The following is a 72,089-nucleotide window of genomic DNA, read 5'->3' as shown; positions in this document are numbered from 1 at the left end:
CATGAAGTCGCTGATTTGGTTACACTTGCATCGAGGGTTACAGTTTTTGTTTATAACCACAAATGGCCGTTAAATTGGTTAAGAGAAAGACCAGGTTGGACAGAGATTATTCGTCTGGGTTCCACTCGTTTTGGTACTGCATTTATTGCATTGAAGAGTTTGTGTGATCACAAACATGATTTGCAAGCTATGGTCACCTTCCCAGATTATAAAAACTTGATTAGATTAGAAAAAGCAAAAGAAGTTAAGCTTATCATATTGAATGAAAGCTTTTCGAATAATTGTGCTATCATAGTAAAGGTGATGACTCCAATAGGAGACTTTTACAGATTTGTGATTCGGATGAGAAATTGGCTTTAAGTATATATATATATATATATATATATATATATATATATATATATTATATTCTTTAACGATGTTTACAAATATTTTATCATTTTTATTATTTTATTTGATGTTTTTTTAAGGTTATGTATACGAAGGGATGTATTGGGAAAAAAAGGAATTAAGAAACTTTTTCGCAATAACAGAGAGTTGTACACCCCGTATACTAACATCATTAAAAATTGGTTGGATAGGATGTTGCGTAAGAGTCTTCATGCTACTGCTTATTGGTTGAATCCAGTCTTTCAATATGATCAAGAAATTTTTTCTAAGAAACCAGAGGTGGTTGGGGTAATGGATATGATTGAGCCTTATAGTAGTGCTGGTACTGTGGATGGTCTAACTATCATGGACCAACTAAAGTTGTTTCGTGAGCATGAAGGTAGTTTTGGTAGAAAACTTGCTTTCTCTTCTCGCAATACTACTCGTCCAGGTAACTTTTTTTTTCCAACTTTTTATTAATAGTGAATTATAGTAAAAATATTATAATAATATTTTGTTATTTTCCATTAGATGAATGGTGGAAATTACATGGTGGAGATGCTCTGGAATTGCAAAAATTTGCAATTCGAATTTTAAGTCAAACTGCTTCTTCTTCCGGGTGTGAAATGAATTGGAGTGTCTTTGAGAGAATCCAAACTAAAAGAAGGAATCAATTGGAGCATCAAATGCTTAATGACCTTTTTTATGTTCATTATAATTTGTGTCTACAAAATAGGTAATGTATACTTTCAAACTTTTTTTTTTCATTTTCTTTATTTATGTGTAAAAGTATATTAATATTTTTCTCTAGGCTCAAGGATTAAAAAAAGTCTTATGATCCGATCGATTATGAAAGTATTGATAAAATTGAGTTTTGGGTGGTTGATGAAATACCGAAAGGTGAACTAAGTTATAATGAATTGGAAAATATGGTTGGAGAAGAACCACCAAACTACAATGAATCAATGATGTTTGAATCCAAGTTTCTCAAGGTTAGTATTTTATGTTATTCTATCAATATTTTGTTATTCTTCTGTTTGAGTTTAAGTTTTGCTAAAATTGAATTTGTATTTGGTATTGAAGATGATGAAAAAGATGATGATGGACTTGCGCTAGAAGAAATTAACATGGATTCCTTTAGATGAAAATTAAATTGTGATTGAAGATTGCATTTTGATACATTTCATGGTATTTTGATGTTTATGTTGTGAACTTTGTTTTTTTGAAGACTAGAATCAAGATGTGGTGAATTAATTTCATGGTATTTTGTATGTTTGGTACTTCTATTTAATGTTGAAAAATAATGTTTGTTGATATTTTTGGTTTAAAGTTTATTTTTGTATTTTTTTTGGAATATTTTAAAATTTTAAATACAATAATGATGTAATAATGACGTCATTCGGTTTTTTGGACCGGTCCGACCGGTTGAACCGCTTGAACCATTGACCCGGTATGGCGGCCAGTTCGATGTCCGGTCCGGTTTTCAAAACATTGCTTGGTACTCTTCCAAGTTAATACATCACCATTCAGTAAAAGCTCGAATTCCGACTACCAATGAAATCGTCTTTATCAATGTGGAACTTAGCATCAATGTAACTTTTACTATGACCTCTTCCATACTGTCAATATCATTTCCTTTGTCCTCCTAGGACACTTAAGAATGTTCTTGATCTTGATTTTTTTATTCTTTCCAATTTGATCTAATCCAACTTGTCATGCTAAGAGCATACGAGTTATCAGATCTGGTACATGTCATGACATATATGATTGATCCCATAGCAGAAGAATGTAGGACATGACTCATTTCCTTCAGCTTAATAGTAGAACTAGGACATTAGCATCGCTCAATGTCATGGCATATTAAGCACAAACTCCTTTTTGAGTTTCTTATGTCGAGTGTCCTCAAGATTTTATGTACTTTGGCTTAATCCAACGGATCACTTTGATCTATCTCCATAGATCCTTATTATATACGTGTTTTGTATCTCCCATGTATATCACAACGCAAAAATTCTCATACCAAGCCAAGTTTTTACACTTTCTAAGTTAGAACACAATTTCCTATCATTTGTACATTATCTATGTACAATACAAGGGTGACTATAATGCTCCCACTAGCATTGACACACACACACACACACACACACATATATATATATATATATATATATATATATATATATATATATATGGTTTATCTATGTTTCTCGAAATCCTTGAACTTTCTCATTAAAACAAAAATTCCAATTACTCCACTAGCTTTGACATATATATGGCTCATCCTTATTTCTCGAAATTCAAACCCCTTGAACTTTTCTCACTGAAACAAAGATTCCAATTACGAGATGCTTTTTTCATTCATAAATGAACTTCTCAAGCTTACATATCCTTCACAACCTAACTTGGTTTTATTATGTGTTTGTTCCTATCCATGTTTGTCTCTTTTGAAGATCCACTTATACCTAATGGTTAAGGCCAAGTGCTTGATCTAGCAAGTTTTCACATACATGGACTGGATCTCTCTCTCTCTCTCCCTCCTTTGATGTTGTAGCCTTTAGGGCCTACCATAGCTTCCGATAGCTGGTACACTCTGATTGCTCCATACCAGTGACTCATTTACCTCAATAATATAAACTCTTATATAACTAGGCATATGACATCCTCTATCATATCTATAAGGAAGAGGTGGAAATATGTCAGTTTCCTCAATAGCTATTTTAATCTCGAATTGAATTCTAGGTCTAACTTTATGCTCTTTTTTAGTTGACTCTCGAATCTTATCAAGATCAATGTGGCTCCCACTATCCCTTTTGGAAATCATCCCCCTATCTTGGAAGACTGCCATTCGAACAACATACACTTTTTCTTAGAAGGATTGTTGAACAATTATCCAAAATGCTTGATAGGTTCTCCAATAAGATAGCACATCTCTATTCTAAGTTCTAGGTTGTCGAGTGATTCACAACGAGCGTAAGCCTCATAATCGTAGACTTTCGTATGTGAAAGAGAGGTGTGAAACTCACTTTACATATCATAAAGTGTTTCATAAACCTTCTCAGTTGGTACAAGATTAAAGGACTTCTAGTAACACTATTCATGGTACAAGCCATGAATTCTTAGTAAACATGGTGTGACTCATCTAGTAAACGTGGTTTCGGCACAACTTGTTGCTCGTTTACCCGCTACGTCTATGTAAAACTTTCTTCTTTATTTAATATATTTCTCTATCAAACTAACAATTCCTAGTGGTAGTGTTATGGGTGGAGATAGATCGTGAAAATCTTTCACAATTCCTCAAATGATTGATAAATTTTGGACTAGGATGCTCACTATGAACGTCTCATCTTATTGCCCAGTTGATTCTTAACTTCATTATATGAGAGCTCTAAACACCTGAAAGGTTCAGGATTCATGTTCATATAAAATTGGTCTTACCATGTATCGTGGTTAATCTGAATGGTCCATTAGTGCAAACTTATTCCAACAGATATTCACATCATACAGTGATGTATTCATGATCTATCTTGATAAAAAAGATTTACATTTATCATAAGACTCTAGGTCACATGATATCTAAAATCCGATCCAAATGGATACTTGGTAATGCACTTCTCATTTATGTTTCCAAGAATATAATTCCACAAATACACTTCACCTAAACCTTTTGGATGTATTTGAATCAATACGTATTGTGATCAATTTGAACGATCCATTAGATAAACTAATTTCAACAGATATTTACACCATAATAATACACCTTATTCAAATATTCGAATCAATTTTGAACTATTGATACTATACTAGCTTTATAGATTTCATGACTTTCTTTTAACATGTTAAAATGCTCCACATTTAAATAAGTCAGAACTATCTCATGAATCATAGTATAAACAATTTCAATTATAATACCATAGACTAAACATTTGGGAAAAGGTTTGTTTTTTGATCCCATGAATAGTAGCAAGGGCTTGAAATTCATGATCAAACTAACTTCTCCATGTTTCAATCTTCTTATTTTATTTTAGTCACTGCACATTCTTGCAAATGTCATTATTTAATCCTTAAAAGTAATTTTCAGTGGCATTATAAATTCATATATCTGATTGAATACCAAACATGGGAGAATTAGTTGTCTTTTGATCCTAAGAATAGTAGCATGGGCTCGTAATCCATGATCAAATTCAACTTATCCATGTGTCAGTCCTTTCACCTCATATATATATATATATATATATATATATATATATATATATATGGCATGTATGCTTTTTTAGTCCTTTCTTGTTATGGAAGTGAATAGCTATCAAAACATGTCTCAAAATCAGCCTTCCTTTGTCCTAGGTATTTGGGCCTAGATTAGGTATACCAACACTAATCGCCTTTTAACCCATGGGTCATTGGCTTTCTTCTTCTTCACACTTCTATTCATGATAGCAAAAATATGGGAGTGTTTTGAACTTTGAGTTTCTATGATTGGCCATGTTAGTTACAAAAGGAAATCTCAACATGCAACACAACTCTTTCATGGACATTCCAAGTTGTTCATATTAGAATCAGAGTGAACTGATAATATATATATATATATATATATATATATATATATACATGTCAACTAGTTGACTAACCCTAGTCAACTCCTAACTCAAGGAAATTCCATTTTACTTCAATATGCCAGTTTACAACGTACATTTGATAACTACCCTTTTTGATTGATTAGAATGCAGTAATTGGATGAACCTCAGGAAGAGCTTAGTCAAAGGCATGATCTTTTCTTTTTGTTTATAAGAACTATTCCCAAACTACGAATTTAGACAAGATTGATCATCCTCATAGCTAATCCTTTCAAAGGTTTTATTGCAGTAGATTTTAGTGGATAAGGTTATAGACATCATTCAATATCAATTCCCATTACAGTTTGTTTTACTTATCATTAGAAAATAATCACCCTAAATAAACATCTTTAAGAAGGTTAGGATCCATATTTGGCTCCATTATGTGTAAACGGATACCGTAAACACACCATAAAGTTATTTAGGTAGGCGAAGCCCTTTGCCAATTTCAATCACCATGAAATTCCTAGATCTTTGAGATTCATTGACTATCAATGGCATGTTAATCTTGGATTATATTCATCTTAGATTCAATAAAGGGGTCACTGCGGATCACTGAACAAATGGTGAATCGCCCATAAAAAATTGCATGGTCCCCAACTCAAGTTACACTTGAGATTCACGAGTTCCACATCATTCTCTACCTATACTTTCAAATTGATGTGCCGGTTAACCACACAAGGTCCATTAACATGTTATAAAGAGAATGTGCAACTTTTATGGATAACATAAGATTCACTTTAAATAGATTGCGAATTAACCATGCAAAAGCGCATGGTCCTCGGCTCGAGTTACGCTTGAAATTCGCGAGTTCCATATCATTCTCAACTATACTCTAGATTGATGTGTCGGTTAACCACACGAGCTCCACCAACAAAATATAAAGAGTAGGTGCAAATTTCATGGATAATATGAGACTCACATTATATTAATAAAACGAGATTTTATTTTATATTTGTATTTAGAATACTTTTAGATTGACCAATATCACTATCAAGTCCTTTCGGTAACTCCATTCTCAATATGCAATATGTCGGTGAGGGTGATAAGCATGAAGCATAATAAAAACCAACCTCATTAGGAATCATAGAGACCTCCTTAAACCCCTACATCAGGATGGGCGAGACTAATAATGTCAATATTTAAACATGCAATGACACATGTTGTAACTTTCTCATACATATAATAGATACAATTCTAATATGTATAAATAGAAGGGGTAAATTTAAAACTTTTTAAATTTAGTTGTTTATTATTAATTCTAATTAATTGCGATGACGCAATGTAACAATTAATAAATCATGAGAAATTAATATTCAAATTTATAAATCTCTATTATAAATAATATTAAATATTTAAATTCACTATTTAAATAATAAATAAATATTCAAATTTAAATAATCACATCCAAATAATATTTATCATTTTTTTTCAAATTTAAAACATTTTAAATTTGGTATTAATCCATATTTAACAAACTTCAAATTTGAAAAATGAAAAAATAGGGAAACCCTAATCCGGGTTGCTCACGTCGTGAGCAACAACAAAAGGTCTTTTCAGTTTCGATTTTTCAAAATTTTATTCTTTCATTAAATTTCAAACAAGCATTTATAGATTATATGGATCTAGGGTGAATGTAATTCTGAACCAATGGCTCTGATACAACTGTTGTGTTTTCTATGCACCAAATACATTTTAAACTAGGTAGCAGAAAAATTGAAACTATGATATACCTAAGTGTACATGCAACCTATGGATATATGGTTTCATGCTAATCACATCTACCCTAGAAAACATAAAACATAAAGAAGAACAACATACCTCTTATGTAACCCTTGATCTCTGCGCATAATATCTTGATCCTCCATGAAATTGCTTGGATGAGAGGACCCTAACTAGAATCCCTGTAATGGTATCACACCCAATGACACTAAAGAGTGGAATAAAAATAAGTAGGAGAAGGGTCAATTTCACAAACCCTATGAGGGTTAGAAATCGTCCCTAAGAGGGGGAGGAAGAAAGGTTGGTGAAACTTCAAGCCAAGGTGCAAGGAAGAATGAAATCCCTACGGCCTTATGTATAGCCTTGGATCCCTTCCTAGGTTTTTTACTCCTTCCCTATGTGGGATGAGGAGGTGACCACATAATTCATTCCTTTTCCCACGTGGGATGTAGTGATTTTCTTCCAACCCCAATTTCATAAGGGTTCTGGAACATTCCTGATTAACCAACTATCGATTAATGAATATTCAACCCTTTAATTAATTATATTGTTAATTAACTCCCCAAATATATTTCCTATTAGTTTCTAATTAATTATTAACCATAATAATTCATAAACCAATTTCTCCTTTATTTATTCTACTCAAATTGGGTTTTGAGGGCAACCTAAAAGGACCATGTTGTTATTAGAAATATTACGAATAGTTAATGACCTTGCACACTCTTTCCAGCACTTTAGGTCATTTTGGTGTAATCAAGTTTAGATCTTGAAGGATTATGGCATTATTATGGATAAAGTTGGAAACTTTATCCATCTAGACATCTTGTTGATTCAGATCTGAAAAAGTAAGACTGGGACTTAATGGATTAAGTTGAGAAAGATATATTTTTGGGTCTCTTTAAGACTTAAAGTCTAGATCTTGGTGGTTTGGAGCATCTTAATGGATATAGTTAGAAAATTTATCCATTATGAATCCATTAGGAATCAAATATGATGTTTTAGCTTTGGTCCTTATGAATTAAGCTCTTTTTGAAGAAAAGCCTCTCAAACTGAGGACCACGGCGTAGCCAAGGAAGGCCACAACGTGGTGGCAAGACTTACACATTTGTTTTGTCTGGACGTGCCCACAGTGTGGTGGTGTGTCTACCATAATGTGGTATCATATTTGGATCGGGATTGGATTGAGTGGTCACGACGTGGCCATAGTTTGGCCACGACGTGGGTGCCAACTAGATTGACTTTTTGATCAATTGACTTTTGGTCAACCTTGGGTAACACGAAGTATTTGACTAAGGTCTAGTATCAGTTTGGCTTTAGGAAGCTTGGGCTGGCTGATCTGTTGCTGAGGTAGTTGTGAGCTTCTGTTGAGTAGTTAATGTGAGTTTCCTTCACTATACTCATGGGTTGAAGGTACCAATGCCGACCCACTAGATTATGTTGGTAGGATAATAATTGCATTCGTGACAATTTCCTATATTTCGTGTATATGCTTGTTGTCTTTGTGACTCTTACTGTTATGATTATATGCTAGCTGTAGCGGTGAAATAGACCCGATACCGATTTAAAGAGACCGAAGGTGTTGAAATACACCCAATACCAGTTGAAAGAGTTCGAATAGGTTCAAATACACCTAGTACTAGTTGAAAGAGACTAAGGGGGTTGAAATATACCCAGTACCAGTTGAAAGAGACCGAAGGGGGGGGGGGTGAAATAGACCCAATTATGTTATGACTGTTATGTATGTTTGGTATGGGATATTTTGGGGGAGCTTACTAAGCTTTGTGCTTATGGTTTTCAGATTATGTATCAGGTACCCATCTTGATCGCATTGTATCCACCCATGTTTTCCGCATTATGTGATTTTGGGATTTTGTACTTTGATGTTATTTCACTATGATATAGGAGAAGGAAAACTAGTGGTTTGAACGATGACGAAGTGATTATTGATGTTCTGGAGGATATTCTCATTAATAATGCACATGATCTTATTGGTTCATTAATCGAGTTTGTATATCCTTTGATTCTAGAAAACTTCAACATTATATGTTATTTTCAAGAAAGAGCAATACTTGCTCCAAAAAAATGAAGTTGTCTAAAAATAAATGATCGTTTGCTATCATTGTTTCTAGAAGACGAAGTAGAATATTTTAGTTCAGATAGTCTCTATTAATCTGAGTTTGTTCATGATCAGTTTGATGCCAATTTATACTCCTCCAATGTGTTAAATAGTCATAAAGTGTTAGGTCTGCCAAATCATAAGTTAATTTTAAAAGTCGGGGATTCAGTTAGTTATGTTACTTAGAGACATTGATTAGAAAAATGGCTTATGTAGCGAAACTAAACTATAGGTTAGATCTTTGGGCGAACATGTTATTAAGGTAGTTATCATATCTGTAAGTAATATTGGAAACCGAACTTTTATTCCAAGAATGCTTTGAGTCTTTCTAGAAAAAAAAAATTCCTTCAAATTTCAAAGAAGACAATTTTCATTTGTTATATGTTTTATAATGACAATTAATAAGAGTCAAAGAAAGTCTTTATCAAAGGTTGGTTCGTATCTCAAAGATCCAATTTTTTTCTCATGGGGAATTGTATATTCCCTTATCTAGAGCTCAAAATAGAGAATGATCAAAAAATTATTAATTTTGAATAAGGATGGTAGTCTTACAAATAAAACTTCTAATATTGTGAATAAACAAGTTTTTAGAAATTTATAAACAATTTGTAGTTTTTAATTTGTAATTTATTGTGTTGAGTTTATTTATTTTTATTACATTTATGTTATATTTATTTTTTTGTATACCAATGACATTTCTATGATTGATTGTATTTTTTTACACTCTATTCAAATTTATATTTATTCAATAAATCATAATTATATTGAATATCTTCATATACATAACGTATATCAGATATTTACACACACACACACACACACATATATATATATATATATTAAATAATAAATATAAAAGTCTAAACAAAACGTATATCTTATTAGTTTAATAAAATATTATAAATCATTTATCTGTGTTTTCCATGAGTTGTAACCTAGTATCTATATCTATCTATCTATATATCTTATAAATGAAACATTTTTTTTGCACCATATTGATTTGAAACACCTCCAACTCTTCATTTTCACAAAATTAATAAGAAGCATTCAAGAGTTTTTTAAAACATATAATATTTAATGGTACTTATGAGCCCCAGTTGACTATTATATAATTATATCTACTTCATAGTGGTAGCTTATGTTGCTAGGGTTTGGAGAATTATGGGTGATTGTGTGGTAGATTGAAGACTTTATAAAAGGAAATAAAATTATATTTTAGAGTTTAGAACATAAGCAATAGATTAGTTCTTGTGATAAACATGTTGGTCAAATAAACTATTATTATGATTTTCTCTTTGTTTTTCTTTATATTAAACTTCTTTTTTGTACTTTTTATATTGGTTCTATTATTAGATTATATGTATTTGTTTGTAATTTTTATAAAAATCTACTTTAGAGGTTAGAACATAAGCAACAATTTAGTTTTTTTTAATAGACATATTGGTCACATAAAATATTATTATTTCTCTTTATGTTGAACTTCTTTTTATATTTTTCATATTTTTTCTTTTATTATAATTTATGCATTTTTGTTATTTTAGTATAGTTAAATTAGAAAGTTATATTATTTTTCGCCATTTTACAAACTATTAAAAAAAATGAAAGCACAAAATTAATCAAAAAGTTTGTTAGGAGGTGGTGTATGACATGAATAATATATAATGAATAATTAAATATTAATTGTAAATGACTTGACAATATGTTAAAGCCACGAGTAATGCACATGATATGCCTTCGGTTAAAACTCGTGAAAAACTAAGGTTCGAACAATATGTTTCAAACAAATAACATTTGTCATTATTATTATTATTATTATTATTATTATTATTAATTTATTTATTTATTTTACAATTTAGATTTTGAGATAATTCATGTAAATATGTTTCACTAGCTTTTAACATTGATCAAATAAATACTTTTAAAACTAATTAACCATAACAATAATTAAAATAATACTCAATTAAATTCGTAATTTTTAAATTAACTAATCATAACTATTACTAAAAGTAACACTGGATTGATAATTATATTTATTTTTATTTATACGTAAAATACGGGTGGAGGCTATTTGTAAAATATGATACTAATATATGTCTATTTAATCATATTGTTAAAAAAATTATAATTTTATCTATCAACTTAATATAAGAATTTATATATCTTATAAAAAAAACTTTTTTTTATACCATATTCATTTGAAACCCCTCTTAACTTTTTATATTCACCTAGGGATGATCAGTTTGTCCCAAGTCCTGATCCCGTACCGGTACCGTACCGGAATCAGTACCAGACCGTACCGAATCTAAAAATACGGGACGCTACTTGGTACTCCAAATACATGAAATTCGGGAATCGGTACCGCCGGTACCGGTACTAGTACCGAAAACCGATACCATTCTCGGTACCGGTACCGGTGATGTTAATTCAGTTCGGTACTTAGGATTGACTTTCTACGAAATTCGGTTTTTGGGAAATCGGAAACGGTACGGGTCGGTACCGGTTCCGTCCCACGCTCATCCCTATATTCACCTAGTTAATAAAAGTCAGTTTTTTAACATATGGAGTAATATTTAATGTTACTTATCACCCCTAATTTTATATATATATATATATATATATATATATATATATATATATATATATATATATATTGTTGGGTCAAAATATGGTTTATACTTTACTTTTCTGGGCATTGTATTTTTGTGAAATAATTGTGGATTTTCGGTCTAGTTTACGGCCGTAAACACCTTACGGCCGTAAACTCATTTACGGCCCATATGTTTCCGGCCCATATCCAATATGTATAAATAGAGGTGTTAGGGTGAGGAGTAGATTGATGATTTGATGAACAGAAGTAGTTTACGGCCAGAGAGACATGAGCTTTTATTTGTGTGTGAATCTTGTGTAAGGAATTTCATTCATATCATTAATACAATCAAGATTCATCATATTCTTCTTCTCCTTCTTTTCTATTTTATTTTACATCATCCGTTTGATTGGGATTCCGCACCATTAAACGGATTTGACTGATACACGGGCAGTTTAGGGACTTACAATTGGTATCAGAGCCAAGTTGTATCAGTAAAAAGGTTTTATTTCGTTTAAAATTTCGAATATTCTGTGTTTACGGTCCAAGCTTACGGCCGTAAACACCGAGTTCTTGGGCCGTAAACTCTATTTGGGGCATTATTTGATCTTATTTTCGAAATATTTTTGCGTTTTTGGATAGATCTCGCAAAAATAAGGGGGGTTTGTTCTTTGTGTTTTTCATAAAAAGGGGTTTTTGATCGAGTTTTGGAGCTTCAAAGTCGAATTTTTACGTAACCGGAAACTGTTTACGGCCGGAGTCGAAAACTATTTACGGCCGGCGGCGGCTTTTGAGTTTACGGCTAGGGTTTCCGGAAGTATACGGCTCGGAATTTGCGGCGGCTCGGAACTTTCGGCTCGGCTCGGAGTTGGCTCGGATCACGGCTCGCATTGAAGACGGCTCGGCTCGGTGAAGTCAGCTCGCATCAGCGCCTTAGAAGTCCAGCGCCTTAAAAACAGAAAGGGTTTTGAGGGTTGGCGGATTCGAACCCGGGACCTCTAGTTCACAAGGCAGCCACTTAACCAAGTCGACCAACTGATTCCTTGTTTCATTCCTTCGAAAATTTGAACTTAAACACTACCTGTCGCTTTCAAGTTTCGCCAATTTGACACTTTCTGCCCAAAAACTAAATTTCTTTTATTTTTAAATTCCTTTTTTATCCAAATTAAAAAAAAAATTAAAATAAAATAATAAATTAGTTAATTAAATAATAATAATTGTTTTTATTTTTTATTTTTTATTTTTTATTTTTAATTTTGACCTTTTATTTCAAATTTTGATTTTTAAACTTTGACTTTTTCGTTTAATTTTTAAAATTTCAAATTTAACCTTTCGGTTTGATTTTTAAGTTTGACTTTTCAAGTTTAATTTTTTTTAAATTTGACTTTTAAGGTTGTTTTAAAATATATATATATATATATATATATATATATATATATATATATATATATATATATATATATATATATATAATAAAAAAGGGCATTTTAAATTTGACGTTTGCTTCTAGTTTTTTTTTAATTAATTGATTTTAAGGTATACGAGGGAATTTAAAAACATGAAAGAGAGTCGTCAGGAGACCTTAAGACAAAATTTCAACTTTTTCGATTTTATCCCTGGAGAAACCCTGGAAGCTCAGTTGCAGCGATTTACTACACTTACTACTGAGATGAATATAGTCGGGATCTTCTTGACTAAGTCCGAGATCAACAAAAAGCTGTTGAATTCACTTCCAAAATCATGGGACATGGACGTGGCTGACATCAAGAAGACAAAAGATCTCAATCATCTTAGTCTGGCTGATATAATTGAAGAACTTAACGCTTTGAATTGTCGAAAAACAATGAGTTCAGCAAACCTTCCGGTCAATGAAGTGTCGTGTTCTCATTCATGTGAAGTTTCATATTCTCAGTCATGTGAAGATACGATTAAACTTCTTCGGGAACAAATTGATTTATTAAAAGGGAAAGTTGAGGACCTGAGATATAAAGGATATCAACTCAGGAAAGGACAGAAACCCCTGAAGGCTGAATTAGAAGCTAAAACCAAGGACTTTAGGAAACTTCAGGAAGACTACAGTAACAAATGTGAAAACTATGATTATGTAGTCAAACAAAATGCTGAGCTAGTGGCTGAAGTTGAATCTTTGAAAGGAAAGTTTGAAACTGCCAAACTTGATGTTAGAAAATATGATTTCTCAAGTGAGGTGGTTGCAAATATGATAGACCAAAGCATGCAGTTTAAAAGGAATCAACACAAGGGTCTAGGGTATGATAGTGTACCTCCTCCTTACAATCATAACTACACATCCATCCCTATGAAACAAGAAGAAATTGACAGGGAGGCACATCTTAAATACGGAAAACCAGCTGGATTTGTGTCAGGAGGAGTTATTAATGTTGAAAATATTGATGCTTCTGTTACATGTGCAGGTAAAGTAGCAGAGGATGAGAACAAGGAGAGTTCTTCTAAACAAACAAACGACCCCCTAAACTCTGAATCTGTTGCTTCTAATCAACCTCCAATTGGTAAATATAGGCCACCATTTCAAGCTAAACAGAGTGCCTGTTGCAACTGTGCGTGTGGGAAAAGTAAGAGACAAGGCAAGGATACGCCACCAGGGGCAGGAAGAAACAATTTCCCAGTGAAGAAAAGGACTTGTTTTCACTGTGAAACACCTGGACACATTGCCCGAAACTGCCTAAATCGCGCATACGTTCCCTACTACGCACAAGGCTGGCAGAACGCGTCAAGAGGGAGACACTCCAAAAGATACCCCTCAAGGTCACGCTCAGACATTGATGACTGGAATGCCAAGAAGGCCAAGAATTCAACTCCCAAGGCCAAGAATCCGAATCCCAAGGGCAAAGAGGGAATGCCGACCAAGAAGTCCAATCCAAGAGATGCCCCAACAAAACCATGACCGGCTAGGTCAAAGTCATCTCGAAGATCGGCTTCAAGTGCCAAATCAAGTGCCGAGGCACCCATCGGATCGAAAAAGAAATGGGTTAAACCCAACTACAAATGGGTTCCGAAGGCTCAAACTCCCAAATCTCCTAATGCTTCTAACGTTTCTACATCTTCTGTTTGTGATAAGCAGGACATGTCATGGGAGAGAGTATCGTGCAAGGGTGACAAAGGTCGACCCGGTTTCAAAATGGACTGGGTTCCGAAGACCAACTGATCCCGCTCTGTGTCGGAGCAGCTATGGAGGCATATCATCAGACTTCGGTTTGTTGGTAGTGGCTGCTCCTGGCATATGATTGGGGACATCTCTCAACCGTACAACACTCAGAACATTGTTTGAGAGCATGTGTCCTTTTGCGGGCAAGGAAGAAAGGAAGAGATCACTCATGGGGTTAGTACATAACGACATGAAGAATTTTCGGATCTATTCTGAGATTACGTGTGTTGTTCTCAGACCTTCTGGATGCAGATTCAATCGATGAATTACGGTTTGCGTTTTCTTCTCTATACTCCTAAGTTTTTCTTAATCTGATTCGCTTTAAAGACTAATTTTTGTTTTAGGATAGTTTAAATTTGCGCATTAACTTTTGTCTCTCTCCTATGCACAAATTTAGGGGGAGAAATAAAAACAAAACAAAAATTAGAAAATTTTCAAAAATCCAAAAACATCAGAAAATCAGAAAATAAAAAAAAATGTTGGTTATGAAATCTGCTTGAGGGAGATGTTCTGGGAAGTGATATTATCAAGTGATAACAGACAATTTGAGTCTGCATAACGTACCCGAAGTTGAAGGGTCTATGCTCTGACTTGATGCGTCGGTAGGCACGGAAATTTTTTAATGGACTTGACTAGGGAGATTTGAACTTAGGAAATTTATAGACTTGACAAATCTTGACCTAGTTAGATCCATTCAGCCTGACAATACGACGCTCGGATAGGTTGAGCAGGGAGATATATATGGGAATCTACTCGTCACATTAATTGAACCCGTACTTGGAACTGTGGTTTAACTTTTCCTCGATGTGCGGATTCTGTCCTTAATTCCGGTTGGATGGGGCGACTGGTAAATTCCGATAAATTAGGTCTGTAGAAAATCGTTTTCTTTCTTTCCGTCTGTTAGTCATATGTTGTCTCCTTTGCGCGACTTCTAATCCGACCTGGTACACAACATATGCAACTCCATTTCTCTGTAGGAAATATATATGCGCTTGAAATATATGTGTGAAATGTATATGTGAAAAACTTCTCATCTGTTAGCCACATGCTGTCTCCTTTGCGCGACTTCTAATCCGACCTGGTACACAGCATATGCAACCTTCTTCTTCTCAACCCCTCTGAAGTAGGTAGAAATAGAATTCTGTATCCCTTCTCTCTCTGAATGATTGTCTGCTCACCTGGTGTAAGGAGTACTCTGGAAGTTCTTGATGGCTGGGGCATATCAGGAAGCGGGAAACACGTTCCAGTACACTTAAAATTGAACACTCAAAGATTGTCTATAGATCTCGTTGCTCAATTTAGGTGGACAACAATATCCCTGGTCGTCGTCAGATGAATGGTCCTTAAGATATAGTATCTAAGGAATTAGGATCAGATATAATTTTTAGGAACTTAAGTTCACCTTGTCTTGTATCAAATAGTATGTCCTAAATAAGTCACAAATTTTTCGTGTTTAAGTGGACAACAATACCGACGATTGACCAAACAAAGATGTGAATATGGAAGGTACCGACAAGTGGATAAAGGCTGTCTAAAAACTTTGATCCCAAATCTCTCTTAAAGTTAGATATCATTTTATTTTTGTTAAATCTATTATAGTTTCTTCTAATTTAAATATTAGGGGAGAGTTAAAAAATTAAAAAAAAAAAAACAAAAAAAAATCAAAGAAAAAAAATCAAAAATTAAAAATCCAAAAATAGTGTTATTTCTGTTTTATTTCTTGTTCAGAAAAATCAAAAATCTAAAAATACTTTTGTTTCTATTTTAATTTGTGTGCTAAGTTTTCTTTTAGTTTTGTTTTTGTCTTGAATAGTGATTTCAGGTATAGATAAGACTCATGGAGTTTGTGCTGAAGATTTCTGAGCCAAAGCCTCGTCCGTGAGCATCGAAGAATTCTCATTCGAAGGAGCAAGAAATGAAGATTATTCTTTCAACATTCAATCCTTCAATCCCAGAAACAAGGTGAAGCTGCAATTGAAGATTATGTGACGGATTGCATTGAAGCCTCCTCAAACAGTCTGCTGCTATCTATGAACTTGCTGAAGTGATCTAGAAGATTTGTTCTCTCTGAAGATTCTCAAGCTGAAAGCACTATCTTTCAAGAATCAGTACGTAAAACCTCCTCACCCAATGTGCGTTCAATGCCAAATTCTGAAGAAAAACCCAACCGCTCAAGATGAAGTCAATTATTGAAGATTCATATGTTCATCCTGATGCTGTGAAGAAATCGAAGGTTAAAGCTGAAGCCAAGCTCTCATTGAAGATTGACAAGAAGAGCCAGCTACTTTTTAGGGGGAGCTTGTTGGGTCATTAAGAAAAGAAAGCTATAAACCAAGGGGGAGATTGTTGGGTCAAAATATGGTTTATACTTTACTTTTCTGGGCATTGTATTTTTGTGTAATAATTGTGGATTTTCGGTCTAGTTTACGGCTGAGTTTACGGCCGTACACACCTTACGGCCGTAAACTCATTTACGGCCCATATGTTTCCGGCCCATATTCAATATGTATAAATAGAGGTGTTAGGGTGAGGAGTAGATTGATGATTTGATGAACAGAAGTAGTTTACGGCCAGAGAGACAGGAGCTTTTATTTGTGTGTGAATCTTGTGTAAGGAATTTCATTCATATCATTAATACAATCAAGATTCATCATATTCTTCTTCTCCTTCTTTTCTATTTTATTTTACATCATCCGTTTGATTGGGATTCCGCACCATCAAACGGATTTGACTGATACACGGACAGTTTAGGGACTTACATATATATATATATATATATATATATATATATATATATATATATATATATATATAGAGAGAGAGAGAGAGAGAGAGAGAGAGAGGTGGGTTTAATTGAGAAAATAAAAAAGGTTGAGAATGGGAGAATCATTTTCAGCCAATCATTTATCTAACATGTTCAAATTAAAAAAAATACGCGTGTCCATTTTCATTAAGGGTATCTTTGTAAATTAACAACTTTTTTACATAGAACTTACATGTTCGTGTTATCAGGTTCCAATTTGATGATATCTTTATATCGTTTGAATCGAATATGAGGAATTCATTATCAAGATTATTTTCTTTATATAACTCGTTAGCAATTATACGTTTTCATTCCATTAATCATTAATACAATCAAGATTCATCATATTCTTCTTCTCCTTCTTTTCTATTTTATTTTACATCATCCGTTTGATTGGGATTCCGCACCATCAAACGGATTTGACTGATACACGGACAGTTTAGGGACTTACATATATATATATATATATATATATATATATATATATATATATATATATATATAGAGAGAGAGAGAGAGAGAGAGGTGGGTTTAATTGAGAAAATAAAAAAGGTTGAGAATGGGAGAATCATTTTCAGCCAATCATTTATCTAACATGTTCAAATTAAAAAAAATACGCGTGTCCATTTTCATTAAGGGTATCTTTGTAAATTAACAACTTTTTTACATAGAACTTACATGTTCGTGTTATCAGGTTCCAATTTGATGATATCTTTATATCGTTTGAATCGAATATGAGGAATTCATTATCAAGATTATTTTCTTTATATAACTCGTTAGCAATTATACGTTTTCATTCCATTAATCGTGAAGTTTTGCATCTGTGTTTCAGTTTTCTACTTCTTTATCAGCTTCCGATTTGATCAGGTATGTATATCGTTTGAATCGGATAGATCGGAGTTATTTATATAACTCGTTAGCAATTATACGTTTTCATTCAATTAATCGTGAAGTTTCGCATTTGTGTTTCAGTTTTCTACTTCGTTTTGAGTTTCCGATTTGATCAGGTATGTATATCGTTTGAATCGGATAGATCGGAGTTCATTATCAAGATTATTGCTTTTTATAATTTATTTTGAATTACGCTTATTATATTCCTTTTGGAGTTGTTTCATCGGAGTTCATTATCAAGATTATCAAGTTTCGAATATGTATTGGAGTTATTTCACCTGATTTTTGTTAAGTAGTTTGAGATATTTATTTCATCAGTTATATCGTTGTAGTTTTTACGTTCTATACTGAGAGAGATTGCTTAATTACATCATATGATCATATATGATTTAAGTTTCTTTTAGATATTTTGTACGTTGAGGTGAGATATATTCGAAATTAACCAGGTTTTCATATTTACGACTTTTTTTGTGAGATATATTCGATATATTCGATATTAAGATTGTTTTTGTTTATTTATATAGATCATTTGGTGTATTATGTCGAATTCTAGTGTTATTGATGGTGATTTGTATTCTTCTATGAGTGAGAGTGAAGAAGAAGATGTTGAGAACTCATTTTTTGAAGGTATCAGTTATTGAATTATTTTGTTGTTTTTAATTTTATTGATTATCATTTATTTACATATGAATATGTTAATATGAATAAATTGTTGTCTTATTCATATATGAATAAACGTGTGATAATTGTAATTTCGAATTTATTATTTTTTTCGTTTTATTCATATATGAATTAGTTATGTTTTATTTACATATGAATATGTTAAAATGAATAAATTGTTGTCTTATTCATATTATGAATAAACGTGTATTAATTGTAATTTCGAATTTATTATTTTTTTCGTTTTATTCATATATGAATAAGTTATGTTTTATTATATATATTTTGAATCCTCATGAATTTTATGTATTCATATATGAATGTTTTATTCATATATGAATGTTTTTTGTTTTATTTATATGAGTTTTATGTATTCATATATATATATATATATATATATATATATATATATATATATATATATATATATTATTGTTTTATTCATGCATTATTATTTTAGGTGGTGAATCTTCAAGTTCAGTACATGATGCACAATATTTTGATGATATAATTGGAGAACATGTCTATAAGCCAGATGTACCTGTTCAACTTATTCCTTTTAAGGGTTTAATCTTCAAATCATTAAAGTTGGCTATCAAAATGTATTCTGAGTATGCTGAAATTGGTGGTTTTGATGTTAGACTGAGCACACAGTCAAGGTTTGATAACAAGATTATAAAGAAGAAACATGTTATATGTAATCGTGGTGGTAAACAGAAAAAGAAATCTTGTGACACATTAGGTACAAGTGGTGTTAGGAGGAAACAAAATTCAAATTCAAGAGCTATTGGTTGTCAAGCAAAGATTATATTTGAATCTGTGTATGGAACTCCAAATTATAAAGTTTTTCAGTTTGATGAATTTCACAACCATCCACTTGAGAAGAGAAGCGATTTAAAAAAGGCGAGACAAATGTCATATTCAGAAAAAGAGTTTATTGTGCGTGCTTCCACATCAAAAATAGGTCCAACTATGGCTCATAAGTTGAGGGCAAGTCTGAGAGGTGGGTATGAGTTTGTAAAGCCCAAAGTAGTTGACTATAAAAATTTAAGGAGAGATATCAATAGGGTTATTGGTTATAAAGATGCCCAAATGATAGTAAACACAATGAATGACCGTCGAGCTCACTATCCAAATTACTCATTTGAGTTTAATTGTCAAGATGATGTTTTGGACTGTATGTTTTGGGCTGATGAAATGGAGAAGGCATATTATGCTGAATTTGGTGATGTTATCTCGTTTGATGCGACTTTCCGAACAAACAAGTAAGTTATTTTATCTACTTTTGTTTATAGCTTATTCATATATAAATATTTTTATATTCACTTATTAATACATCAAAAATTGACTCTAATGAACTTTTTTTGTGTGTTAGGTATCGAATGGTTTTTGTTCCGTTTACTGCTATTGACCATCATAAAAAATCGGTTACTGTTGGATCTGGGTTGCTAAGCAATGAAAGCATTGAGTCTTACTCTTGGTTGCTTAAAGCATTTCTTAAAACTCATGGGAAAGAACCAACACTTGTTTTAACTGATCAAGATGCTACAATAAAACAAGCTGTTGAGAATGTGTTTCGTAATTCAAAGCACCGATTATGTATGTGGCATATAATGAAAAAGTTGAAAAAAAGGTATTATTTTAATATATTTGAAATATATTACTTATTAGTATATTCATTTATGAATATTCATTGTTATTTTACTTATTACTATTTATTCATTTATGAATATTTTTGTTTTAATACAGATATCAGATGATTTATTTACAAACACAGACTTTAGAAAAAGGTTTTCGAAGCTTGTTTGGGACATTAATATGAAACCTAATGTTTTTGAGGTGAAGTGGGGTTTGCTTATGAAGGAATTCAATCTTGAAGACACAAGATGGTTTAAAGACATGTTTACAATACGTGATTCATGGATACCTGGATATTTTAGTAATATTCCAATGAGTGGTTTGATGAAGACTACATCGAGGTCAGAGAGTATGAATTCATTCTTTAATACATATTCAGAAAGTGGGAACTTACTTTTGAATTTCATGATGAATTACGACACTGCCATTCAAAAGCAAAGGAATACTCAACGAGAGCTTGATAGGGCATCAAAGAAAGCATCATATAAAATGCAAACACCTCGAGAAATAGAACTGCAAGCATCAAAGGTTTATACAAGTACATTATTTTTTGAGGTGCAAAAAGAAATATATAAAGCATGTTTTTTCTGTACGTACTCATATGTTGGTATTGAAGATGGTTGGGAAGTTTACATTGTGCAACACAACAACAGTAAAAGTGATTTTAAAAATGAATTTAAGGTAATTTTACTTGTTTTTTTATGAAAAATGTAATAATATTCATATATGAATATGATAATATTCATATATGAATATGATAATATTCATATATGAATATCAATATTCATATATGAATATTATATGAATATATGAATATATATGAGTGTTGATATGAGTAGTCTTATATGAATGTAAATGTGTAAATTTTGTTTTTGTATCAGGTTGAAATAAAAGCTGAAGAGAAAGAAATAAATTGCAGTTGTGAACATTTTAAGTGTATGGGTGTTTTATGCAGACATGCTTTTACAATAATGATGAGATGTGGTGTTAAAGAAATTCCTGAAAGGTACATTTTGAAGAGATGGAGAAAGGATGTGATATCAAGAAATTATCGTTTTAGTTCTGTTCAATCCGATTCAGGTGATTGTGAAAATGTAAAGCTAGTCAATGATTCATATTATAGTTTTGAATCATGTTTGGATATTATAAGAGATGACAAAAAGAGATTGGCTTTGTTTGCTGAGAAACAACAAATGTTGTTGAAGGAATTTGAGAGTGATTATATTTCTCCTGGATTGAAAAGCAAGACAGATGGTGAAGTCGTATGCAAGCTTTTGGGTGTTACTATTCCTATTCCAGAAGAGATTAATATTCATGTTCCTGAAGTTGAAAGCAATAAAGGTTCTGGAATCAAGAAAAGAATTCCAAGTGCAGGTGAAGTAGCATATGAAAATTCTAAAAAAGAACATAGAATGTGTTCAGAATGTGGAAAGCGAGTTCCACACAATTTACGTACTTGTCCAGAAAGAGTTGGAGCTACTAAATCAGCAAAAGACAGTTAGGGATTTTTTTTATTCATTTATGAATATATGCAGATAAAAACAATAAACAATAATATTCATGTATGAATAATACACATTTATATTCATATGGTAAATTGATATGTTGATATTTGTTTTTTAAATGACTATAAAATAAGTTATATTGATATTGTGAATTATTTATAAATGAATATAAATATGTGAAATTTGTTATACTAATAAATAAGTAATATTCATATATGAACTTTTTTATGTTAATATCTGAACTTTGTTATACTAACATATTACTTTGAACTTATTCATAAATGAATATATCATATTCGTATTCATTTATGAATAAATAAAAATAAAATTTGAAAATATTTGAATATAAAAAAATGACATAAATAAGCAAACTTGTTTCTACTAATAAGTTAGTTATATTCATATATGAAATTTGTTATATTCATATATGAACTTTGTTATACTGACATATTACTCCTAATTTAATCATAAATGAAGATATCATATTCGTATTCATTTATGAATAAACATAAATAAAATTTGAAAATATTTAAATATAAAAAACTGACAGAAATAAGCGAAGTTGTTTCTATTACATAATCATTCAACACAAGATAATAAAAGTTGTTCATAAGACTTTCACAAAATATTAAAACGATGTTCAACAATATTTAACAAACCATTTAAAACTTGTTTCGCAGAATCATCTTACATGTACTTCAAATCCATTCATCTTCAACACAAACTGTTCTATAGCATCACACTTCAACATTATTTCATCTTCACAAGCAATCATTAATATTCTTTTAACCTTTTTTGAATTGTTTGCATAGCTTTGTATGCATGATTAGTACGCACTTTGAATTCAACTTTTTGATATTTTTCTGCAAGATCCAACACCTTAGCCTTCAACATGTTAATTTCAGAAGTTAGCATTATGTGTGCATATCTTTGCCTGAGCTTCTCTAAAGTAGTTTGCTGAACTGCACTTTCTTTATGAAGACCTGGTTTCCACTTTGAGAGTGGTTGTCCCATATAGGTCTCCACATGTCTCATTGCAAAGACCCCACAATCAACTTTGTTTTTAACTGTTCTCCATGACATTTCAAGTCGTTGGGGTTTGATACTTTCTTTTGAGATTGCATTTGCTCTTGGATGGTTTATTTCTTTAAAGTATCTCACAAACAAATTTTTCTGATCATTAAATAAAATAAAAGTTAGATATGTAATAAATCGGTTCTTTTATGTTGTTGTGAATTGGGTACATACCAAAGGTTTCATTATTACTCCGTATTTCCCTTCATAATCCCCCTCAACTGCACTATTGTCTAGAATTTCAATTGACGGTTTCTTTAAGTTGAAGACAATCACAAAAATGTGAGCACTTTTAACAACTGGAAAGAATACCTGTTTTTATGTATATAATGGTAAGTATTTTGTTGATAAAATATATATAAAAAAAACAACTTTAATTAACATACCATGTCAATATCTTTTATGTTCAAGATTTTTTTGTACCCATTGCTACTGTCATGAAAGTTCTCCTTGAATTTTTCATACTTTCTTTCATCAGACAATGTTGAAGTTAGATAAGCAGTCTATAACCAATATAATCATATGTGAATTTCGATTGAATATATATATAATTATGTTAAAGAATACATCATATTTGTATAATCATATGTGAATTTAAGTTGTAAAAAAATATAATATTCATAAATGAATACATCATATTGGTGTATTCATTTATGAATAAGGAAGGAATTAAGGTTAGAACATAAACTTACAGAAACTCCAACTTTCAAGAAGAGTCTGTATGGTGAATTTCCAAAATCCCGTTCCAGTTCTTGGTGGTTAAGTAAATCAGACCAAGTGTCTAAAACTTCTCCAAAAACCTCTGTGTTTGCATATAGACTTTCCATAACTGCTCTTTCTGCTACTGACCATATTTTGTCTGGACAACCACATCTCTGCAAATATATAATCAAAATGTCATAGATTATTATCTATATAATAATCATATATGAATATATATAAAATAAAGTTACTTACGATGTATTGCCTTGTAAGTTGAACAACCATTCACAAACAATACTCTCCTGATGTGTCAGTTTGGGTTTTGTGTCTGTTATTTTGCATTTGAAAGGTGATTTGAAAGCATCAGCAAGCTTCTTCTCTCTTGGTTGATCCAGATCATGCTTTGATGGTCCTACTTCAGTAGGAATTGATACAGAGATTGGATTTGGATTAAGAACATTTTTCTTTGCTAATCTGATAACAACCTTTTGATGGTCGTCTTTGATTTGTTTCTTTGTAAGTGCTTTTTTTTGGTGAAGATTCATTAGATTTTTTACTTGAAGTTTGATCTGAATCTTGACTGAGACCTAGACTAAAGCTTGGATGAGTATCTGCATGCCAGGAGATTTATCATATAAATAGTTGTAAGTTAATTATAATATTTGAGTTTATATTTTGAAATGTTTATCCAAATTGTTACCTCCTTTATTTCCTTTTGTCATGTCAGCTTTTTCTCTTTTCTTGTTTTGATTTTCTGACTTTTTCTTTCCTGAAAGATAAAGAAATGTGATTAAGTAATTCATATGTGAATAAGTAATGTATTCATTTATGAATAAGTAATACATATTATTATTTATGAATAAGTAATACTATATTTTTTATTTATTCATATATTGTGTTATTCATTTATGAATAATAAAACTTACTATATTCATTTATTAGTGAATCAACTATTTACCTCTATCTTCTGCATTTCCTTTTTCAATTTCTGTTTGTTTTTCTTCACATCCATCTTTCGTGTTCTTAGCTTCCGTTCCTCCTTCAGTTCTATCTTCAGAGTTTTCCTTGCCTGAAACATATACATCATATATGAATATTTTTTATTTTTTATTCATTTATATAGTATATTATTCATTTATGAATAAACAATGTTATTAAAAAAATCAATATAAATATTGTAATATATTTTAAATCATTCATTTACCTGTATCATCTCCCTTTGTTTTTTCAACTTTTGTTCCTTGTTCATGTACACCTTCTGATTTTTCCTTTTCTGCAAGAGCATTAGTTTTACCTGTACTCATTGGTGACCCTGGTCAAAATTTAACAAACAAAATTGTTATTGTGTATTGATATTTTTATATATTTTTTTAAAATAAAATTAAGACAAAATTTACCTATATCAATATTATCGAAAATAGTTTTCATTTCAGGGTGATTCCAGATTTCATCTTCTTGACTATTTAAACTTGAAACTCCAATTCCAAGGACATTGTCCACAATGTTGTCAACAACTTTATCCAACAAATTTTGATTTTTAGTTTGTTGAATAGTCTCTTCATGATTATATGTTTCCTCAGCATGATCATCTTTTTCTTCTTCATCATTCTGATTTTCATTCCTCTTTGCATCTTTCTCTTTTACTCTAATTTCACCTTCTTTTTGATTCTTATCTGCATCATTCCTTATTCCTTCATTATCTGCTTCATTTGAATCAAGCAAATAATCTACTTCTGGTTGACTTGCACCATTATCACTGTCTTCTTCACCATTTCCCTCTTTATCTTCATTTTCTGTTTGATCATTTGTTTTTTGACCCATTATTGGTGTCAAATTGATTCCTTCAACTCCAATTTCATTAATTGGAAAATTAAAAAGTGTTGTGCTTTCAGTTTTTTCTTCAACAATCATATTTTTCATCTTTTCTTTGAAAATTCTAAAACTTTCCTTTTCAGGGAACTTTGTCATCGCATCATTAAGCTTTGAATTCAGCTTTTCCTTCATCCTCACAAAACTATTAATCATTTTTGATATTTTTGATTCATATGCCTCTGTAACAAAAAGAAGTATATGATTAGAATTTAATATAATAATTTAATGTAATCATATATTATTAACATGTTAAAACTAATTACCTCAACATAATGATCTTCATCTTTATCAGAATCACTGTCTTCGAGATCTGTATCTCCTTCATTTTGTTCATTAACAAATTCTTCGTTTAATTCTCCAACTCCAAATCTACCTTTTTCTTGTTCAAATGTCTCTCGATATCTAATCTTCTCTGAACTCCAATAACAAATTGTTGGACGTTTACGTGTTACTGCTAAAGCTTCCGAGTGGATGTTATCAGCATAGAACAACTGCACATAAATGATAACTAATTGATATTCATATATGAACAAGTAATATTATTTTTTACTTATAATGTAAAGCATTATGTGTGAACAAATATATTTTTCTTATTCATATATGAATATTTTCTATTAGATTATGAATAATCAATATTATTAAAAATTGAGTATAAACATTATAATAACTTACCACCAAGAAAGCTGAAGGTCCAACAAAGAAGCTGTTATCTGAGTATGGTATGTATGAGTTTTTTGTTCTGACAAGACAATCCAAAACATAGCTGCACCAGTCTATGTTGCTGATATCTGTTTTTCTTGAAATATAACTCAAGGGAAATAGGTTGCATCTTCCCATTGATGTTGACTCGCAAAAAGTGTTGACAAAAAGAACTAAGAAGTTCAATTTGAAATTGAAATCAGCTTGTGTGGTAGAAACAATAACATTTTTGATTGCACTCAGTCGGATAATTGAATCTTTTTTAAATTGTTGCTTCCATTCATCATAACTTGTATCATCCTTAGGCCATTGATCTAGTTGTGTAAGTTTGGTTCCACCAATTGGTATGCCTAACATGTCATGAACAGACTCTGCTGTTACTTTCAATTCCTTTCCTTCAATATCTATCACCATTCTCTCAGAATCAAATTTTTGAAGAACATAAAATCCCAGCTTCAGTGGTATATCCGTGATTTTCATTTTTAACAAAGCTCCAAAACCCATAGACCTTACAGATTCTTTTTGTTCTTTGCTCATCCCAATGATTATAGATAGTAATGCCTCTGGTGAACATCTGTTTTTCATTGAGTAAAATTCTTTTACCATTCGTTTTTTTTTTTGTCTTTTTTGATTGGTGACTCCTTTTTTTTGCCTTCTTCGATGGATGACTACTTTCAAAATCAGAGTCTGAATCTTGTAGTTGTTGTTTTTCAGGAGTTTTCCTTTTTGATGGACTTTTCCTGCTTTGATGTTTCATTTTCTTTGGTACTTTTGTTTCTTTTTTATCTGGGAAATGAAAACATATAATATTTGAATAAGTTACTGATATATGAATATGATATATGCTCTATGATTTAATAATATTTATTTATTTCAAAAATATAACTAATATATACAATTTTATTATATATGAATATATTAGATATGATAGGAATTTTGTACCTTTCGCATTTTTCCTCTTCTGCATTGATCTTGTTTCTCTCATTGTTGGTGAATCTTTATCGGAAATGTTAGTGTTCTTACCTTCATTCAATAGTAAGTATAAGATAAATGAGTTTGATATTTACGAATGAATATTTGAATAAAACATATGTATTCATATTTTTTTATTCACATATGAATATGTTTTGTTATATTCATATGTGAATAGAACATATGTAAGTGATTCTTGTTGTATTCACATTTGAATAATGTATGTATGGCAGCAAGCTATGTTTTATTCATATGTGAATATAACATACATATTCACGAATGAATATTTGAATAAAACATATGTATTCATATTTTTTTAATCACGTATGAATATGTTTTTTTATATTCATATGTGAATAGAACATATGTAAGTGATTCTTGTTGTATTCGCATTTGAATAATGTATGTATGGCAGCAAGCTATGTTCTATTCATATGTGAATATAACATACATATTCACGAATGAATATTTGAATAAAACATATGTATTCATATTTTTTTTATTCACATATGAATATGTTTTGTTATATTCATATGTGAATAGAACATATGTAAGTAATTCTTGTTGTATTCACATATGAATAATGTATGTATGGCAGCAAGCTATGTTCTATTCATATGTGAATATAACATACATATTCACGAATGAATATTTGAATAAAACATATGTATTCATATTTTTTTTATTCACGTATGAATATGTTTTGTTATATTCATATGTGAATAGAACATATGTAAGTGATTCTTGTTGTATTCACATTTGAATAATGTATGTATGGCAGCAAGCTATGTTCTATTCATATGTGAATATAACATACATATTCACGAATGAATATTTGAATAAAACATATGTATTCATATTTTTTATTCACGTATGAATATGTTTTGTTATATTCATATGTGAATAGAACATATGTAAGTGATTCTTGTTGTATTCGCATTTGAATAATGTATGTATGGCAGCAAGCTATGTTCTATTCATATGTGAATATAACATACATATTCACGAATGAATATTTGAATAAAACATATGTATTCATATTTTTTATTCACGTATGAATATGTTTTGTTATATTCATATGTGAATAGAACATATGTAAGTGATTCTTGTTGTATTCGCATTTGAATAATGTATGTATGGCAGCAAGCTATGTTCTATGTTAATATAACATACATATTCATGAATGAATATTTAAATAAAACATATGTATTCATATTTTCTTTATTCACATATGAATATGTTTTGTTATATTCATATGTGAATAGAACATACGTAAGTAATTCTTGTTGTATTCACATATTAATAATGTATGTATGGCAGCAAGCTATACATATTCACGAATGAATATTAGTTTTGCTTGTGTTCAGAAGTAAACAAAACATATTTTATTTACCTCTTTGATTTGTTCTTGGTTTTCGTTTATATGTATTCTTCACTGTTGTTGTCGTTTCTGTAAGGGTAAGTAGTTAATATTAGGAAAACATAAGCAAAATGTTAAGTAACGTTTGTATTTTGACAGAATAGTTTTGAATAAAGATGAAAAATTAAGAGATGATGTAAAATCATTTATATATCAAATAATAATGGATGTTTCTTACAAAAATTTCAAGTAAATAAAGTAATAACGAAGGAGGGTTACGAGAATGAACGAGTATCATAAATTTCAAGTAAAATTGAAGTAAACAACCTTTTTTGAAGAATGAACAGTGTGAAAACAATGTTTTTAGTTATAAATCAACTAATAATTTTCGAACATTACTAGAAATTTCAAGTAATCAAGTGATAATTTTAGAAATGATTCGAAATCGTTAAAAACTCGAGAAAAAACGCTGATGGTTACCTTTCATTGTCAAGAGTGAGGAAATGGTCTCGTTCATGTTTTCATCGGAAGACATTTTTCTTCGTTTATGTTATTTGATGCTTCTGCAAATGTGTTTCTTCTTGTCGATTGTTCTTCAAATGGTTTTCGAGTTATGGTGTATCGAAGAGGGAAATGGTGCTTTTCTGTCGATATTTGACGTGATATCAAATTACTCAAGTGCCCTGACGGTTTAATGTTTTTTGATTATTTACAATTTTGCCACTGCTCATTAATGTATTTGGATTATTTACAAGTTTGCTACCGTGCATTTTTTAAGCTCATTAAATGATTGGCTGAGAATGGTTCCCCCATTCTCAACCTTTTTTTTTCTCAATTGAACCCTCCTCTCTCTCTCTCTCTCTCTCTCTCTCTATATATATATATATATATATATATATATATATATATATATATATATATATCATATCGGTAGCTTCTGTTGGGCGGTTTTGGAGAATTATAAGTGATTGCGGGCTAGATCAAAGACTTGAAAAGAAGACATCCAATTCTATTTTAGGGGTTAGAACATAAACAATTGTTTAGTTTTTGTGATAAACAAGTTGGTCAAATAAACTATTATTATGATTTTCTCTTTGTTTTTTCTTCATATTAAACTTCTTCTTTATATTTTTCATATTGTTTATATTATTAGATTTTATGCATTGTTTGTTATTTTTATAAAAATCTGCTTTAGAGGTTAGAACATAAGCAATAATTTAGTTATTATGATAAACATGTTGGTTAAATAAATTATTATTGAGATTTTCTCTTTGGTTTCTCTTCATATCAAACTTCTTTTTGTAGCTGTCATATTGTTTATATTATTATAATTTATGCTTTTGTTTGTTATTCCATTATAGATTTTTGATTCCTTATTTTCATTTTAAAGTTATAATATTTATTTTCGTTTTATAAAGTATTAAAAAACGAAAGCCCAAAATAATCAAAAAGTTTGTTAGGAGGTGGTGTATGACCATATGACATGAATATTATATAATGAATAACAATGACTTGATGATATGGAAAAGCAACGAGTAATGCGGTGACACCCGACGTTGCTAATGCCCCAAAAAAAACGCCCTAATTTTTCCCTCTAGGTGTGTTGCCGCTACAAGCTACTTGTCGCCGCAAAAGCCCTACCGTCGCCGCTAATACCCATCGCTGCAAAAGTACTTGTTGTGTTGTCGAACATGTTAATCATCAAAGTATATGGGATCTACTATCTGACAATGCTCGTGTCCAAAATGCTTACGACGACTCTTTCCAAAATGTTGACAACCTAGAGGCCGGAAATGTTGACGTAGTTCAAAACAACTCTTCATCCTGTGCTAGACTTTTTATCAACTTCTCACAATACTTTTAAAACAATGTTGACGTAGCTCAAAACAATGATGATTATGATGATGAGGACGAGACCGAAGTGCCTCCGCCAATGGGTAGAATCGATAATGTTTCCGAGGAAGAGATTGATTATGATGATGATGATTCTGATTATGATACTGATGAAGAAGACATTGCAGTATATGAGGGAGATTCTGATTAAAAAAATCATGTGTTTTTTTTTGTAATAGAAACTTTATTTGAAATCGATTTTTTATTCATATTGTTTGTCTAACTTTTATTCATGTTGGGTGTCTATATTGTATATCTTATAATTTTGCAGGATAACTAACTTTTATTCATATTGTGTTTCTATATTATACATCTTATAATTTTAAAAGGCTATATAGATATGATGTTTAGTTGGGCGATACTCTTTACCATGATGGCCGATATTATGGCTAGGACATGGAGGTGATGGAGTCGGGGATCAACCACCTTTAGTAGGCTTTGGAAGTGAACAACACGAACATGATGGTAAGTCTTATTATGATATATTTATTAGCTATTTTTATTAACTTATTATAAGATATTGTGACTAATATTTTTAATTGTATTTTTTAAGTGGGCTTCCAAAAAAAAGAAGGGGTTTAACAAAAAACATCGAGCTAGGAAAGTTGATACATGTAAACAAGGGAAAGCCCGTGGATTTGGATTTCGATAGGGAAATCACATATTCCCCTGTCGGGAAGCATGCTAATTGGTTTTCACATGATATTGGGAGATATATGTAGATGACCATCCCTTTCAGCATATATGGTTGTGAGAATGTTTCCCCCACTTTAAGGAATGCAACAGTCGTGCATCTAAATGTAATTAGGATAATATTTAAGTTTAGTTGTGATTGGTATTTAATTAATTAACTAACTTTTTTGTATTTGTAGAATAAGTTTGATTTGAATAAGATTAACGTGGGTCTCGAGCGTGCTCAGTTGTTGTGGACCATTAATGCGAGTCTTGTAAAAATTTACAGAGACCGGGAAATAAAGACCATACTTACTTTAAGGATACTGGGGGCTGCAGATATCCCAATGGCATTAGAAAACCCCCAAGGGCATGTCACATGAAAATTGGGCGTAGGTAGTCGAACATTTCTAACGCCGAATTTTTAAAGCGTCCGGCGTCAAACCAAGAAGTCCATGCAAAACAACAAACTGTAAACAGAGGGGGGGGGGGGTCGAGCTCATATAACAATGCCTGTTTCAAAGAAGTAAGTTATGATATATTTAACTATTTATTTAAAATATAATTAATCTAATTTTTAATGTTATATAGGACAACACTCGAATTGAAGCATTTCGTAAGGCTAATACCAATCGCCAATGGGTATTTAGTAGTCCTGTTTGTGAGCAACAATACGTAAGTGGTTAATTTGTATTTTTATATAAGTGTTTATATCGTTAAGGGGTATTTAGAAATCTAATTTTTATAATGCTTATCATTTTTAAAAAGACATAATGCTTTACTCCAAGAGATCAATCAACAAACCCAAGCTTCTTCTGAAGCAAGCAGTCTAACACCAACTGATCTAAAAAATTATTTTGAAAGAATATAGGGTGTTCGACGCGGACATATCAGAGGCATTGGGCGTAAACCTTCTACGACTATGTCTGTATACGATCAGGAACAACTGATGACACAAGAACCACCACAATCACATATAATTGTTAGTTTAAGTTGAAAAGTATAATAATATAATGGAAAAACGAAAAAAGTAGGATGCTATAATGATATGTTGGTAATTGTTTTGGTATTTGTAGTTTGGTAATTTTTTTTGAAAGTACAATGCTATAATGGAAAAATAAAAAAGTACAATGCTATAATGTATATGCAATATTGTGTATGATGTATGTTTAAGTGTATTTAGAAAGTAGAATGCTATAATGATATGTTGGTATTTTGTATTTTAGTAAATTTTGGAAAGTACAATACTATAATGGAAAAATGAAAAAAAGTACAATGTTATAATGTATATGCAATATTGTGTATCATGTAGTTTGGTTATAGTTTGATATGTTGGTATTTTGTAGTTTTGTAATTTTTTAGAAAGTACAATGCTATAATGGAAAAATGAAAAGTAAGTACAATGTTATAATGTATATATTGTGTATGATGTATGTTTAAGTGTATTTGGAAAGTAGAATGCTATAATGATATGTTGGTTATAGTTTGATATGTTGGTATTTTGTATTTTGGTAAAATTTTGAAAGTACAATGCTATTATGATATATTCGTGATATATTTTGTTTTCTTTGTAGTTGGAAATGCTGCAAATAATACTAAAGGATTCGACCTGTTCTGCGGCACCGACATACTGGTTTCGCTCATTGCCGCCACGAAATGATAACGAAGGAAACGAGGGGAGTGATGAGGATGAGTTGCTACTTTTTTAGGATTTATGAAATGTTTTGTTTGAGTTAATATTTTGGATATATTGCACTTTGTTTGGATGATTATTTTGGACTGGTTGTGTACGAATTAATATTTTGGATTATATATAGTATTAAGTGTGGTTAATGTTTCGAACTATTTTTCTGCAAAATTAAGTTTTGTAGCAGTTTTTATGCATATTATATAGTTTTTTTTTATAATTATAATGTTAAATAAAAAATGAAAATCTTTTAGCAGCGACACGTAAGCATTAGCAGCGGCACAACATTAGCGGCGACATATTGAGCATTTGTGGCGCGGCAATAACGGTGACCTTTTTACGGCGACAAGTTGCTGATAATAGCTTTAGCAGCGACATACACACTCTTTAGTGGCGACACTTGTCGCCACTAATGATCACATTTCTTGCAGTGCTTTCTAATCATATTGATACAAAAGTTACAATTTTATCTATCAACTTAATATAAGAATTATTATTATATAGGTAATGTCAATAACACAATTATTTTCAACCACACACATTTCTTAAAATTTTAACCACGTAATTTATACTTACACAACACATAGGCATTCACCTAGTCAATATATACTTATAAAGAATATATATTTACTTGCACCACATGCATTGGAAACCTCCATTACTTTCCCATTTCTTTCTAATAATTATTATAAATTGGTTAATAATGTTAAATTAATGCAAAAACTAAATTCTAATAATAAATTAACTAAACTAAAATATTAAAATATCATATTTTACTTCTATTTATAAAATTATGAATTTAATTTTTAAACATATTATAGTTAACTTATTAGTTTAGATATGTTGTCGTATGTGAGCAATTGTCATTTTAAAGTGACAACTTATGTATAATTTATGATTTTATGCAAAATAGTTAAATTATTAATTACAATATAGTGTTAAACTGTTAGCTTAGATCAAAATTTCAGTTAAACTTTAAAAAGATCAAGAGACTATTTTATAAATAATTAAAAGTTATAAATTATAGTGTTAAACCTAAACTAATTAAAAAAAACAATGAAATTATTTTTTATAATCATTAAGAATTTTCAAATAAGTAGCTTAAAAATAATTTACAATAAGAATAGTTAAAAGTAATATTATATAAAAAATTATAATGTTATCTTTAAAAAAAATATTTATTGTTTTAAATAATTATAATCAAAGAAACTAACAATATTTATCAAGTAAATTTTAAAAATGTTACATTTCTGAAACCAAAAGTTTCCAAATACATTATTTTTAATAACTTACAACAACAATAGTTAAAAGTAACATTATTTACAAAAATTATATTTTTACCTGTAAAAACAAAAACAATGTTTGATATTTTAAATAATTACAGTGATCGAAATTAAAATCTTAAGCAAATAAACTTTTTAAAATTAATTAATCATAACAACAACTATAAATAAACCATATATTATATTTAATTTTATTCATGAGTAACCCGTATGTAGAAGTCATTAAGACAATTGAGATTATAAAATTTTAAAAGATGTCTACATTATCATATAATTCTCAATGAACAATGTTTATACTAATTTATTATAAGATTTATTATATAAGAGCTAACAACGTCATTGATATATTTAAAAAACATATATTTATAAAGATTTCAAATATATTGTTGTATTCTACACAATGCGCGAGTATTCACCTAGTGTTGTATTAAGCAAGCTGAAAAAGTACTATTTCTAAAATTCAAAGAAAATCTAAGAAAAAAAGATGCCACAAGATCAATTAAAACCAAAGTAAAAAATATACACAATGTAGACTTTATAAATATTACAAAAGTTATAATCGAGTTCATTATAGAAAGGGATAATCATCTCTATATTCAAAATTAGAACTAGTTAGATAAATCACCTCTAAATATCCTTAACTTGAATAAACTTTTAATCTCACTACGATTTGAAAAAAAAAAGATCCAAACATCCATGATATCTGGTCTCATGAAAAATATTTCTTCAAAAAAAAAAATATAATTCAAGTCCCAAAAATGAATGTTTTCTACAACCCTGAAGCCACAAAAGCTTATATCTTTCTCTTGTTGCTATAAAATACCATACCACTGCAAAAGTTATCACAAGAGTTATATGAACATTCCAATTTGGAGAGGTCTCAAATCCCAAAAGCTTCAACATTTAGGTGACCTGCTGTTGAAAAAAAAAACATTCAGAATCACACTTCCACTGTTTCCACACATAATATAACATGTACAAATTGTTGAAAGCATCATATCAAGTTACCTATAGAGGATGCAACAGCGAATAATCTTCAAGAAATTTTTGTTCTGTAACAGCATCATTTTCATTTGGTGGTGTCAAAAGCACCACCAGTGCCTGTAGTTTTACCAAATAGTTAGCACTTCCATCAGGAAAAAAAATTTATGATTTTTTAGCTAGAAAAAAAAAGGCGGCATAGGTCTCACCTTAACTCTGCTTGAAGGAATAGTCGCCAGTTTTATCAATGCTTCCTTTAATTTTGCACTGCTGTTTATAGTCGGCAGGTTATATCCGCCTTCAGCAGCCACAATGATCGTAATCTATACGATTAATGGGAACATGACTTAATCTGGTAAGCTATATATTATTGTTTCTTTTTGACTTAATGCAGAAAGAACAACTTACGAGAGAAAGAAGCCAAAAGTACTGACCACAATATACTCGTTACGGAAGTCTTTATATATTTGAGTTGTTGCATGTTGCTTTCCGATGTTGTTGATTTTGACTAATGTCTCCACAGCAAATTTACCCCTTTCTTCAATACAAAGTTGATTAAATTGGTTCTCAACTTCGTTTATGCTCCTTTTCGTATACACCTAAAAAATTAAAATACCAAAATCCAAACATTAATTCAATGTTCTAAAAAAGTAATTAATTTTAATGACGCACTTTCGTGCTACATAAATGGTCTACAAATATAGTTTTGCTACATGGATGGTAAGGTGTTGTTTCTTTATTACTTGATGGGGATATGATATTTTTTGACATTAATGAGTCAAGCACTTAATCTCAAGAAACAGACATGATTGTTTCGTTTTGACTTATTATGGACATGCCTTAATGGATTAAGCGAAAAAAAAAACCTAGCTTAATGTACTATTAAGTCTCTAGCCATTGACCTAGACATTTGTCATTTTTCCATTTTCCTCTTAATCCTCCCATGATAAATTGATGAATATTGTGAATTTTGTTTTTTGGAATGTAAGAATAAAATGACCATTTAATCTTGATTGATTCGGTATGAAAAAGAAAAAGGCGTTATGTATACAACACTTAAGAACTTATATCCAAATAGACATCATTGTTCATTCAACCACTTTACACAAAGGAATTTATGAGGAAAAGAGAAACGACCCTTAATTTGATGAACTATATATGAATATTTTTTTACTTAATCTAGAAAGAACAAGTTAAAAGAGAAAAAAAATAAGGAAAGGCGATAGAGAAGTACATACAGAGGAATAACCAGAGATGCAAAAATCAGGATGTCGAAGTAGAGCTAGTGTTGTCTCTGAAACCAAAACCAAATCATTTTAAACATTAATAAAAAAATCATACAACTAATAAAGACTTAAGATTAATAGAACTTTTGCCTAATTTTATGATAAATATAACTGACAATGGGTCGACTTAGAATTTGGTTCGAGTTCAACCCATTTATTAAACTTATTGAAAATCTCAATCTGACCCAATTATACGATATACCCATATAATTACATGAAAATGACCTATGTTCATTTATGAACATTGGTGATTTCATGTTCATCTATGAACATATGTTTATAAATGAGCATGAGTCATTTTAATGTGGTTATGTGATATAATTTGATCATGTAAACATCATTCATTACCTTGTAATAAATAGCTCAAGCCTACGGAGCTCAAGCCCTCCGGGCTGTATCTATTAGCTGTCTTAGCAATCCGATTGAGATCCTTTTGCAGTGATCTACTAGTACCCGACAATCCAACCTTAAAAATACAATGTATAACAGCTACTCATTACAAAATTTGAATTTGTAATTGAGGTTATGGAGTAGATATAAATAATTGTCGAAAGAGCATAATACCTGAAGCTTCAGAACACTTTTTCTCTCGGTATTAAAAACCACTAAGCAGAAGGCCACCACCGTAAGAATGGAACCCAACATCATCATGGAGGCGCCAAAACCTAATTCATCTCCAACCGATGGTTGAAGTCCAACCGTTGACCCAACTCCACTGGATGCAGCCAATGCAGTGCAACTATGGTTATGATCGTTATCTTCCAGGCTTCCAATTCCCCCGATTACATTTTCCCCTTTAGGCTTAGGGCTCATAAAGAAGCATTCAACTCTCAATTTGGGGGAATATCTGATCATCTTGTAAGAAGAGTAGTTCAATTTGAAAGCAAAAGACAACTTGATTGGTAAAGAGCGAAGTGGAGGTGAACGGAATGTCTGTTGGAACAAAGGGTTGAAATTGAAATTGGGTTGTAGTTGGAAAGCTACATTCGCCATGAGAGGATGTTGGAGGGAGTAGGATCTGATATGGGGGAATTTCGTGGTGGTGAAAGGATGAACTTTAACACTGTGTTCCTGAGTTCAAAAGAAATGACAGGAAAATAAATATTTTATGTGTTCCCAGGTTGAAAAGAATAGAAAAGAAATTACAAGTTTACAATTAGAGAAAATGCTTACGATCCCAACAAGTTTCCAGTCCGTTCAAAAACCCCCAATAATCATGTTTTGTCTGTTCAAGAAAACTCAACGAACTTAACATTTTGTCTAAGAAAACCCAACTAAGTTCTACTTTTATTAAATTCTATGAAAGTCAAAGAAGAGAATGACTTATTATCATATCCGGAAAATGACTTGTCAGACCAACGAAGTTTCCAATCCGTTAAAAAAACCCAAATCATGTTTTGTCTATTGAAAAAAAAATCCAACTAATTTAACATTTTGAACAGATAAAACATGATTGTGGTTTTTTGAATGGTTTAGAAACTTCGTTAGGCTTTTTTAGACAAAAGGTTAAGTTCGTTGGACTTTCTTGAAACGACAAAACATGATTGATGTTTTTTGAACGGTTTGGAATCTTCCTTGGGCTTGTTAGTCATTTTCCCTTTACAATTATATCTTTAGACTGCAAATACATCAATACATAATGCCCAAATGTATGTTGGATATGATTATGGGCATCTAAAAGAAAGTTATAATCAATCTGTGTTGATCCAACCAACAATAGTATATTTAGCATGAATTATGTCAATTAAACCCATAAAACAAATTGAAAGTTGTAACTAGTTGCAATCATATGGGATGAACATAGTATTGAACTACTACTGAGTATTGATCATGAGAATTCATTAGTAACTTATCCAACACGATCACCAACGTTTTCTCAAAATTACCATTGAACGTTAACGTTTATATGTACTTAGTAGCACAATCAAAATGCGACTTATAAGAAAGAAAAAAAAAAGGATGTTATTACCTCAGCAAGAAATCGATGGAACAGAGTAGAATTGGGTTTTAAGAAGTAACAAAGGTTATAACTGACTCGTCTAAGTATAAAGAAGAATTAATAATGAAATATGCAACAACGTACCTGTGGCAGGGATGAAGAAGGCACAGTGGCTTGGAGGCTGGTGGTGGAGCGGAGAACAATGGCGAGGAAGAGAGGTTACGCTATGCTGGCTTGAGAAAGATACCTAAAGGGTAATTAGGTAAATGTTCAAGATTTAGATCAACGATAGATATCTTTCTCCCCAAATCTCCAACACTTTGGGAGGAAAGATTTTCATAAATCTTTTTTTTTTTCTTTACAAAATAAAATGCCAAGGAGCATGATTTTCCTATTTCTTTCCAATTTCTTTCGCTCCTCTCGTTTAATTGAAATCGAGAATGCAACAAATAGACCAAAACCGAAGGATGGGCTCTAGGGGCGGTCACAAAAATGTCTAGCAGTAGTGACACCCAATTTTTTTTCCAATCATTTTGCTTTACTTTTGGACCTATAGACTATCGTAGTTGCACATAATTTTTTTAGTAGTTGCATCCTAATACAAAAATAAAATTTCAATTTTTCTACCCTTCTAAGATGAAATCGAGTAGTTGCCGGGACCACCTCGGGAACCCTTTACATCCGCCACTGTTGTGGTTGACAAATTCAACAAAAATCAGACAACTTGTTTATTATTATTATTATAAATGAAGCTTTTAATTATTGTCTATAGCTTTTAGTTTTGTTATATCAACTTTTTAATATGATGGAGAAGGCCGCCCTCTTTTCTTTTCCGCATTGATCCTTATTTAGTACTACATCTTTTTTGGGGTGTATGGCTTTGGTAGAGCATTAGGCTTTTAACCTAATGGTCGCCGGTTCAAGCCCCGACATACCCAAACCTAACTTGCACTATAATATGAGTAAGGATGTCTAGTAGCGCAAAGATAACTCTTTTTCCTTTAGATTAGTGGCGCTGTGCCATCTTTGATTGGATGGAAACATCTATCTAAAGTGTGCAGTGAAGGGTCCTTATATTATAGGTAGCCAACTTCTAGGCTGTAATCCTAAAAAGTCTCATTCCTATCCTTTTTAGTATGTTTTAACTTCCTCCATCTTTGGAATTGTTACCCAGCCAGCGTCGAATGTCGAACGTTGAACATCGAACGTCAAACCAAAGTTCCTTGTCTCAACGTCCCCCTTCCTATTAGAAGGGCCTCGTTACCATGGGGGCGTTGAGAGAGGGAGGGGGGGGGGGGGGGGGGAAGTGGGCAGTTGCACAAGGCCCATTTTTTTCATTATATATTTTTGTTTAAAAATAAAAAATTATATTAAAGATAAGGGCTTTTTTTCTTGTTCGTCTTAGGCCTTTAAGAATATTTAATTTTTCAGGACTAGCCCTGCTCGTTACTTTGGCAAAGAAGGCCCTACCTCATACATTCAATCAATCTGTTTAGACAAAAAGCAAGGCAAAGTAATCAGTTATTAAACTAGGGCATCGTCTCTAAGGCTTTTGAATGGCTACCGCCTAATGTGTCATTTGACCTTGGAATGAGTCATTCCAGACGAAAGGATCCGTTGCTGGCACTCACCAAAAACACCGACCACAATATGAAAATGTCATCTTAGGTTACAACAAGAAGGCTATAGTTAAAAACCATGGACATGTAAAGATCAAAACTTATATAAAATAAAAATCTATTAATTAAGATATTTTCATTCATTAATTATTTTTAAAAGCTTTTTCTATGTTAAATAATTTACCTAAGGTTCTAAACAACGTGACGGCAAAGAACATGTTTGGCACAAAGTGGTTTTGGGAGCTTTTTATTTTTTAGCTTTCGACAAAACACTCTAGTTTAATCAAAATGTTTCGTTTGACAGTTTGGCAATATGAACGTTCAAATTTTAGTTTAAACAAAACGCTTCAAATCTAAAAGTTACTTCATGTAGCGTTTAACAAAACGCTACTAAGCTTTTGAAATCAATTTCCAAAATTGCCATTAAAAATATATTTATATATTTATTTATTTTAAACAATTGTCATTTTGTGTAATTACATATTTCAAAAGCTTCTAGCTACTTTTACCAAATACTTGTATATCAAATAAAAACTATAGCTTCTAGCTACCAACTATCATTTACCTGCTACCCGCTACTAGCTTTCAACTACTTTTGTCAAACATGTCCAAAGTCAAGCCTCTAGCTTTAGGAGACATGTTGAATCATAACAGTTTTTTTAGTGTGACGATGGAAATTTGGTATATAATTTATAGTTATACATACATACATACATACATACATATATATATATATATATATATATATATATATATATATATATATATATATATCACTACAAGAAACGGGGCCTATAGGGACGACAAATGTCGTCTCTATAGGTTAAAAAAGTCGTCCCAATAGGTGTCCGGGACGACATGTCGTCTCTATAGCTCTCGTCTCCATAGCCCCGTCGCAATAGATAGTTTTTGCCGTCGCTATAGATATCGTCACAATAATGTAACGCCGAAATTTTCAAAACAATTTTTTTCATTTAAAATCGTTAATCTTATTAACACCTTTCATAAAAATCTTCTTTTTGTTTAAATTACAATACATGACTCTTTCGTTCAATTAATTAATAAACCAGGATCCTCAAAACAAACGCTTCCTCTGGTGTGTACAATCGAGCCGGTGCCGTCCCGTGATCCTGAGAAAACCTGAAACATATAACACAAAACACTATAAGCACGAAACTTAGTGAGTTCCCCAAAATACCACTCTAACACATATTAGCCACTCAAGGCTATAACTCGGTTGACCCTCTGGTCAATATGTCTCAGTGGAACCCTCCAGTCCCAACTCTCTGTGGACCCTCTGGCCCTAACTCTATGGACCCAAAGGTACTAACTCTGATAACTCTGAATCATGCATATCACATATCACAATAAATCTCAACACATAAATAGCATACAAATACACTGGCACATAACACTAAGAATATCACATATAACACATATTAGCCACTCGAGGCTATAACTCTATGGGCCCTACTCTGTGGACCCTCTGGTCCTAGCTCTGTGGACCTTCCGGATCTAACTCTGATATACACACAACATAAATCACATAGAAATAATGCAGTGTCACACATCACATAGATAACATACAATAACTCTGTCACATAACTCTGTTACCACTCTAGGTAAAGTATAGTGAGAAGACTCACCTCAGATGTCTCGGTAAATCTCTGACTTGGTGGAAATACGATCTAGCCTCCGCCTAATCACATAAAGTAAATACTCTCATAAAGATAACTCTCGAGGCTAGACTCAACCCTCCCTTGGCACCTTCAAAAGGGTAAAAGACCATTTTACCCCTCTCTTGACTCAAAGGCCCCATTGTTGACCAAACCCTAATAGTCAACAAAAGTCAACGGTCAGACTTTGACCCGACTCGCCGAGTGCACTTGGGTGACTCGGTGAGTCTACGCGTGTCCACTAACCCTCTAGTCTCGCATGACACATCGAGTCTTTCCCCTGCTCAACGGGTTACACCTGACATGAATCGCGGGGCCACCCCGACTCAAGTCGTCGTGTCCCAATATGAACTCGACGAGTTCCGCCTTGAACTCCAGTCCTCTAATTCCCTCTGACTCACCGAGTCATTCCCCTAACTCGGCAAGAACTCACTGAGTGAACTATGGGGAAACCCTAACCCTACTCGTCGAGTCTGCTCTTGGTACTAGGCGAGTCTATGCCATGCTCAAGCTCAAGAGACCTCCTGAGGTCAGATCCGTCCCTCTAACTCATAGATCTGACCTTCCCAAGCATGATAATCACGTAAAGCTCCGATCTTGGTGCTCATGCAAAGGCTCAAGAACTCTATTTGAAGAAATGCCCTCTAATATGACATCCTAGTCTCATTTCTTCCATATACACACATAAGGCTCAAAGGGTTAAGGTCTCTGGACCTCTTTGTATCCAGATCCAAAGCCCTAACACAAGAAGGGACCAAATGCTCACCAAATCTAGTCTCTAAAGGGTTTAGAAAACCCTAACTCCAAAGAAAATCACCAAAACTGAAGAAGGGTCGAATCAATACCTCAAGAATGATGTCTCTGGCTCTGAACTTCACAAAATCGCACCCTCTTCAGCTCCCCCTTGCCTTGGTCACCTTCTTCATGCAAAAACACTCACACAAATATCAACAATGGCTTCCTTTGTCTCTCAAATCGATCACACACTCTGGGGTTCCTCTTTATCAACCGGTAGCCGCAATTGAAGGCCATAAGGGCCTTTAAATAGGTCTTAATCCCCGGGAATTAGGGTTTCATTAAACAGCGTGGACTCGCCGAGTCCAGCCATGAACCCAGATGAGAATCCGCGACCCTACTCGGCGAGTCTAAGCACCAACTCGCCGAGTCCCTCCACCAACTTCCTCCCGTGACCACCATCCCAATTCCCTCCTTTTGCGACAATCACAACTCAAAACAAAATATAATGATTCGCGACAGAGACAGAGACCCCAGTCTCGCCCCTGGTTCAACCACCAGGCCCCAAAAACTCAATACTAGGGCTACTCAAGTGTAACATCCCAAAAATATGGGCCAAAATTTTCATTTTTAATTAAGTGATTTGTAAAAGCGTTTGTAACAAAATATCATACAATCATAACATTTGATAAAACATGTCTCGTGGCCGTAAACCAAAACATAAAACATGATAATGTCAGAGTACAAAATCCCAGAACGACTCATGGTGCGGAAAACAAAAGAGCATGTGTGTGATGCGCCGCTACCGCGCCAGCTCCTTCCCCTTAACAGAAGAGGTACCTGAAACAACAACTGAAAATTGTAAGCACGAAGCTTAGTGAGTTCCCCCACTGTACCACATACCATATAACCACATAACATACATATATTGTCAGGCATATCCGGGTGCCCGACCTACCCCTTCGGTCCTCTCGATCGGATACTGGCTAGCATATCTGGGTGCTGGCCTCCCCTTCGGTCCTCTCGACCGGATACTGACTAGCATATCTGGGTGCTGGTCTCCCTTCGGCCTTCTCGACTGGATGCTGGGGACTATTTCACCCCCTACTACTACCACATATCACATATCACATAATCCATCTAGCATGGCTAGGCATGACCGCCCCTTCAGCCCTATCGACCAGTATTTTGGGGGCTATCTCCCCTACTGTCACTAGCACATAGTATCATATCATACTAGCACATAAGCATATCACAGATAGTAGCAACCCTAGATGAATATCACAAAGACAATCATCTAACATACAACTCCTATTGGTGGGCCGGCATTATGGTCGTAGACCCACAGCTACTGGAAGGTAACTCACCTCGAAAGTAGCTGATGAAGTCTGTTTGCTAAGTGCCTGACTGCTGAATCGGAAATCCTCCGGCTATAAATCATAAACATAGATTAGCCTCTCATACACACCCTTAGGTCAGATGACTGACCCTCCCTTGGTCCAAGGTCAACTCCTTGGTCAAGGTCAACTTCCAGTTGACTGGACTCGCCGAGTCATGGCACCGACTCGCCGAGTCCTTCTCCCACTAACCCGGTCCCACTCTACAAGTCCCTTTTTCCCACTCACTGAGTCGCCCTTAACTCACTACTCGGGACGATAGTATCGGCTCGCGATCCGACTCGCCAAGTCCAAGAACAACTCGCCGAGTCCATGCGAGCAGACCTCCCACTCACTTCCAGATCCTCATCCAAGCATCCTTCATGAGGATTTGGGTTTTTGGGACTATTGTAACATGCTAGATTGCTAATTCTACGTGCAAACACGAAGGGTTGGACTTCCATCACTTAAACCCCTCGTACTCTGTAACAGTTCATATGACTCGCCGAGTTTGAAGAACAACTTGTCGAGTACCAGGCAATCTTCATAGGACTCGCCAAGTTGTTCTTCCAACTCGCCGAGTCTAAGGCCATCTTCATAGAACTCGCCGAGTCCCTTGACCCATTTTCCATATAAGCCAAATCTGAGACATGCAACGCTTCAAGACCACAGATCTATGCTCCTAGGGCATGCTTAACACGTAAAGTTGCAAACTTTACGTGCATGCATGGCCCTATAAGCTCAAAAATGCAATTCCAAGCTCTTTAAGAGGTCATGCACACAATGGGGTCCTCAATCACTTCAACCACATCAACTTTATGCTTCTAACACGTCCATCAGGTCTAGATCTGAAGTCCTTTCAGATCATTAAGCACAAACACATGGAGTTTGGTGTTTTAGGGCTTGAAAACCACCAAATTGGGACAAAATGGGATCTAATGAACTAAAGATCAAGGTAGAAAATTTACTACCTGAATGGAAGCTTCTCCCAATGTAGATTTCGGATCTACTCCCTCTTTTGCACTCTTCAATCTCTTCTTTTCTTCTTCTAAGCTTCAATTCCCTTCACCAAGCAAGAACTCACTCACAAGCACAATATGGGGGACTAGGGACTCTCACTACAGCTCTCTGGAAGTGTTAAGGACAAGGGGCCGAGTTAATGTGCTTAAATAGGGTGACAATACTCGGGTTAGAGTTTTTGCCCAAACAGGGCCTACTCGCCGAGTCCAAGGCTCAGACCCCGCGTCTCATCCCGCTCCTACTCGGCGAGTCGGTCCTTCAACTCACTGAGTCCAAGGCAAAAATGCAAGAATTAGAATTTTAAATTACAAGAAATACATACCGGGAACCAGGTGCTACATCAAACCTAAAACTCTTCTGCATCATACACTGATCGGAGAACACTCTTTTGTCGTCTAGTGAGTACTATGGCTCCCCGCAACATCACGACAGCCTCTGACTAGTGAGTACTACGGCTCCCCGTAATACCACGACTCCCTCTCTCTGACTTGTGAGTACTACGGCTCCCCGTAGCATCACAACACCCTCTGACTGGTGAATACTATGGCTCCCCGTAGTATCACGACTCTCTCTCTGACTTGTGAGTACTACGGCTCCCCGTAGCATCACAACACCCTCTGACTAGTGAATACTACGGATCCCCGTAGTATCACGACTCTCTCTCTCTCTCTCTCTCTGACTTGTGAGTACTACGGCTCCTCGTAGCATCATAACACCCTCTGACTAGTGAATACTACGGCTCCCCGTAGCTTCAACCTATACTCTCATTCTCATCACAACGCCACACTACGTCCACTAAATCATGCTCCGTAGACTATCATAGATAGCTACACACACTTGTCCCAAATATGCATCACAGAATCTGGCGGCAACCGCTATAACAAAGTACCTACCTCTGTGGAGATTTACTTCCTTAAATAATCCCTCTTGATGTCAATACCCGAAGGGCTCCCACTGGAACCGTAGATACATGATACACCACTAGTCGTATCAAACTCAAGATTCTAAATAACTCCGAAATCGGGACATTATACACGGGTACCACGGAACATCATTACAGAACATCAGAATGTCCTGCCTCTACCACTGATCTCCTACTCCCAGCACCATACATATACAACAAAACATTTCCTCTGAACCTCATAATTAATTCTTCATTTTACCTAATGCGCAACTTCCGTGTATCCAACACTCAATTGGAATACAAGGAAAGTGTTAACGCTTCAGAACACACTGATGATCCTCCGAAACCCTTTCCTCTACTGCTCAAAATCCAAGCAAGAATACACATACCGGCCCGGGAGTTGGCTGTTCGATAATCTTCTATCCTCCCCAAAAAGGGCATATACAATGCATAATTCGACCCAGAAGTTCTCAACTGCTCATACCACCATTACGAGCCTTCCACTTGAAACGACCCTGGCCACCACCAGATTCCTGACCATTGGCCACCTGCCGTGGAGACACCCATCCCTTTCTCAGACATATACACATGCATTACCTCGCTCTACACCTTCCCTTGATCACCAATGACCCTGGTCTCATGAATTCGAGTCGCAGGTTTTCTGCATCCAACCCCTAACCGCTCTTGCACGAATCTCTGGTTCCCTCAATAAAATACCCGATTCTCCCCCACTTAGGGTTCAGACCATCACCAATTGATGCATCAACAATCTACCCTACAGACGAGTTACACCAGAAACATCGCACCTACGCTTGGAAGTTGCCACACAACGCCCAATGATCTCCCCACGCGGAGATCAAGAACCCTCAATTACCCTAAATCTCCGAAGAAATCCTCAGGAACTCCTCATTACGACTGCCTCTAGCCATTCGAAGTCTCATACCATCCCAATACCGAACATCTCAACTGTCCAGTACTATCAGTGACTCTTCGACTGAAACAATAAATCATCATACTCCCCATCCTTGACTTCTCAACCCCCGTTCCAACACATGAGTCATCACAAGAATAGGGACTCCACTACCATAATCAATACTCATCATAGACAGAAGAGCCACCGCTTTGATATACTCGACTGGATCACCCGCTGATACTGCTACCACACGCCTTACTATACTCAATTAGAGTGTAATGTGGTCCTTCACCATCTCAGTCCCCCCTGACTACCTGCTCATGGTAGATCATTTCCTCGTGGCAAACATGCTGCCTGATACTCTAGTGGAAAAATCGTCATCAATGTCAACCCGCATGGTTTACTCCTAAACCCAAAACTGGAATCTCATGCCTCTCCTACTTCCCACAGGAAACACAAATAGCACCCATCAGGTCACAGAAGGTAACATCTCTTCCATCGGCTGATTGCTCACTCAGACCGCAATCCCCCATAAATGCCTTCTCTGCTAATATATACATATGACTTAAGATGACATTCCTATGGTTTGACGTCAGTATCACTTGAGCCATAACGTGGCTTGATGAAACCATGACGGACATTTTAGAACATTGATTCTACAACAATTTTTATTAAACTTTTTATAATTTTTTCTACCTTGTTTGTTATATTATATTTAAGCACGCATATTATTTAGGAAAAAATATATTTAACAATAACATCAAATAAAATCAATATACTACAATTCATCAATCTACGCAATCAAAGCTTTCATCCTTGGCCGCTCCTTCAACTGATTTCATTCATTCATAAACTCGCGATTAAATTGAAACAAAATAATTAGTCAGAAATTAATAAAAAATTGAAGGATAAATATAATTAGTTGTAAAATAGAACATTATTGAGTAAAGAGGGTTATTTGTGCAAAACCCAAAACTTAAAAGCCATCTAGTAAAATAAAAGGGATTGATATGTTTTAACTCAAAAAACTATATTCTTCGATGGTATAAAACAATTTACAAGCTTAATTTCAAATAGTCGACCTCACAAAAAGTCTCTCATTGATCGGCTACGTCCACACACACACACACACACACACACAGAGAGAGAGAGAGAGAGAGAGAGAGAGAGAGAGAGAGAGAGAGAGAGAGAGAGAGAGAGAGAGAGAGAGAGAGAGAGAGAGAGAGAGAGAGAGAGAGAGAGAGAGAGAGAGAGATGATATATATACTAGATAGTTGACCTAAAATATTGTCAATGAAACCAAGTCCAACAAAAACACAACGAATATAGCCCAAGGCACATTTTAATGTCAGATACAGAAACTAGCCTACAAAAAATTCTTCCTGAGGCGTTTTTTCAATTGCTATAGGGTCAAAGGTGAATCATTCTCCAAGTAATTGTTTAAGGTTATTAATGAGGGGATAATTCCATACTATGTATAACTAATATGAGGTACTTATTGTTGATACCATGTTAGATATGATACCTTCGACGAGCTTTTCAACACTTTTCAATGTTTTGAACTTGTAGCTTTTAAAAGCTCGAATTAATGAAAAAACCCCGTTCCAAGGTACAAATTTTAAGGTTATAGTTTTAACAAAATTATCTAAAAGCTATGTCAAGTAGCTTTTAGGAACTTTTAACTTTTTGAAGTCTTTGACTTTTAACTTTTTTTAATTTTGTTAAAATTGGGTAGAAAAAAGGATCATATTGGTAATCAAAATATGGATTTTTGATAAATCATGTATGTTCAAATTTTCATGATTAATATTTCGACCCTAATTGTTTGGGTTTCATGAAATTTAATCTAGGATAATCTGTCTAAGCACTTACAATTCATGGACAGAAAGAGAACAAGTTTCACTACTAGAAACATGGGTTTTAGAGACGGAAGTATCCGTTGCTAATGTTGTTTGCGATGGATCAGCGACGGACTCACTCCATAGGTAATTAATAGGTGGGTAATTTCTCAGCGAGGGTTTTAGCGACGGAGAGGTTTTTCCTTGCGACAAATGTAGCGATAGAATATCCGTCGCTAAATGTCACTCAACACATTTACTCAGGGCATTAGTGACAAAATTTGATAAAATCATTCCGTCACTTTTCTGTCGCAAATTTCAATGATCAGTTTTTTCCGTAGCAAATCCCTTGCAAAATTTATATACTGATTTCTTTTTTTTTTTGTCACTAATCTGTCGCAAACTTTAGACATGGTTTTTTCCATAGCTAATCCCTTGCAAAATTTATACATTAATTTTTTTTTGTTCCGTCGCTGATCCATCGCAAACTTTAGACATGATATTTTTTCCGTAGCTAATCCCTCGCAAAATTGATGCATTAAAATACTTTTTTTATTCTCACCAATCCGTCGCGAACTTGTAATATCATTTTTTTTATTATGATTCTAAAAGAACAAAATACTACAATCATCAAATTTTTATACTTAAAAACATCAAATAACAATACAACCAAACATTACAATACCAAAACTATCAAAGTTTACCAAAGTATCATTCAAAAAACATCCAAAACCAAAACTATCCATATAACATCAAACTCCCAAAGGTTTAACTTCAAAATAACATTTTAGCACCAAGAAATCCAAAGTATGCATCGGGAAATGAGTTTTCACAAAACACAATTTCAAAATAACATTTTAGCTGCTCTCTTCATTTCATGTCCATCCAATCATCTTCGGTTCACATTCCTATAAAACATTATTCAAAACAATCAAAAGTATCAAATACAAAAGGTTAACAAGTCATTCAAAAACATCAAATACTAATGGTTAACATCATATTACCTCTAATTTTCAATTTCTCATCATATTTTACAAGGCTGCATACATCTTCTCCATTGCTTCACATTTTGCATCAATTTGTTGTTATTTGGCATCTATTGCTGCAGCTTTGGCATCCATTTCCTCATGCATTTGTTGATGCTTAGCTTCCATTTCTGCAGCTTTAGCATCCATTTCCCCACGCATCTCGTTTCGTACACGTTCATAGACAACCTAAAGTACGATGATAGGAAACTCTGTAAGTACAATGCCATGATAGGAAACTTTGTAAGTACAATGATATTATAGGAAATTTTTATAAAGTACCTCTTGGGATGTTATTGTACTAGATGTTCCTTCCAAAAAGCTCGCACAGATCCAAATCCATATATTCTTCCTTTCTTGACTCCTCCGGAAACATCACACCATGTTTCATTATCCAAGAGGGGGTGGCAACTAGTATCATCACCAAACTTAGCCACCATAGCACTTTCATAAGCCTCCTATTATAGTAAAAAAATATGAAACAACAGAAACATCCAGAAATCCTTTGACGGATGCATGATATGTTGTGCTAAGATGCCCATGATCTAACCTTTTATATCACTACTTGTTGACATAATGACTAGCTACAACCAAATATATAACTACTATTTAGAAATTAGATAATGCAATCATATCCACATTACTAAAAGCATCCTTGGAAACTACAATTATACTATATGAAATACTTATTTTTATTATAACTATGCAATCATATTCCAAAAACTATAGCGACTAAAAATGTAATTTTGGAAAATTAAAACTACAGGGACAAAAATTGTAATTCCTGCAAACTAAAAGCTTCAGGGACCAAAAAGATAATTCTAGAAAACTAGAACTATAGGGACCAAAAGTGTCTTGCTTATTTCCCTCTTTCATAGTGACCAAAATTGTAATTCCAGAAATTTAAAACTTCAGGGACCAGAAATTTAACTTTCGCAAATTAAAAACTATAGGGACTAAAAATGTAATTTTGTAAAAATAAACTGCAAGGACCAGAAATGTAATTCCTGCAAACTAAAAACTTTAGGGACCAAAAATATAATTCTGGAAAACTAAAACTATAGGAACCAAAAGTGTCTTTTGCTTATTTCCCACTTTCATAGTGACCAAAAATGTAATTCCTGAAATTTAAAGCTACAGGGACTAAAAATATAATTCCGGAATATTAAAACTACAGGGACCTAAAGTTTCATTTGCATATCTTTTGTTATCTAATGTAATACCATACAATCTTTTCAAGAAAAATAACTTTTTATATATTTTAATTTCTTGTACCTAATTTTTTTTAGTTAATGTTGTTATACAGATGTTATATCAAGTTGTATGATTTTCCTCCGACATCATCAACTGAAGAAAATGTTGAGCTGGCAAAAATGCCTGCTTCACAAAAGAAGAAACTGAGGCAAAAACAGAGGAAGGTTAAAGCAAGGGCAAAAAAGGTATATTTTATTTTTATTCAACAAAAAGATGAAAACAACAAAGCCTTGTCCTCAAAGAAGATTCCAGAAGCTTCTACAGATGGAGGTGTAGCAAAAGACCAAAATGCCCCTAATGTTACTAAAGTAAAAACCCAAAAAATGACAACAAAGATTAAGAATCATTTGGTGAATCGGACTCAAGCTCAGAATCAGAATCATTTGGCAGGTCTTTGAAAAGTCCAAAAAAGATTAAAACCATGAAGAAAAATGTGCACCTGGAACAATATTTGGGTACACCTGGAACAATATTTGGGGATAACAGTGATGATAGTTCTGCTGAAACTCAGATTCCAGCACACGAACTCCATCAAGAAATCCATCATCATCAGGGGAAAGTGATTCCAACATTGACTCCAGAAGATATGGTGATTGGATTTATTTATTTTCTTCACTAATTTTAGTTTATGCCACATAAAAAAGCATTGATTTTTATTTCTTTTTATAATCATGTATTTTGAATTTGTATTAGAAGTGAAAAGAAATGAAGGTGGTGGAAACAACATGAACTCACAGTAAGTTTGGTGATATACAGTTTCCCATTTCTTGTTTAAGGGTAAAATGGTCATTTGAACTTGTATAATATGATAGGAGCGGGTTGAAGAACATATCAATGGCTGAGCTTTTGAAAAGTTCAAGTAGATACAAGAAAGCCAGAGTCACTGCTGCATCACAGTCACAGGTCAATGATACAGAAAGCGAGCCTGTTGACTTTGTTCCAGAAAGTCAACCCGTGGCTAAGAGATAAGTTTAGGGGCATATCTTTGGGTTTGCAATACTTTTTGCACTTTAAAAATGACAAGTTATGAGGTGGAGGATCCTACTGTTCCTAAAACTTACTTGTGATTCTCCAGCTAAGAAACCTTTTTTTTCCCCAAAATTAAAAAGTTCTTTATATGTTATTAAAAGAATTAAAAATAGAAATATAAACAGTGACATTAATGTTGCAACATGAATGACAATGGTATCATATAACATTTTATATTTATAATAATTTGAACTGAAATTTGCACAAAAGACTTTGGTCAAAAGTATAATACTTAAAGTATTAAAAGTATAATAGGTACTATGAGCAAAGCTTATTCATTGTGAATGATAAAACATTTGTATAGCCTATCTCATCACCATTCTAATTGACATTTGCATTGGTTTTAGGACAGGGCTATATATCCCAAACACTCCCCTGTCTTCTCATTTTCAAAGGGTATTTAAGATATTTGACAAATTGTCAAACTCAAACACTTTCCCTGTATGTTAACACAATATTAATAGGTTGGTTGGTAAAACCTCATATGAAAAGGTAGTCGAAAGACATCACTTATTGACAGAGGGTAAATTGGTCATTTATTGTATTCAAACAATTCATTCAGTCCAAAAAAGAAACAAAACATTTTAAGCTAACTTTTATAGAATCCCAAATTGGTCATTTATCACTTATGTTATGTTACTATTTGAATCCTGTATCTTCTCTCTCATCAAGCACCTGCTTGCTGAACACATAATATATCTACTTATGTTATTGTTATCTTGAATTGGACAGATAATAATTGGTCTGGAATCTACCTCAGTCCTTCATTTTGAACACTAGGACTTTGACCTGACCTAAGAAGGTTTTTTTGGGCTTGGTTGATGTGCACCTATAGATATAATCCAATCATTGTAATCTATCTCTGAATGTGTTCTTTTGTGCTGAAAGGTACGCTGAAAGGTAAATTGGTCATTTATTTTACATGGAGATTCGAAATGCTCTTATTTTGCTTATAAAAGTCTCAAATGTTACTAGAAAAAGTGGGATCAACCTTGAGAAAAAGGTAAATGCTAGTCAACCTTGAGATTATTTAATACCCTACATACTTATAAAAAAGCTAGGTAGCTAAACTATTTCATTATATGTATTTCAAGTAGCTAAGAACAAAAAAAAAATCTATGATTTAATAAAATTGTTAACAAAAAAATGTAAGATCACATACCATGAAATCTTGAAATAGAATTATAATATTAAAAAAATACTTCTACCTACTTTTGTAAAGTAAAAATTAATAAATTAAAGTTTTGAAATTTTTTAAAAACACAAGTGGAAGTGGTATTATTAAAGAATATATATACAAATAAAACTAATTCATAATTGTGAATTTATTTATAACATATCATATTCCATTCCTTTGTTGCAAACAAAACACTATCTTGGAATTGAAATGAAGCTAATTAATTATGTGAAAATGGTTTTTCAGATTTTTGGGATTCAAGAAGACAATTCTATTGGATAAGAGACTTTTGGTGGATTTAATAGACAAATACACAAATGGAATTTTAAATTGGGATGAATTTTCCATTTCCGTAAAACAAGTTCATCAAGAAAGAATGGGAAATCCCACAAAAAGATTGGTTATTTCAGATAAACCCAAAGAAGAAGATTACTTTTATGCCAATCCAGAAGAGTGTTTGCAAACATCAGAATCAGATGATGAACCTGTGAGCATCCTATAACAAGTCTTTCGGGGGGTATTTTGGTAATTTTCTATGAAGTAGAAGAAGATTATGATTCTGTGCCCTTGAGAGGATCTGTGAAAATGTGTGGATGCAAGGGCATAAGATGAAACATGGTTTGATGAGAGATAGATGCATGAAGATGAGAGTGTTGGCTTCAAAATCTGTATATGCTGATGCTGCTCCTGTGACAAGTACCACTGGCCTTAACATGGCTCCAAGTGAAGCAGCAACTGGCAGTAGAGGTCAGCATCATGATTCAATACCACATCAACTTCAAGACCTCATAAGGGAATAGGACTTATCAGAGAGACCACATCAACTTCAAGACCTCAAAAGGGAATAGGACTTATCGAAGAGACCACCTCCTAAATATGAAAGAGAATTGGGGAAAACCTAAAGGTTTTGGCTACTGGTGTTCCTGAATCCTTAAATTCTCATAAATTGGATGACAAACTATGATGAATCAAGCCCTAAATCAAGTTCTAATTCTAACTTTCAAGGTGATTCATGTATATAATGCGGAGAGATAAGAGGGACATCGATTGAAAAAGAAAAAATGAGAAATTAAACCCTAACAAAGTATATTGTGCAATTGAACTAAAACTAACCTAAGAGGGATGAGATTTACCTGAATCGGAAAGTTAACGAAGAATACTTTCAGCTTTAAAAATGTGGAGGTTGCCGGAATCCGGTGAGTAGTGCTGTCATCTGTTCAAACAGAGATTGTGAGATGGAATTGGGTTAACAGATTGAAGGGAACTTCTATGTCGTCATTTGTTCAAAAATCATGTCCAGAGTCCAGAGTGATAAAGCTGGAGGGAAGGAAACGCGTACCAGAATTTTCAATGCATTTCGTGAAGATGGAATTGGGTTGTGCCAATTTCAGCTAGAGATTGGCGATAGAAAAACAAAACGCACGTACCCAAAATATAGTTTCCGTCGACGTTCTCTCGCTAAACGCGTACCAGCTGGCGCAATTTTTTTTATCCGTCGTTGAACCCTAGCTAAGGCCCTTCATTTTTCGACTGATTAGCGAGGGATAGTGGTGCATCGATAAATACTTGCGAGATCAGTAGCTGATCCCTCGGTAAATCCTCACTAATATTCCACATGTTAAATAAATAAAATAACTATCAAAAACATATCAAAAACATGGTAGATCTGTCGTAATTCCCTAGCTATAAGTCTAAATTTTGCTAGAAAACAAATCCGTAGCAAAATCCGTAGCTGAAACTCAAGTTTCTAGTAGTGTTTATAGAGTATGTGGTGTGTTCAAAGAGAGCCAAAATATGGAGTATGTCTTCTATTTATTCTCACAAAGTGGATAAGGTTGATAAAATACAACTTTTTGGAAGTTGTCAATGTCGGAGTCACGACTGCTTTCAAAAAAAAAAAAATTAAAAAGTCACCAAACCCCGCAAACCATCATATCAGTAGATCTCAAGTCTGGATCAGCAGTTTGCACCAACTAAATACTAGCACCCAACAAAGTAGCACCAACTAAATACTAGCACCTAACAAAGTAGTAGATTCGTAGGTCAGTGGATCAGCAGTTAGAAATAGGGGGGCCAATTGAGAATAAATATAAATTACTTAACTCTCCTTAACTTCAATAAAATGTATGTCTAACTATGATTTCAAAACAAACATATCCAAATATTAACAGTCCAAAATGTAGAGGTGCTTCGAATCCCACATGTTTCAACCTTAGGGTGACATCCTGTTAAAAATAAAAATGAAAATATTCATGATCATACGTTCGAGCATACAGTTACCATCACCTATAAAACATGTACAAATTGTTGAAATCATCAAAACAAGTTACCTAAAGAGGGTGCAAAAGTGGATAATTTTCAAGAAACTTTTGTTCCATAAAAGTATCGTTTTCATTTTGTGGGGTCAAAAACACGGCCACTGCCTGTAGATTTACCAAATAGTTAGCACATCCAACGGTAAAAAAAATTCTGATTTTTTGGCTAAAAAAATATGCATAGGTCCCACCTCAACACTATTCAAAGGGATAGTCGCCAGTTTTTGCAATGCTTCCTTTAATTCTGCACTGCTATTTATGGGAGGCAGTTTATGTCCGCCTTTAGCAGCCACAATGATTGTAATCTATCCGGTTAATGAGAACATGACTTAATATGGTAAGCTATATTGTAGTGTTTCTGATTGACTTAATGCAGAAAGAACAACTTGACCGAGAAAGTTAAAGAAAGAAGCCAAAAATACTGACCACAATATACTCTTTATGGAAGTCTTTATCTCTTTGAGTTTTTGTATGTCACATTTTGATGTTGTTGACATTGACTAGGGTATCCACATGAAATTTACCCCTTTCTTCAATGGAAAGTTGATCAAATAGGTTCTCAACTTCCTCTACACTCCTCCCATTATGCACCTAGCAAATTAAGACCAAAATCCAAACATTCAATGTTCCAAAAATGTAATAAATATTAACAATGCACTTCGTGTTACATAATTGGTTTACAATATAGTATTGCTACATGGAAACTAAGGTGCTGTTTCTTTATTACTTAATGTACTTAATAGGGATATGATTTCACTTGTAAGAATAAAAAGGCCATTTAATCTCGGTTGATTCGGTATAAAAAAAAACGACGTTATGTATACAAAAACTTGAGCACTTAATTATATCATTGGCGTTCAACCACTTTACCCATGAACTTTATTGGGGAAAATACAACCCGTTAATCAGGTGAACTTTGTATGAGTGTTTCTTTTTTTACTTAATCTAGAAAGAACAAGTAAAAAGAAAAATCTAAGCGAATATATTAGTCTATATTTATTTATGTAAATTATATTGTGATGTATATCAATTCCTATATTGTAGGGATATTCTTGTACTATTTATACCCTTATGACTAATGAGAAGAGCATCGGTTAATGCCAATTATCATGGTATCAGAGCCTCAATAAACCCTACTTAATTGTTTTCTTTTTCTCCCGGCGGCTCCTTAATCAATCGATCCCTTCTCTTCCCCCTTCATCTCTCAATCATCGATCATGCCTCCTGCAACCACCGACGAAGTCACAAAACCTGTCTTCCACCCGGCTTTCACAGTCAATAACATCAAGAACTCTATCCCCCTCACCCTCGATCGCAATGATGATCGGTATTCTTCATGGGTTGAATTGTTCCAGATCCATGCCCGTGCTTTCAATGTCCTTGATCACATAGACAAAACCCACCCCAAAGCCACTGATATCGATTCTGCTACTTGGGATCAACTGGATGCAATTGTAAAACAGTGGATCTACAGCACTATTTCGCAGGAGCTCATTCACGCGATTATGAAACCCGGTGCTACTGCCTTCCAACTTTGGAGCCGACTCAAAGAAATCTTCCAAGATAATGCTGCCACTCGAGCCGTATACCTCGAGGAACTCTTCAATTCCACCCGACTTGAGGCCTTCTCTAGCGTCACAGAATATTGTGACCGCCTCAAAGCCCTATCGGACCAACTCACCAATGTTGGTAACCCGATTAGTGACACCAAGATGGTTTTGCAACTTGTTTAAGGTCTTCCCCGTGGTGAGTATGACACAGTCGCTACACTTATCCAACAAACCAACCCTCTCCCCTCTTTTAACAAAGCTAGCTCTCAACTCATCATTGAAGAAACTTGAAGGGCTAAACAAGATAAACCTGCTCTCCAAGCTCTCACCACACAGCGAAGTAACTCCCCTGCCCTCTCCCCTTATTCGAATCCAACTCATGACTCTTCTAATGGTGGTCGTGGTAATTCACGTGGCGGATACAACAATCGAGGTGGTCGCTCTTCAGGTCGGGGCTATAACAATCGAGGACGGGGCCGCAGACGTGGTTGTGGGTACCATAACAACGTCTACTATGTCACCTCTCCTTGGTATCAAACATCTCAGTGGACTCCGCCACCTTCACCCTTTCCCACTGCTGCTCCGCAACAGCCCGGTTTACTTGGACCAAGACCCACTTATAGACAACAACCAAGCTCCCCATTCCCCACCCAACAAGCCCACTACACTGCCGATTCATCCCCTATGCACGGATCCCCTATGACACCCACCGAGCTTGAATCTGCCTTCCACACCATGCAACTCCAGCAGCCACGTGACAACACATGGTACATGGATACGGGCTCCACTTCTCATCTCACCAACGACACAGGTAAATTCTCCAACTTTGTTCGTTTACGTAAACCATTGTTTATTCTTGTTGGTAACGGTCATCAAATTCCAATTTGGTCATGGCAATATTCACATACCCAACACTCACCCTTCCCTTAAACTAAACCACGTATACCATGTCCCTCAAATCATTAAGAACCTTGTGTCAGTACATAAATTCATCATAGACAATTGGTTTCTGTCACCTTTGACCGGTTTGGTTTTTCTGTGAAGGAACTCAACACGGGGAAGCATATCGTGAGATGTAATAGTTTTGGAAAGCTCTATCCCTTCACACAATCAGCACCTGTCAAGCATCAGCCCATGGTCTTTCATACTGTGTCACCCACTATGTGGCACGATCTTCTTGGTCACCCAAATAATCAAGTCCTTCAGATTTTATCTAGTCGTTTTTCTATTCCTAGTTTTAAGAACAATTTATTTTGTAATGCTTGTAGTTTGGGAAAACATTGCTGATTGTCTTTAATCTATCAAATTCGGTTACTTATTCTCCTTTTGATATTATACATGCGGATCTTTGGACTTCACCGGTCAAAAGCAAACTTGGTCATAATTATTATTTAGTTCTACTTGATGACTATTCCCACTTTGTATGGACATTTCCTTTAAAAACCAAGTCTCAAGTCTACTTCATCTTCTCTCAATTCTATACCTACATACACACTCAATTTAACCAAAAAATAAAAACATTCCAATGTGATAATGGACACGAATTTGATAATCAAGCCTTTCGTTCTCATTGTGCGAATCACGATATGCACATCCGGTTTTCTTGCCCTTACACATCTTCACAAAACGGAAAAGCTGAAAGAATAATCCGCACCATCAACAACATGCTCCACACTCACCTTCTTCGAGCATCCTTACCCCCATCTTTTTGGCATTATGCTCTTGCCACTTCAACATACCTCCTCAACATTTTACCCTCTACAACCATCAAAAACTACACTCCCACTGACATCCTATATTCCCGATAGCCTACTTATGATCACCTAAGGGTCTTCGGATGCCTTTGCTATCCTAATCTCTCCTTTAAAGCCAAGCACAAACTGAGCCCACGCTCCACACCTTGCGTTTTTCTTGGATACCCAGAACACCATCACGGCTACATTTGTCTTCCCCTCAACTCATCACAACCTATAATCTCAAGACATGTCACCTTTCAAGAAAATATTTTCCCTTTTCAAAATCTTTCCAAATACAAGACTGAACATTACGATGTATTCGATGACACTACCACCTCCCCGTATCTTACTTATTATCAACAACAAACAGCCTCTACACCCACTGCCACTCGCATGCCTACACAAACACCCACCGAGCCACATAACCCATCTACGTCCTCTACCACAACCCACATCTCTTCACCACATTCCTCACCTTCTACTCCTACACAAAATAACAGCCCCATACAGCCCATACAACTCCAACCAATACCCACTCCTACACCATCTCCACCTCAACCTATACCTAATCCCCCATCCCCACCACCACTTCCACTAAATCAACCGAATCACCCCATGCAAACACGATCCAGGAGTGGTATTGTCAAACGAAAATTACAATTTAATCTACTTACTAAACCATTATCTCCCTTACCTAAGAATATTGCTAATGCTATGAATGATCAAAATTGGAAAGATGCTATGCTAACAGAATTTCATGCTTTACTTAAACAGCAAACTTGGGAATTAGTACCCCGCCCACATAATGCTAATATTAGCAGGTGTCATTGGTTTTTCCACCATAAATTCAGATCAGATGGTTCATTGGAAAGATACAAGGCAAGACTTGTTGTTAATGGCAAGTCTCAAGAAATTGGGGTTGATTGTGATGAAATATTCAGCCCGGTTGTTAAACCGGCTACTACACGAACAGTTTTGAGCATTGCTATCAGTCGTAAGTGGGAGATTCAGCAACTTGATGTCAAAAACGCGTTCCTTCATGGTGACCTACAAGAAACAATGTTTATGCACCAACCTCCAGGTTTTAGTGATCCATCCTACCCTGGGTACGTTTGTAAATTACGCAAGTCTTTATACGGGCTCAAACAAGCACCGCATGCTTGGTACCAACGCTTTGCTTCACACCTTCGTATGGGTTTTCAATGCAGCAAAAGTGATACTTCTCTCTTTACTTTCTCACGGGGCACAGATATCGCATACTTACTTCTCTACGTCGATGATATTGTTCTCACCTCCTCGACAAGCAAGCTTCAATTGGAAATTATTGTTGCTCTTAAAAATGAGTTTGCCATGACCGATCTTGGTCCTCTTACATACTTTCTTGGCATCAAAGTCAAGCGCACTTCTGACTACATGTTCTTAAGTCAGCAATCGTATACCGATACCATCATTAAACGTGCCAACATGGAGAACTGCAAACCTGCTGCAACGCCCGTGGATACACATTCTAAATTAAGTGCTAATATCGGGGATCCTGTTGTTGACCCTTCACTTTATTGAAGCCTAGCTGGTGCACTTCAATACCTCACATTCACACGTCCCGACATATCGTATGTGGTGCAACAGATATGTCTATTTATGCATGCTCCACAGGTGCCCCATTTTTATGCTCTCAAACGTATCATCCGCTATCTACAAGGCACTAAGACACTTGGACTTCATCTTTATCCATCTACCTCGGATCAGCTTGTCTCCTACACTGATGCTGATTGGGTTGGTTGCCCTGACACACGAAGATCCACTTCTGGATATTGCGTTTTCCTTGGCAATAACCTCATCTCATGGTCTACTAAACGCCAACCCACTCTTTCTAGATCTAGTGCTGAGGCAGAATATAGAGGGGTCACTAATGTGGTGGCTGAAACTTGCTGGCTGCGAAATCTTCTTCTAGAACTCCGTGTTCCTCTCAAACGAGCCACCCTAGTCTACTGTGATAACGTGTCTTCTGTTTATCTTGCCAGCAACCATGTGCAACATCATCGCACTAAACATATTGAAATGGATATTCACTTTGTACGAGAAAAGGTAGCCCTTGGCCACATTCGCGTCTTGCATATTCCCTCTGCCTACCAATACGCTGACATCTTCACCAAAGGACTACCAAGACAACTCTTCCTTGACTTTTGTTCCGGTCTAAGCGTCCGTGAACCTCCCGATCAGACTGAGGGGGACTCTAAGCGAATATATTAGTCTATATTTATTTATGTAAATTATATTGTGATGTATAACAATTCCTATATTGTAGGGATATTCTTGTACTATTTATACCCTTACGACTAATGAGAAGAGCATCGGTTAATGCCAATTATCAAAAAAGATTGAGAAATGAGGCAGTGAAGTCCATACAGGTGAAGTTGATGCAGAGGAATAACCAGAGATGCAATATTCAGGATGCTGAAGTAGAGCTAGTGTTGTCTCTGCAACCAAAACCAAATCATTTTAAAATCACTAACAAAAATTATATAACTATTAAAGAGTCAAGATTAATAGAAGTTTTTCCTGATTTAGAAATGACTTGGTTGGGTACGAGTTCAACACATTTATTAAATATGTTGAAAATCTCAATCCAAACTAATCCTTTTAAATAAATGGGTTGAGATTTCTAGCCTAACTAACCTAACCTAACCTGCAAGATAAATGAGTTGACATTGGGCTGACCTATCTATTTTTTCCCAAACCAACCTATATATTAAATGCATTGGTTGAACCTGTGTTGACCCATTTAAATTTTAAAATGTAATAGTACTAAAAATGATTACACCTACTTAAATAAGTCATAAACAACCCCAAAAAAAATTTCAAAGTTTGAAGAGTATACAATTACATATACAAATAAATTGTTCAAATAAAATTGGAAATGTTTAATTTCTTAGTAACTCTACTTCTGCTTTCCCCAACTCCACTTTAATTTTGGGCACGACTTTCATCTTAAGAAAAAAAAATACAATCACAAATAAAGATAGATTGTTCGTGATTGAGGAGTGTATGAAACATGCTAGGTTGAGAAAATAGAATTATATTTGCTTTTTGGGAAATTAATTAAACTAACAATTATGACCAAGGTTGTTAACAAAAATGACCAAGTTTTTATATTTTGAAAAAATGACTGCTTTGTCCTAAGTTAACTGATATAATTCAATTTAGTAAAAATCTCAACCCAACACGATAATTTTTGTAGGCTCTAATGATAAATAATGAGTGATATTTGTGATGCTTCTTAAATCCAAATTGTATATATCATGTAAACATCATTCTTTACCTTGTAATATGTAGCTCAAATCCTCACGATCGTATGTATTATATATCTGAAAAACCAGATTGTGATCCTTTATCTGTGCAATCCGATTGAGATCCGTTTGCAGTGCTTTACCCGTATCCGACAATCCAACCTGAAAAAATTACAATGGATAACACTATAACAGTTACTCATTACAGAATCAGCAATAAAGATGGATCAAATTTGAAACTTGAATTGAGGTTATATATGGCGTAGATATGATCAGCAATTGTTGAAAGAGCATAATATAATACCTGAAGCTTAAGAACACTTATTTTATTGTTAATAGTCAGAAATCGGTAAGCCAGCACTGCAAATATCATCATGATCGCGCAAAAACCTAAGTCATGTCCAACCGCTGCCCTAACTCCAAACGCTGGCCCAACTCCACCGGAAGCAGCCAAAGCAACGCAGCCATGGTGATGATCGTAAAGCAACAACAAACCCAACAAAACTCCAGTTGTGACCGGTTTTTGTAAGGCCTTCACGACATTTTTTATTGATCTCCAAATCACTTCATTTACACCACTCGCTTTCAAATCGTTAACCTCCCGAATACTGTTTCCACCAATGCCGTTTTCCCTTTGGGCTTGGGGATAATAAAGAAGCATTTAGTTCTTATTTTGGGGTAATGTCTGATCATCTTGTAAGGAGTGTAGTTTGATTTGAAAGCATTATTGTCGCCAGATGAGAATTTGATTAGGGGAGAGCGAAGTGGGGGGAAATGGAAGGTCTGTTGGAGCAAAGGGTTGAGATTGAAAGTGGATTCTAGCAGGAATGGTGTGTTCGCCTTGAGGGGATGACTGACGCTGCAAATGAGTAGGAATGTAGGATGCGATACTGGGGAATTTGGTGGTAAGCGGTGTAGGGATAACTTAATTAAACGAAAATTGGGGAGGGCCGAGGGCCCAAAGATTGGTTGTGATTGACAAGTGTTTTTTTTTTTTTTTTTTTTTTTTTTTTTTTTTTTTCAAACACAAATCAACAACAATTTTTTTATTCACAAACCATCTACTATTCTACTTTAAATAATAAAAAGACGGGTTATTTAACAATAAATTGCAAACAAATATTTATATATGGTATGTATATTGATTGGTAAACTTATAATGAGTGTGTTGGGCACAAAACTTTTGGGAGTGTTTGAAAGTCAAACAAATATACTTGAAAAAAGATGCCATGTGTATAATAGATTGTTTAATAGAGTGACAAGTGACAAATTTAAGTTTTGTTTACTAAAAGCTGTAGATTTTATTTTATATAAGTATTTTTTATAAAAATTATCAAAAAACATGGTAAGTTAGACATTTTCGTTCCCTAATTACTTTTAAAAGGTTTTTTAGTTAACTGATTTATAAAGTTCTCCGCCTAATTTGTTATAACTAAACACATGTAATCACAACAAGAAAAACGAGTATTAGGGAACGACGACATCAACGAGACATGCCTGGTGTCGCCACTAAAACCTCATTTCGTCGTTAAAGATATCCACCGGTGATCCGACAAACACACGCTACTTTCAATCTTGGCGCTACATTTGCAACATGATCCGACGGGTAGGATCCACTCTCGTGGATGTAATAGCGACGACACCTTTTGTGACGTCGGCGTCGCTGCTATTGCTTTCGATTTGCGTGACCCATGTGACAAGCGATCTTGGCCCTACGATATCAACTTGATCCGAAAGCCAAAAATCACAAGAAAATTGTGTGTTCGTTTCCCTCCAACATGTTGGTCTGGGGTCGCTGGTAAAGGTGCCGCCGCAAGAAATTGATCCCCTTTTGCTCGATTTCGTCCTGAATCAGCTATTCCAGGCAATCGTTTTCTCTCTCGAATTCTTCGACGGCGACATTATATCTCTGGTGTGTTACGACGTTTTTCACTTCAACTTGCCTCCACCACCAACTCGTCGGATTTGTTCATCTATTTCCGGAGACATACATCGATTTTCAACGATAGGTAGTTCTCCGACATCAATTTCCGGCGACGGTATGCCTCCTTTCTCTTTCTCTTTCTATTCTGACCTCAATTCCTCTACTTATTCATTGAATTTCACCTATTTAAACCACAACATCCACCACCGCCACATCAAAGTTGTTCTCCGGTGACCACCACCGGTTGATTTTTTCGGCTACAGGTGCGTTTTTCCAGCATAATTTTTCTATCGCTTTCTATTGTGACCTCCATTCCTCTACTTATTTGTTGAATTCACTTGACTAAGCACCACAACAACCACCACCACCATAATAAAGCTGTTCTCCGGCGACCACTACCACTACAAAGCTGTTCTCTGCTGACCGCCGCCACTACAACACCACCAATTGATTTTTCCGGCATAATTTTTCTGTTATGCATGTATGATGTGTATTTTGTTACTCTATCAGCTTTATTTGAAAACTGTATATGAAATTTGTATATGAACCTGTTATATGAAATTTGTATATGCATGTTGTTACATGAAAGTTGTATTTGCATGTTCAAAGAATCATATTGGTTTATATGCATGCATTATGTGTGTTTGGTGTATATGTTTTTTTGTATATGATTTGTCTTCGATAAAATTTTAGGTTTTTGTGGTCAAGTTTGGTAATTTTATAAAATGATAATGATTTTGACAATGGTGAATGGAGATATATATATATATATATATATATATATATATATATATATATATATATATATATATATATATATATAGGTATGTATGCAAAAGTAGTATGCTATAATTGATAATGGGAAATGTATGAGTTTTTGGGGTGATTTGCGCTTCTATTTATAGGCTGAGTTTGGTTCGAAGCCTTGGTGAGGAAACAGTTGTTTAGATAGCGCCACGTGTCGCTCATTAGTTACTCTAAAAACTAATTATCTTCTAAAATCCGTAACTTTTACATACGAGCTCCATTTTTGACGTTCTTTATATCCACGCGTAGGTATCGACGTGATCAATAACTTTTATTTAGACTCCGTCAACTAATTTTGAATTTATTTTTAAAGTTAAATTTTAATAGACTTAAACAGTTAAAATCCGTTAAAAATTCATAACTTTTTCATTCGATGTTCGTTTTCGACTGTCTTTATATCGTTGAGTTCCTATTAACGAGATCATCAATTCTCATTTAGGTTGTGCTGGCTAAAAATAGATCGATCTAAAATTTGAATTTTGGGTTGTGCACTACTATGTTAAATCTTAGAAAAATCATAACCTCCGTATACAAACTCAGATTTGGACGTTCTTTTTATGTATGTTCTCGGTTTAACATATACTACTACTTTCGTTTAGATCTCTAAGTCTGAAAAGTAATTTATCAAACATTCACTTTTTACGTTACGCGATGTTGTGCTGGTTTAGCCGTAAAACTTCGACATGTCATAACTTCTTCGTTATAACTCAGTTTTCAGCGTTTTTTATATGTACGAAACCTTTGTGACATATACTATAACTTGGTTAAGGTTATTCATTCTAAATAATCTTCTATCATAAAGTCATTTTTGACGCTTATTGTCTCTAAATTGACTATCCCGAATCTGCGGGCGCTACAATTATCTCCCCCTTAGGATGATTACGTCCCGGAATCATCAACAAACCAGGGCTTGTGTAATGACTCTGTATGTTATCTTTTCATCCTAGGTAATAATCGTAACTCTTTTTTCCTTTCAAATGAGTATCTATCTCTTGGACTTCATGATTGCTGACGGTGCTCTATCTTGCACCCGTCCTTCATACTATGGTGGACTTTCAATTGTAACCTTAGAGCTACAAACTTGATCCTTATTGGAGACTCCTTCTTCTTCTTCTTAAAAGACTTAAGATAAGTTCTTTCCTTCGATTACCATAATAGACCGATGGGTCATGTTCTAGTGACCTCTCATCGTATAATGCAATGCTTAGACTTAGGTTTTTCTTTTAGAGTCAAATTCCAGAGTGGAAGGTTTCCTTCCTTCATGTGATATAATCTCATTCTAGCATGTAGCACTTCTAGCTACAAGCTCTTACTTTAACAGCGATCGCGATACTTCTATTGATTGCTTTGATTATCTTTCACTTCAATCGTTTGTCTTAAGTCAGATGTTACATCGATCTTGGTTCTCTGAACCACATAACATGCTCATCTTAGTCGGACTCGATTTGATATGACCATTAGGGTCGGAATAACAATCATCTTCTTATTCATTACCCAAACGATGGTAACGACATACATGAATAAAACGGAATCAATTACTAGCGCCTTAGTAACCTTGTGACTTTCCCTTATCCAAGTGTGAGTCCTATGCTTCCGGTAGTATAGGCCTCTACTACCTTTCACACCTACTCATACTAGTCCCAATTATTGCCTCACAGTTTTCCAAGTTATTATCAAAAAAACAATTTTTAACACATACAGATGTGTTCAAACTATCATAAAATTTTCCCTAGACCCTACTAGGGCTTCTTCCATGCGTATTTGCAATCATCGATTCTGCTTCAACTCGGTAGGTGGTGGAAACGCCAAATGATAGGAAAACTTTAGGAATTACACCAGTCATTTTATCATCCCGCCAATCAAATGTGTACATTCGGATGTATCGTACTTCTCTAGACGTACTGCTATTTTATCAGATGTATTCTAAAGGCAAGATACCACTCTTATGATATCTTCTGATAGGTGTCATTCACTATCATAAACCTCCTTGTTTCCTCTGTTTACTCAATCTTCTACGAGTTTTCACCATAACGGTATGCTCACGGAAGAATGCGTTCAACATATCAAGTTGAGAATATAGATAGAGGAAGGTTTAGACGTGTAATCCTCCTTATCACTCTGAAAAGTTACATGCCAGTTCTAATATCGTAATTAAACGTTAAGAAAATTTGAACAAATAAATTTTCAGATCCGGTCGACAACAAACCATAGACCCGATCAAACGATAACATCATATAACATATGAGGTATATTATAGCATAAATCATTTAGCACATAAAAGCATGTTAGGCATCTTCCCTAAATAAGCTAGTGCTCGTGCCTATTCAGGTGTATTGCCTAAAATATATTAGACACTCGTCTCACAATCATCGCTTAGCATTCTAAGTTTAAGTCTAGAAATCCTACAAATTCCTAGTTCGCTTAAACTAATGCTTTGATACCAACTGTGACATCCCCAGATTCACGATGTTGGGCCAAAAATATAGTTTATACTTTATTTTTCTAGGCTTTAATAGTTTTCGCTCCATGTGGTGTGTGCAGTTAGGAGGGTTCACAACCCATGTAGGTGTTTACAATCGTGAACTGGTTCATGGCCGTGAACCTGTTCACATCCCATGTTCCATATAAATAGATGTTAGGTGGTAGAAGGATTTAACGGTCAAGAGAGGAGCTAAGTGTGTGTAAACCAAGGTGTTTTTAGAGAGAGAAAGTGAATCTCTTGTAAGGAGCATCATTCATATCTTGAATACATCATAGATTCATCAAGTTCTTCTTCTCCTTATTCTCTATTTTTATCTTGCATAATCCAATTGATTTGGATTCCGCACCATCAATTGGATCTAGTTGATACATCAAGCAAATTTGGGGCTTACAGTTAGTATCAGAGCCATACCGGTGTCAAAACATATTCAAGTGGTGTTTATGGTTCGAGATCTTCATCGTTTTTTGTGTTTGTTCAAGTGGTTATTAGTTTTTTCGCATTCGACCGTGAAGTTCAAGGACAAAGGAATCAAGATCAGCTTAAATTCATCTGTTTCTGGGCATTTACGATTATACCTGTTGAAGTGTTTACAGCCGTGAACGCGTGTACGGCGGTGAACCATTCATCTTATTTGACTGTGATCATCTTATTTGACCGTGATCATCTTATTTGGCAGTGAACCATTTATTGACTGATTAACCTTTGGACTGTGATCCATTGCTTGACCGTAAATCACTCATTAAACCGTGAATTGATTGGACCGTGAAAGCGTGTACGACCGAGAACTGATTATGGCTGTGAACACATCTTGACCGTGAAACTTTCTCTTTGTTACAACACTTTCTTTTCAAGCTTATTTTCATTTAATCAAGAAAATTAAAAAAAAACAAAAACAAATGGACTCTAAAAACATGACCTCTCGTCAAGAATTGGATGCCATTATGGGTACAACTACAAGGACAAAGGAATCAACAAGAAGCTACTGAAGTCACTGCTAAAGTCATGGGACATGAATGTCTCAGTGATCAAGAAGACGAAGGACACTACTAGAAAAACAACCTTTTACGACGCGCAATGCGTGTCGTAAAACGCTCAGACGACGCGCAAATGTGTGTCAAGGAAGGCCCTGTCATAATGAGAGACGACACACTTTTGCGCGTCGTCTATAGATGACACGCATTTATGACACGCAACGCGTATCATTAGAGCTACTGTCAAGAAAGGCTGTGTCATAAATGAAGATGACACACATATTTGCGTATCGTAATTTTGAATTTAAAAAAAAATTATTTATAGATTTACTAATTTTCAAATTAAATTTGCATTTCATGTCTCATAATAGAAAATAAAATATCATATACAAAAAATACAATCCATTGCACAAAAGTTAATGTCATACAAATAATCATTCTAATAGTAGACAAATATAATACATCAAATGTGAAAGGGATGAAAGTTATCAACAAATAATAGTTGAACTACAAGAACTTGTTGCCCACCTTCATGTGACAACCCGAAATTTCTAGCTTTCATTCTTCATTGTTATTACAGTTAGCTTCGTTTTGCTATTTTATAATGAAGTTTTGGGTCTAAAAGAGTGCTTAAAGCTTAGTATAATTGAGATACACGTCGGAGGATGGGTTAGATTGGGTGTGGCATTGGAAAATCGGGCCAAACACACCAAATCAGGTGTGTGCGGCCGCACACTAGAGTGTGTGGCCAGCCAGCCGCACACAGGCCAACCACACACACCTCCATCCGCACTCACCCTCCTATATATTCTATCCTTGGTCTTTTGATAATTTCTTACACTTCTACAAAGCATGGACCCGAAAATCCTCTCAAGTATCATCCAGAAAGGTAACATCTTTCACCAAGAACACCATGAACACCAAGAACGCCATGTTTTCTGGCAGCACACCTGGCCGCACACATGGTCGCACACACACATTTAGTGTGTATTTTGGCCATACACTCTCTTGTATAGCCTTATAACCCTTCGTACAATCATATATGATTGTAACACTTCAATATAAGTGTTTACTAGTCCCTAAGGTGGTCCCAATTCAATAATTAGTTGCTTTAAACACTAATTATATTCATATATGTATCAATATATGCTAAATAGGATTCGCGTGTATACTCAAGTCACCACTTGGCACTTAGCAACTGATCCAACATTGTCATCAAAACCACTCACTACAAGTGAGTTCATACCCCTATTAATCAACCTTTGAAATGTTTTAAATGTTTTAAATGTTTTTATGGGGGGGGGGGGGGGGAATACAAGTTGAATCATGATAAGTTATTAGATCAATCACATGTGATTAACAACCAACATGCAAACAGATTTATCATACTTCAAACCGTTTCATCAAGCAAATGACTTTAAACTGTTATCAAACTATTTTACATGTTTTTAAACTCATATATTGTTAAAAACCATGTCTAATACATATATAGTTATATAAATAAGGTTTGAAGGACTTAGGAGAAATAACCCACTTTACTTCCTGTTCCTCGTTTGGTTGTAGTCCTAAAGTACCCGGTTGTTTGTCCGAGTGTCGTTGAATCCTTACTTATATATTATGTGTATATGTATAGAAATAAAGATTTACATCTTAGTTCAGTACATTCATTCATTCCTCAAATTACTAATAAACTATAATAGGTATAGTTTAGGGTTATACTACTTACTACTTTTAGTTCCACGAAACATACGAGGAGTCAGTTCATTCATGAGTCAATACTAATTACTACAAGAACATTTACATGATATTACAATGAGAACATATATAACTATACTAGAAGGAGAACATATTCAACTATACTAAAAAGAGAACATATACAACGATACTAGAACGAGTAACAATACATTGCATATACATGAATACATTAACATAAATATGATCCACTGTATCGGAGCATGCCTTCAATGTCATGGCCCGAGTTGTAGCCAGAGTCTCTTGTAGAGAGAGCGTGAGTTTGTGTATAGATCTATACTGGATTGACTATCCTACACCTTGCTGCTAGCTACAACCGGACCTACAGGTCTGCAGGTGCCAAACGTCATACCTTTTACGACTTACATTGTCGTGTTTCAAAGTCGATAGTATGGTACAATTAATCACATAATACCTTGATATAAATCCGGTTTAAGGTAGTTAGTACAACAGTAGTTCCTATAATACAACACTACAGTACTACAGTAATTTACCCTTTACATATACTTAGTGATCTTTTCACTTGAACATTAATGTACAAACTATATTTTGATAATGATAGTTACACTTGGGAAAATTACACACTTTTACAAGAAATGAATATAAAAAACAGTTATGCCTTGGTAGAAGGCTACTTTTAGTAGAAAATATAGGATTTTCTAGGAGTTACAAACTTTTACAAACCTTTACAAACATTCATATACTTTTATTACAAATGTTTACAAACTCGTACTTCAAAATCACGTTCAAACATTTTGATACAAACACCGACACTAAATACTTATGAACTCACCAGCTTTAATGCTGATAAACTCTTTCAAAATAACTTGTATTCTCAGGTCATCAGTAGACAGGTACCGAGGCCAGCTTTTGAGAAGATGGAGCGCATTCCGGACTCATCTCTTTGTTTTGATTTACATTTTGGTGTCTATACTGTACAGAACACGCTTGTATTAAAATTATATACTTAATGCAATGGATGATGTTGTTTGCTTGTTTACTATTATACTGTGTTGTGATACTTTACATGACGTCCTCCGCCCCAGAACGTTTCCGCCGTTCTCGGTTTTGGGGTGTGACACTTCACAACATCCGAGCTACTTTGCTTGACACTATGCGCATCAACAAGTGCTACTAATTTGAATAATGCAACCATCAGATTCACATAAACCAACAAATCCCAATATGTAAAAATAAGCCGAAAAAAACAAAAATAACTTTAAGAATGGGGTAATGAGGTTTAAAGTACCTAGCAACCAAATTTTAACATACTAGTTCATGTACAATCACCCTCCAAAGAACCAAAAAAATATGAGATAATTATGATAAGTATCACTTTAAATATAAAAAATTACAAATTAATATCACCGGTAACAGTGTGCAAAACATTAAAATAGTGATTCTATAATCTATATATACATGACTTTATGGAAAGTAACATTTAAGAGATATTAATGGGAAATTTTAAGGGGCGAATGAGTAGCAATAGTAATTTCTCCTGATTTTTCAAAACATAAAATTTCCTCTTGTGACATTGCCTTTATTAAAACCTGAATATATTAATATTTTTTAAAATAAGACTTTAGCTAAAAGAAAAAGAGAAAAAAATACAAAAAAATACTAGTACCTAAAATTAGGTTCAACACGTAAATGAGCATACATCAAAGTATCATTACATGGCACAACAAATAAAACATTGAGCTCTTTTAACAAATACTGTCATGCAAATTCAACCAATTAAAATGCAGGATTAATTAATTACCATTTTGCCATTCAAGAAAAACAAAATTAAAACTTACTGACTGACTCACCTCTCCTAGTTTGCCAGTAATGTCATCAAGAAACTCAGCATCTGTATGTGCAACAATCATCTCTTTGAAACCATTTAATATTTTAGTCGAAGTTATAAAGAAAAGGGTAATTATGTAATTAGTTATAAAAGAGAGAGAGGTCAATGGTCATGGAAATTATCTGAGTGGAATTTTGAGAGATTTATTGTGCAGCTCGCCGATATTACGTGCACGATCAATAATTTTCATCATTCTTTCAACACTTTGTTGAATACGACTTCCTACCTGAAACAATATTATTAATCATTAAAATGTAAGAATTATCAACATGAAGAATGTTTTGATAAGAAAAAAAAATGAATAAGGAGAAAAAATTTGTATATACCTTTCTTTCCACTTGAGGG

The 72,089-nt window shown here is 34.0% G+C and overlaps 2 protein-coding genes across 3 annotated transcripts; both read right to left on the bottom strand.

Moving 5' to 3' along the window:
- Nucleotides 1–34,862: 34,862 nt before the first annotated feature.
- LOC145090499 (FLUCTUATING-LIGHT-ACCLIMATION protein 1, chloroplastic-like) lies at nt 34,863–37,631 on the bottom strand. Its single transcript, XM_079028678.1, has 7 exons — nt 37,131–37,631; nt 36,915–37,032; nt 36,519–36,574; nt 35,715–35,879; nt 35,490–35,603; nt 35,308–35,400; nt 34,863–35,211 (listed from the first exon to the last, which is right to left on the bottom strand). The coding sequence occupies exons 1-6, from the start codon at nt 37,557–37,559 to the stop codon at nt 35,308–35,310; spliced, it is 975 nt and encodes a 324-aa protein (XP_078884804.1). The 5' UTR covers nt 37,560–37,631; the 3' UTR covers nt 34,863–35,211.
- Nucleotides 37,632–49,262: 11,631 nt separating this feature from the next.
- On the bottom strand, nt 49,263–62,842 carry LOC145087012 (FLUCTUATING-LIGHT-ACCLIMATION protein 1, chloroplastic-like). Of its 2 annotated transcripts, none has more exons than XM_079024904.1 (11): nt 62,264–62,842; nt 61,992–62,121; nt 61,079–61,149; nt 55,813–55,977; nt 55,578–55,691; nt 55,402–55,494; nt 54,411–55,296; nt 54,205–54,284; nt 49,894–50,069; nt 49,591–49,800; nt 49,263–49,494 (listed from the first exon to the last, which is right to left on the bottom strand). In XM_079024904.1, exons 1-4 carry the CDS (start codon nt 62,618–62,620, stop codon nt 55,861–55,863), a joined length of 675 nt encoding a protein of 224 aa, XP_078881030.1. In that variant the 5' UTR covers nt 62,621–62,842; the 3' UTR covers nt 49,263–49,494; nt 49,591–49,800; nt 49,894–50,069; nt 54,205–54,284; nt 54,411–55,296; nt 55,402–55,494; nt 55,578–55,691; nt 55,813–55,860. The 2 variants fall into 2 exon arrangements, with proteins under 2 accessions (XP_078881030.1, XP_078881032.1); XM_079024906.1 differs by having other exon boundaries at nt 49,894–50,066.
- Nucleotides 62,843–72,089: the final 9,247 nt, after the last annotated feature.

The sequence above is a fragment of the Lactuca serriola genome, chromosome 2 (assembly GCF_051521515.1).
Source record: "Lactuca serriola cultivar US96UC23 chromosome 2, Lser_US96UC23_V15, whole genome shotgun sequence".
NCBI classification, from domain to species: domain Eukaryota; kingdom Viridiplantae; phylum Streptophyta; class Magnoliopsida; order Asterales; family Asteraceae; genus Lactuca; species Lactuca serriola.
Note: the sequence above shows the minus strand (reverse complement) of the source record. Positions and strands in the feature narration are given on the sequence as shown.

Excerpts from the sequence above, each read along its gene's own strand:
- LOC145090499 (XM_079028678.1), bottom strand. The coding sequence starts at position 37,559 with ATGGCGAATGTAGCTTTCCAACTACAACCCAATTTCAATTTCAACCCT. Across the intron at positions 37,033-37,130 it reads AAAGTGTTCTGAAGCTTCAG|GTTGGATTGTCGGGTACTAG; the intron begins GTATTATGCTCT and ends TGTATTTTTAAG. Across the intron at positions 35,401-35,489 it reads TTCCTTCAAGCAGAGTTAAG|GCACTGGTGGTGCTTTTGAC; the intron begins GTGAGACCTATG and ends GTAAAACTACAG.
- LOC145087012 (XM_079024904.1), bottom strand. The coding sequence starts at position 62,620 with ATGCTTCTTTATTATCCCCAAGCCCAAAGGGAAAACGGCATTGGTGGA. Across the intron at positions 61,150-61,991 it reads TTTGAGCTACATATTACAAG|AGACAACACTAGCTCTACTT; the intron begins GTAAAGAATGAT and ends TTTTGGTTGCAG. Across the intron at positions 55,978-61,078 it reads CCTCTGCATCAACTTCACCT|GTGCATAATGGGAGGAGTGT; the intron begins GTATGGACTTCA and ends TTAATTTGCTAG.